The following is a 72,089-nucleotide window of genomic DNA, read 5'->3' as shown; positions in this document are numbered from 1 at the left end:
TTTTAGATATTATTCTAAAAACCTCCTATCCAATGTCACTCCTAAGATAGTAAATGGACCTATGCCAATAGTTCCTTCACACTCTCATCTCCTGTTATGGCTATGGTGTATCTTTTGCAAATTATATTGAAACTACTTCACTGTTCTCTTCCTAACCCATGATTCTAGATGTGTTAGTAATAATTACTTAAATTTAATGGCTATAAACCCTAAATCTCTCAATTATTAATTTCTTTAATTCTTTGAATATGATTATTTTTCAATACAAATATGAGCTTATACTCATCTTCTTGAATTTACCCCTTGGCACGAGCAGTGCCTGGGCCTATTCTACCTCAAATGCAAGAGGTTGGCAAAAGAATAGCCTACGGTATTCCTGCCTAAGAGTCAGGACAAGTAGTTGAGTGCCTAAAAGAAGCAATGCATTCCTGGCATGAGAAGGGGTGGGAGAGACAACAGCCTAGAGAGCAACCTGACAGTCACAACATTTAACAACTTCTCCTTTGGGAAAACTGATCTCCTGCAAAGTGACAGTGAGATAACTCATCTAGTGAATTTTCATACATGAAGGATGTTGTCATGTCTCACTACACAACTTACTTGTAGTCAAAGAGAGGGTCCTTCTTTTGTGTCCTCCTTAGGCCCAGTCTCATTTTATCTCCATCTTAGACTTTGCCCGGACTCTATTCTTACCAGAAGGTCCCTGGTGAGGAGGAATGTATGATCTCTTGGCTTTTGATTAGCCGTATGGGAACTGAGGCCACTTTTAATTTTGATCCTGTTCATTTTGACAAGACTGTGGTGGGTGGTGATAAAGCTCATTCTCTGAATTGTTCCCTATTACCAAATCTCTTCAGAGAAAGTCAAGGAATGACATAGTCTGCCTGAGGGAGTGAGTTTCTCCATTTCCAAAGAGGTCAATTAATACCTGATTATGAGGCTCACATGGTGATCCTTCCACAGATCCTCCGAACAGGAGTGGATGTGACCTCAGACACCAGGCCATCCTCATAGTTCTTCAGCTCTTTCTCATGCAACTAAACGCCACAGGACTTGAGTTGACAATCAAGAATAAATGAGAGTAGCAGAATCATTGGCATGGGGAGGAATTAGGAACTCTGGGTGAAAAAAGGGCTCAGAAAATCTAGTATCACACATCATTTGGGAATCACATCACAAGATTATGGAATAAAAGTAATAAATTGCTACCTAAATTAGTAACTCCACTGCTCTGACTACATTACAAGTGTTCTCTCCAAAGGTAGCTGTCCTATTTTAATGAGGAAAAAGGAGAACATTCTTTCCTCACAAAGTTCTACTAAGTGTCTTCTTCCATAAACCAGGTTGTTCTTACCCTATACTTGTCGGTTACTTTCCTTTGCTGGATTCAATCAATGACACTTGAAAGCATTATCATCTTCAGACATGTAATTACATTTTGTTTTAATCCATTTGTTATAAAATAAAACAAATTTTGGGGAAAATATGTCTATGCTATATTTTCTTCCATGCCATAGTTATTAGAAGTTATTAAGTATTATTTTAATAGTTTCATTATTAAAACTTGAGGAAAATGTTTTGTTACTGATAGCACTAATTAGTTGCACCTTTTTTTGGTATTTTTCCATATCTGTATATTTGTTATTAAGCTTCTAACATTGTATTTTCCCCCTACTGTTGCCTTCTTAAAATTGCCTCAAATTATAAAATCTATATGATGATCTGTATGTGTTCATTGACATATTTAAATTTTTATCTAATATGCACATTTTATATGATATTTTCATCCTATTGTAACTGCTCTGAAATCAATAAGGAAGTCCTTCATTAAAGAAAAAACAAAATACCACAAAACTCAGTGAAATTAGGATTAGATATCTATCCAGAAATATTTAGCAATGATAAAGTAGAAACATCCACTTCTCTTATATACCAAAACATGTTTATAGCTATGAAAGGTGCATTTTCTTTATTCTCTCTTTATGGAACATCCAGGTTGATTACACAGTTTGGTTGCTATGAATATTGCTGCCATGAACATGTTTGTTCATATTGATTTATATTCTTTCAGTATGGACCCAATTTGCAATAATGGTCTTCAAGATATGTGTCTTTTTTGTATCGAGTAAACTTCCATCATGATCTCCATATGGGTTGCACTAGTTTACAATGCCACACCACCAAACACAGTTCCTGATTTATTTCAACCTCTCCAGGAGTTTGTTTATTTGCGTGGTGATAGCTATTCTGGTGTGTAAGATGGGATCGCAGTGACTTTCCTTTTTATTTTCCTATGTATTTCCTATGTGGATAAGAATCTCAAACATTTCATTTATTTACTAAACACATTGGTAGTTCATTTTTGATCAATGTCTTTCTTTTTCTTTTGGTATTTGATCAATTTTTAAGTTTTATAATATTTGATTTTTCCCATTCCAAATACTCACTTTAGTAAGAAGATTTTTTTCATTACAGTGGTGTATTGCTTGGATATTTTGATTTTGTGAAGGCTAAGAGAATTTGATATTGTTCTCTCAGTCAAATTATAAGCATGTAAAAATGAAGTGAACCTGATTAAATGAAGTTCTTTCTGCACATTTTCTCCGGTACAGATTTCTCTGATTTAAGAAATGTATATTTTATGTCATACTGGATGCCTAACTAAGTCTGTGTGTGTGGATGATTCAGTAAGAATTGCAGAATTCGCCACATAGATTTTGGAGCAAAGGGTTACAGCTGGTAACATTGCAATGATTTAGAACACAGCTGAGGCTGAAGCTGTGATCCCTTCTACCTGTGTTCAGCCCCCAATCTCTTCTAATACACCGCTCATGTCCCATGCGGCAGTTTCTTTTTCTAACCGAAATGTTTCTAAAGCTTCATCTTATTCTTGCCTCCTAGTATGCCAACATGAGGGGAGTGAAAGCAAGCAAGGCAGATGTGACAGAGGAATTTATTTTTTAAAATTGTGCAAATACCATACAGAGGGGTTACAATTACATGGGCAAGGTAATGAATACATATCTTATCAAGCATTGTGTCAGCCTTCTTTGATTCCCCTTCCCATCCTTTCCCAACTCCCCACCCCCACCCAGCGGTCCCCCCTCAGACCCCCCTCCCGCCAAAGTTGTAAAGTTCATTTTTCAACATAACGTCTTGGACATCTCATTGCTGCAATGGATCCACCTGTATCCCAATTTAAATAATTTGTTTTTTTCACTTCTCATGCACAAAGTATGCCAACATCAAGTGCAGTGAACACAGGGGGCATACCGTGGCGGAAGGACATACAAAGCAACAAAGAAATCATCTTATAAATATGATAGAAGCAATCACAAGAAAGAAAAAAAAATTGAGTTCTTATCTTGGGGTTCATTTCGCCTAACATCAACTTATCTGACAGTTTTTGCTTGTCTCAGACATGTACTAATTATTGAAAATAAGGGACCTATGCTTCTTTGGGCCTGGCTTACTTCGTTTAAAAAATTTTTGGTTGGTTTTGGGGTTTGAACTCTGGGCCTGGGCACTGCCCCTCAACTCTTTAGGTCAAGGCTAGCACTATCCCACTTGAGCCACAGTGTCACTTCCAGCTTTTACAGTGTCACTTCCATCTTATGTGGGGCTGAGGAATCGAACCTAGGGCCTCATGCATGTAAAGCAAGCACTCTACCACTGTGCCACCTTCACAGCCCTGGCAGAGGGTTTTTATCTGAAGATCCATCACACTTCGGAGCTTCTGGCTGAAAACTCCAGAAAGACAAAAGTGAAGAAACACTTAAGAGAAAATGTAAAACAGAAAGCCACAACGTTTAACCCTAAAACCAGTTTCTAGAATAAGGAGACTCAAGAACTGGTGTCACCTGAGGAGAAAGAGGAAATATTCAGGAAGAATGAGAAGGAAATATTCAGGAAGAATGGGAGGGAATAGAGAGAAAGAGACCTAGACTACTTAGAGCTGGGACCTCAATGTGAGCTTAATTTTAATATGGGAAACCAGACCCAAGGACGCAATACCTTACAATTTTGATTACTCTCTCTCATGCTACAATGCCTATTCCAGATCTACTTCCACTCAGCATGGTGTCCATTCTGGGATCCAGACTGATTGCTGGACGTTTCCAGGGGATGCAAAGAGTGAAAACCAAAGGGCTAAAGCTCAGAAAAGACACATGCCATCACCTCTCACATGTCATTTGTCAAAGTAAGTTCTACAACCAAGCCTGGTATCAGTGGGGATGGGAGTAGATATTGAGAGCATTATAATAATATCTACTATTATTATCATATAATAATCTAACATCTATTGTTTCATCAAAGGGAGAGGGATAGCATTTCTCCCTTTTTAGGAGTATGGGACAGGGCATTCTATAGAATGTCTTCAATTGGGGGCTCTCTGCGGCGGACCGGCTCTGTAGGGAGGATGGAGGATACCTAGGGGAGGAACCTGGAATGGGGGGGAGATGGCACCAGACAACTCACACACATTAGGAGTGGATGCTGAGTACGATTTAATGCAGAGGATAAGAAACTTTTATAGCAAAAGTCTCCATAAGAAAGGGCAAAAGGTTACACAATCTTACTGCAGGACTTCATTCTTGGGTGGTCACAAGCTGGTCGCCTGAAAGGCACTTGTTTCCAGCTTATCTCTAAGAAATATAACGGGTTTCGATGTTTGTCACCATCTAACCATTACCTTATTTCTATAGAAGCTTTAATTGTCCCATAAGATTTTTCCTGTTCCTTCTTTAATAGTAAGGTTACGGAGGCCTAGATCTAGCAAGTCTCTTAGTAAATAAAAGAGAGTAACAGGAAGTTCTTTCTCCTAAGTAATCTCAGCAATTGCCATACATTCATTCTGTTCTAGCTGCGCCTACAGTTTCTGGTAAATCTCTTACAGACAATTCCTTCTGCTGAAGTGACTTCATGAAACCCATTGTCTACTAGCCTCCTTAAGAGGGCTTTCAGGGTTTCACTTAACTCTGGTGAGTTAGTCATATTTTTAAGACACTCATCAGATGTTGGAGTCTTCAACACTCTTAAGAAAGAGCTTTGAATAAAGGAACGTTGAGCATGAGTAAGTACAATGAGCAGCAGAAACAGTAAAAGATTAATAGGCACTCTTATACAGTGAAGAAAAGAAAAGAAAAGCAGAAACACATCTTTCCCAGGGGTTTGCCAGACTTTCCAGGAGTAGGCCTCTTTGAAGCCCTATTCTCCGAGGTAGACTTCGGTGAAGTCTCTGTAAAGCCCCATTCTCTGAGGTAGACTTCAGTGAAGTCCCAATACTCAGAGATGGGCTTCTGAAACCCCATTCTCAGGCCTACTCCACTGGAGTAAGCCTGGCAGCTCTCTGAATCTTTTCTCCCGAGATTGTGGCTATGAAGTTTCAGAATGGAGAATTACAATGGAAAAGTGAGTTCTCAAGCTGGGTACTGATGGCTGACACCTATATTCCGAGCCTGAGATCTGAGGATTATGATTTGAAGTCCGTCTGGGCAGGAAAATCCATGAGACTCATCTCCAATTAAAGAAAAAGAGCCAGAATTGGATTTGTGGCTCAAATGTTAGAGCATTAGCTAAGAGTGGGTAGATGGGGACAGAATCTTGGTTCTGAATTTAAACCCAGGATTGGGGGATGAGAAGAAATGTGTTCTCAGTGCATGAAATCAAGGGTGTATGGTCAACATCACTATTGATGTTAACTTTGGGGTAGAGTTGATCAGTTTTATTCTGGAAAGGATTTGTTCCACTCTTCTCTGTCCTGTATTCTTTAAAAGAAATAGCTTTCAGCAATCTATACCTAAGATGTGTGGATTGCACTGAAGCACTGGTTTCATTTTTTTCTACTTACAAAATGATACATAAGTAGTGTACAAAGGAGTTTTAATTTAATATGTCGGTTTGTGAGTACATCTTGATCGATGTCATCAATTTGATCATTCTTCTCTTCTCTTTTTTGATCTTGTCTTCTCTATCTCACCCCCTCCATTTACGTGGTAACATTTTCACACATGTACATTGAATATTATGACTGGATTCTCCCACTGAACCAGTTTGGCAAAGAAATTTCTTCATTGTACAGGTAAAGAAGATGAAGAGGACTACAAGCCCAAGACAGCATAGCTATTATTTTGCATCGAGATTATTTGACTTACAAAATCTCCACCAAAAGAAGCATTATAAAAAAGAACATGGCCAGGAACTAGAAGCATCTATCTTTGTGTGTGTGCTGGTTTTGGGGCCTGAGTGCTGTCCCTGAGCTGCTTTGCTAAAGGTTAGTACTCTACCACTTGAGCCACAGTACCACTTCCAGCTTTATGGTAGTCAATTGGAGGTAGGAATCTCATGGACTTTCTATCTTGGGCTCATTTTAAACCACAATCTTCAGACCTCAGTCTCCTGAGTAGCTCTGATTGCTGGTGTGAGCCACTGGCAGCTAGCAAAACATCTATTAGTTGTCCCAATTAAACATGTGGAGCAATAGGTCATTTGATACTTGTGACACTCAGATAATGATTCCTCTACTTGTTCCTTTCTGGTGTTATTACTAGTGTGATAATGCTTGCTCAGGTTTATATCACTGTGCAATCATTGCTCCATTTTGTTCAGTAAAGAGCTTTTCAGGACAGGAGAACTGTGAGAGGAGAATATGGGATGAAAATTTTATCTGTACTTCTTGTGGCCTGGCAAAAGCTTCTCAGAATGTTTGCAAGCAGAAATAAGAGTCCACTTCGGCCGAATAAAATGAAAGACACACACCTGACACAGAAGCAGTGCCACAGAAGGACAAACGGGAAAACTCATCCAGGCTCAGAGCGAAGCATCAGTATGAGTTATTCAGGTGCGTGAAAATTTGTGAAGATTGTCTTTCTAACCATGGAGAAATCATTCAATGCTGACATTTACAATATGTTCCAGGACTCATATCTGTTTAGGTCTGTTTCCTCTGAATCATCTTTGATAAAGACAGAAATGAGAATGTAACAATGGAACCTACTTATGTTTTCTGAATGAGATTTCATCTCTTTCACAAATCAAGTAAGGGTTGTAATGAATGACTTGGATTTCCTGAGAGAAATAGGTTTGATTCTTTGTTTCTATTAAGCTTATCAACTGAATAACTTTACATAATAACTTGTTATTATAACAAGTATGAAATAATTTTTTTTATTTTTATAGGAGAAACCCAGTTTCTTTTTCTATAGAAAATATTTATCTGGCTTCCAACCAAAATCTTTACATCTCAGACTCCAGAGTACGTAGGATTGCAGGCATCAAATATTTTTGGAACGGAAAATCACTATGTTATAGAACATGAGGAATGAAGAATTTAGACTAACAAGGAATATTTTGAAAACATTAACAAAACTGAAGTTATCAGAAACTTGCCTGCTTCAGTGAGGAGAAAAATGAGAAGTTACAGAGGCAGAGAATTGGAGACTAAAGAGAAGTGAGTGAATAGTTCTTTGTTAGAAGAGCTACTGAAGATTTCTTTTTAAGAAAATTCAGCTTGATATAGTGGTACATGTCAATAATTCTAACTACTAATGAGCTAGACACTGGAAGGGATAGGAGGTTTGCAGTTGGTATGGTAAAATTATAATACTGAGACTTCAATATTTAAAACACACTGGTGACACATGGTGATAAGAGAGGCAGAAGTAGGAGGCTCATGGTTTGAGTCCAACCTAGGCAGTTAATAAGAAACTATCTGAAAATCAATCTAAAGCTAAACAAAGTGCTAGTTGTATGGATCAAGAACAGTTATCCAGCAAGTTTGAGGCCCTGAGTTCAATCCCTTCTCCTGAGAAAAAGAGACAAGAAAAAGGAAGAAAGATTATAATACAATTTTCAAGATATTTCCTTTGCAATTTTCTGCTATAATTTCCTTCTTCAATTGCCTTAAAATGTTTACGAAGTCACTTACACAAATGACTACCATCATTTGGGGAAATCACAAGGAAGTCTTTGCAACCAGCTTTGTAATAGAACAATTTTGTCAAGGAGATTTCAATGAGCTGAAAATGAGAGATAATGGGCTCATGAAATTGCACTTCATAGCTATGTGTCAGAATGTGAGCAGCTCATAAAGAGGATTTATTTCTTAAGAGAAGAGGAGGATTAAGTTGATTTATCAACTTAAAAAATTACGGTAAATTCTGTTGCTATTTGGGATACAATTTCAAGCAAGGTGTTAAACCAATAAAATTATGGTTGAGATTTTTATAAAAGCTGTAAGATAATTTTTTCATAGATTTTTATAGAAGCTATTCAACAATTGTTGGATAAATCACAATAATGCAAAAATGTGTTCTGTGTAATCTGATGGTGTTACCTATCTCATCATCTAGGGTTGGAAGAATGTTATCTTCATTTTAAAAATGCAGAAATGGAGGCATGAGGAGAGTTGGTGTGTTTCTGAAGGCTGATGTGTAAATGACAATTGAGATTGAGCAGAACCAGAATCCATGGCTCAGATTTAATTCATGATTTGGAAACCCCGTGACTATACTAATATCTAAAACTCTTGTGCTAGCGGGGTGACATTTTACATGTTTCTTAGAGTAGTCATCTGTTTTTGAGAATTAAAGAATATACCTTGGGAAGGTGGTTCAGTGGTAGAGCACTTGACTTACATGCCTGAGGCCCTAGGTTCGATTCCTCAGCACCAAATAAGCAAAAAGAAAAAAAGCTGGAAGTGGCATGTGGCTCAAGTGTTAGAGCACTAGCCTTGAGCTGAAGAGCTGAGGGACAGTTCCCAATCCGAGTTCAGGCCCCACAAATGGACCCCCCCCCAAAAAGAATATACGTTTTGTGAAGTATTATGCACAGAATATGAATCAAGAATTCCCTGAATTCTGAAGTTCTTTATGTATTTCCATTTAAATTATTATTTTTATGACTCAAGATAGTGAAATTATTAACATTCTTTACATTCCAGAAAGCATTATTTGAACCCATTTGGAAGAATTTCTACAATAGTATTGTAATGTATGGGTTTTTGATATGCTTATTTGCCTTCTCTCTGTATCTGCTTAATTGGGTTATTTATTGTATGATTCATGTATTAAGAATTCTTTATATATTATGAATAAAAGCTATTTGACAAGAATTTTATATTTTGCTTCATTATATTAGCAAAAATGTCTGCTTTGTGTTTGAATAGACTATGGGCTTATCTGAGGATGTGCAGGACAAGAATTAAGTCACATAAAGAAGAACGAAAGAGAGGAAAAGGTGAAAAGGATAAGATAGGAAGAAAAAAGATCAGAAGTTCAGTAGAACTAAACAAAAAACAAAAAGATAATTTAAAAAGAAAAAAGAGAAAGAAAACAACAACAAAAAAAAGAATGAAAAACACACACTCACATATCCCTAAAATAAAAATTATAAGAGGAAAAAAAGTTACTGGAAAACGATTTTTTTTCAAAAAAGGCAAAAATTAAACATTAAAAAGAGTTTTAGAAAAGAGAAAAAAATTTATATAAGGTACAAAAAAAAAGAAGAAGAAAAAATTCTTTGATTTTTTGGGGAGGGGTGGGAAAAATCCTGTATCTCCCATGTGTCGGTAACCAGCCTCTTGTTGGAGTCTCTGGTCTGCTTGTGGTTCTGCTGCTTGGTTGGTTTCTTAAGTCAGTTTGTTCAAACAGGCAGAAAAATGCTCTGCTTTACCCAGGATTTTGCGATCCTCCTCCCAGGCTAGTTCAATGGGAGACAGATCTACTTTTGAGTATCACAAAACAGGGGGATGCAGTGATGAGGCTAGGTTCTGGGTAGAGTTGAGGCCTTTCAACAAACAGTGGATTTTCCCGGGGGCTAGTTTGTGAAAAACTCACAGAGAACAGCCTGGAGCCATTCTCAGGGTTTCTGTTTACTGAATTTCAATTGATTGTCCTGGCTGCTAGAGGGAGGGTCAGCCTCTGGCTCTGATTACCCAGTGAAGAAAGCCACTCCTTGGGCTGGCGCTGGAGCTGGGTGACTTTTCCCTGGGTGGAGCTGAGTCTGGTAGGTCATGCCGCCGTTAAGTTCTTGTGATATGCTAATTTACTCGTTTTATTCCAAGGCTTGAGTTGGAGCTAGCAGCTCCTCGGACCTTTGTCGGTATCCAAGATGGAGATCTCCGGTACTGGGTGGTGGAGGGGTGGCCTTCCCTCCTCTGCTTCCTGAGAAGGAGTGAGGATGTTAGGCTTCTACTCACACTGAGTCTTGGTTCCTGGGTCATCTCTGGTCTGTGAACTGCAGGATGAAGATGTCTGCTCCTTGTCGGTTCTGGCTGGTGCTGAGTAGAATCCTCTCGGCTGCTGCTTCTGGCTCCTTCGTCCTGGACTCTCTGTGGTTCAGGTATGGTGCCTGCGATCACCGCTGCCACCGCTGCCGCTGCTGCAGCAGCAGCTGGCAAGAGCTCAGATGTGTCTCCTTGCCTGGATTTTCCCTCTCTGGCCTGACTGTCTGTCCTGTGATGGCATACTTGGTGTGATCTCTGGCTTAGGACTGTTCACTGGAACTCTAAAACTGCTTTCTATGTGAGAGCTTGTTTAGACTCCAGCTTCTCCTCCGCCATCTTCCCAGAACCCCTATGTGTTTGAATAAAAATGGATGGCATGTTTGCCTGATTTCAGAGCAACTGGGAATATTTTCATTCTAATGCAGTACTCTTTATCAGATCAAGAAAGTTCCCATATAATAATTTTGACAAATTTTTACTTCTGCTAGTTTGAAAATATAAGATTTATTTTAGAGTTACAGCAGGGAATTCCTCTGTGACCAGTCTCCTCTACAGGCATGGAACCCCTCTTTGCAAACTGCTGATCATAATGGAAGCAAATTTTTGTTTGTTAGGAATATAAATTTTTTTTCTCATTGAATAAAACATATCAACTTTAATTAATTTTCACTGTTTTTAATTTCTATCTTAACAAATTATTTTTTTAATTGTATTTTATTTTATTTGAGAACATACTGTACAGAGGGGCTACAATTATATGGGCAGGATAATGCATACATTTCTTACCAAGCATTGCAGCCTCCTCCTTTGTTTACCCTTCACTTCCCTTCCCCGCCTTCCCCCTCCCCCCACCCAATTTTACCCCCCTCCCCCCACCCAATTATACCCCCCTCCCCCCCCACACCGACATTGTAAAGCTGGTTTTGACATGACATTTTGTACTTCTCATTGTTGCAACAGGTCCACCTGAATCCTTAAACGACTTGTTTGTCCCCATCTCCTCCACATGTTATACTGACATCAAATGTAGTGAAAGCGGGGGTTACACTGTGGGGGAGGGACATACAAAGCAACAAAGAAATAATCTTACAAATGCGTTAGAAACACATGCATGAAAGAAATGAAAACATTAAAATACATATTTAAGGGTTCATTTTCCTAACATCACATTATCTGACCTTTTCCGCTTGACTCATACCTATATTAGATATTGCAAATAAGGGAAACCATGGGACCTATGCTTCTTTGGGCCTGGCTTACTTCACTTAATATAATTTTTTCCAAACCTTTCCATTTCCTAACAAATGGGGAAATGTCATTCTTTCTGATGGAGGCATAGAATTCCATTCTGTATATATACCACATTTTCTTGATCCATTCATCTACTGAGGGGCTTCTGGGTTGGTTACATATCTTAGCTATGGTAAATAATGCTGCAATAAACATAGTTGTGCTGGTAGCTTTAGTGTGGTCTTGTTTGTATACATTTGGGTAAATGCCCAAAAGTGGGATTGCTGGATCATAGGGGAGATCTATGTGAAGTCTTTTGAGGAACCTCCATACTGCTTTCCAAAGTGGTTGAACAAGTTTACATTCCCACCAACAATGAAGTAAGGTTCCTTTCTGTCCACATCCCCTCCAGCATCTGTTGTTGTTAGAGTTCTTGATTTTTGCTGTTCTAACTGGAGTGAGGTGATATCTCAATGTTGTTTTGATTTGCATTTCTTTTATGGCTAGGGATGTTGAACATTTCTTCATGTGTCTATTGGCCATCCTTCTTTCTTCTTCAGAGAAGCTTCTCTTTAAGTCTTTCGCCCACTTATTTATTGGGCAGTTGTTTCTTTGAGGATTTGTTGTTGGGTGGTTTAATTTTTTGAGTTCCAAGTATATTTTAGATATGAGACCCTTGTCCGTTGTATGGCTAGTAAAGATCTTCTCCCAATCGGTGGGCTTTCTATTGATCTTGCCAGCTATGTCATTTGCCCTGCAGAAGCTCTGCAATCTTATGCAATCCCATTTGTCCAACCTTTTTTGATTTGTTGTGCTTCCGTGTCTCTATTCAGAAAATTTCGACCTGAGCCAAGGAGACCTAGGGTTTCTCCTATTCCATCCTGTAATGTTTTCAGAGTGTCTGCTTTGAGTTCAAGGTCTTTGATCCATTTGGAGTTGATTCTGGTGCAGGGTGATATATAAGGATCTAGCTTTAGTTTTCTACATGTAGTTAACCAATTTTGCCCGCACCATTTACTGAAGAGGCTGTCTTTCTTCCATTCTATTGTTTTAGCTTCCTTATCGAAGATTAGATGGCTATAGGTCTGTAGGTTCATTTCTGGGTTTTCAATTCTATTCCATTGGTCCTGAGGTCTGTTCTTATGCCAATACCAAGCTGTTTTGATTACTATGGCTTTATAGTAGAGTTTGAAATTTGGTATTGATATTCCTCCAGCAGTGTTCTTTCCTTTGAGGAGCTTTTTTGCTATTCGGGGTCTTTTATTGTTCCATATGAATTTTTGGATTGCCTCTTCTATTTCCTTGAAGAATGAGGGTGGAATTTTGATAGGTATCGCGTTGAACTTGTAGATAGCCTTGGGAAGTATTGCCATTTTCACGATGTTAATCTTTCCAATCCAGGAGCATGGGAGGTTTTGCCATTTTTTAAGTTCTGTGTTGATTTCCTTTTTCAAGATTTTAAAGTTTTCATCATAGAGGTCCTTCACTTCTTTGGTTAAGTTAATTCCTAGGTATTTTATTTTGTGTGGGGCTATTACAAATGGAGTTGCTTTCCTAATTTCAGCCACACTTTTCTCATTGTTGGCATATAGAAAAGCCATTGATTTTGAGGGTTAATTTTATAACCTGCTACTTTGCCAAAGTTTTGAATCAGCTTGAGTAATTTGGGAGTGGAGTCTATGGGATTCTTTAAATACAAGATCATGTCATCTGCAAAGAGGGAGAGTTTTATTTCTTCTTTCCCTATTTGGATCCCCTTTATGTCTGCATCTTGTCTTATAGCTGTAGCTAGGCATTCTAATTCTAGATTGAAGAGAAGTGGAGAGAGTGGGCATCCTTGTCTTGTTCCTGAGTTAAGAGGAAATGGCTTTAGTTTTTCACCATTGAGTATAATGCTGGCTGTAGGTTTGTCATGTACAGCCTATATTGTATTGAGGAATGTTCCATGAATTCCTAATTTTTCCAGAACCTTCATCATAAAGGGGTGTTGGATCTTGTCGAATGCTTTTTCTGCATCTATTGAGATTACCATGTGGTTCTTATTCTTGCTCCTGTTGATGTGATGAATAATATTAATTGATTTGCGTATATTGAACCAGCTTTGCATCCCTGAAATGAATCCTGTTTGATCGTGGTGTATGATTTTTTGGATGAATTGTTGAAGTCGATTGGCCAAAATTTTGTTGAGAAGTTTTGCATCAGTATTCATCAAAGAAATGGGTATATAGTTCTCTTTCTTTGATGAGTCCCTGCCTGGTTTTGGGATGACGGTTATGATGGCTTCATAGAATGTGTTCGGTAGTGAGCTTTCTCTTTCAATTTCATTGAAGAGTTGGAGGAGTATTGGTGTGACCTCTGCTTTGAAGGCCTTGTAAAATTCCGCTGTAAAACCATCTGGTCCTGGACTTTTCTTAGCTGGGAGGTCTCTTATTGCTGTTTCTATTACAATGCTTGATATGGGCCTGTTAAGCTGGTTTAACTCATCTTGGTTTAGTTTTGGCATGTCAATATTTGCTAGGAAAAGGTCCATGTCTGTCAAGTTCTCAAACTTATTAGCATAAAGTTTTGAGAAGTATTCCCTTATAATGTTCTGAATCTTGGTTGTTTCTGTGGTGATGTTTCCATTCTCATCTCTGAGTTTATTAATTTGGGTGTGTTCTCTCCTTTTTCTGATAAGGTTTGCTAAGGGTCTGTCAATTTTGTTAAGTTTTTCAAAGAACCAACTCTTTGTTTTGTTGATTCTTTCTATAGTTTTTTTGGATTCTAATTCATTTAATTCTGATTTAATTTTGATTATTTCTTTCCGTCTACTGGATTGGGGTTTATCTTGCTGCTCTTTTTCAAGGAGGTTTAGATGTGTCATTAAATTGCTAGTTTCCGATTTCTCCAATTTGTTGATGTAGGAGCTCAGAGCTATAAACTTGCCTCTGAGTACTGGCTTTGCTGTGTCCCAGAGGAGCTGGTAATTTGTGTGTTCATTTTTGTTGAATAGCATGAACATTTGAATTTCCTTTCTAATCTCTTCCATGACCCACTCATGATTCAGCAGTGTTTTGTTCAGCCTCCATGTGATACCGGACTGCCACGGACCGGGTTCTGTCGGGACGACGGAGGATACCTAGGTAGGAACCTGGAATAGGACGGGGAGATGGCAAACAGACAACTCACACACATTAGGAGTGGATGCTGAGTGCTGAGTGCGATTTAATGCAGAGGATAACAAACTTTTATAGCAAAGTCTCCATAAGAAAGGGCAAAATGTTACATAATCTTGCTGCAGGGCTTCATTCTTGGGCAGTCACCAGCTGGTCGCCTGAAAGGGCAAAAGGTTACACAACCTTGCTGCAGGGCTTCATCCTTGGGTGGTCACCAGCTGGTCACCTGATAGGCACTTGTTTCCGGCTTTACCTCTATTTTTAAGAAATACAATTGGTTTCGATGATTGTCACCAATTAACCACTACTTTTTTCTATAGAGACCTTAACTGTCCCATTAAGATCTTTCCTGTTCCTTCTTTAATAGTAAGCACCAAGGAGACTTAGATTTAGCAAGTCTCTTAGTAAATGAGGAAGTTCTTTCTCCTAAGTAGTTATCTCAGCAATTGCCATACATTCTTTCTGTTCTAGCCGCACCTACAACTTTTTGTAAATTTCTTACAATTCCTTCTGCTGGAGTGACTTTGTGAAACCCCCAATACTTTTATATTTACTTATAACTTGTCTACTAGCTTCCATAAGAGGGGTTTCAGGGTAGCACTTAACTCTGGTGAGTTAGTCATATTTTTAAGACACTCATCAGATATTGGAGTCGTCAACACTCTTAAAGAGCTTTGAATAAGGGAACGTTGACAATGAGTAAGTACAATGAGCAGTAGAAACAGTAAAAGATTGATAGTCACTCTTATGAGGAAAAGATAGGCAGAAACACATCTTTTCCAGGGGTTTTGCCAGCCTTTTCCCAGGAGTAGGCCTCTTAGAAGCCCTATTCTCCGAGGTAGACTTCGGTGAAGTCCCAAAACTTGGAGATAGGTTTCTGTAAAGCCCCATTCTCTGAGGTAGACTTCGGTGAAGTCCCAAAGCTCAGAGATAGGTCTCGAGGCCCCTATCATGGTCTGATAGATGGTTTCCCATGCTAAGCAGACTCTACTGGGGTCGGCGTGGCACCGGACTTTCTTTGGTGGCTTTTGGTGTTGAGTTCTAATTTTATTCCCTTGTGGTCAGAGAGAATGCAAGGTATAACTTCAATGTTTCTGAATTTAGACAAGTTTGCTTTGTGGCCTAAAATGTGATCTATTTTAGAAAACGTTCCATGTGCTGCTGAGAAGAACGTGTATTCCGATGCTGCTGGGTGAAATGTTCGGTAAATGTCTGTTAAGTCTAGTTGATCTATGCAGCTGTTTAGATCTGCGGTTTCTCTGTTGAATTTTTGCCGAGTTGATCTATCTAGTGGGGAGAGTGGTGTGTTAAAATCCCCAACAATTAATGTCTTTGGATCTATATGGGATTTGAGGGAAAGTAGTGTTTCTTTGATAAATTTGGGTGCTCCATTGTTTGGCGAATAGATATTTAGAATTGTAATATCCTTCTGAAGGAGAGATCCTTTAATTAGTATGTAGCGAACTTCTTTATCTCTTCTCATGAATTTTAATTTGAAGTCTATTTTATCTGATATTAGGATTGCAACTCCCGCCTGTTTATGAGGGCCGTTTGCTTGGTAGATTTTGTTCCAGCCTTTAACCTTGAAAATATGTTTGTTTTTACGGGCAAGATGTGACTCCTGCAGGCAGCAGATAGAAAGGTCTTGTTTTTTAATCCAATTAGACAGTCTATGTCACTTAATTGGAGAGTTCAGTCCGTTAACGTTAAGAGATAGGACTGAGAGGTATTTGGGAGTTCCTGCCATGTTATCCACCTTCTTGGGGGCTGTGAAAGCTGGGTTCTTCCTAAGGTTCTTGGATTCTCAGTTTGGGTGCAGTTTCTTGGCCTTTGTTGCATTCTTGTTGGTTTTCTATGTGTAGGACATCTTTAAGAATCTTTTGTAGGGCTGGTTTGGTGGAGATGTGTTGTTTCAATTTTTCTTTGCTATGGAAGGTTTTTATTTGGCCTTCAGTTATGAAGGAGAGTTTAGCTGGGTACAGTATTCTTGGTTGATAGTTGTTTGTTTTTAGGGCATGGCATACATCATTCCAGTCTCTTCTTGCTTTGATTGTCTCTGCTGAGAAATCTGAGGTAATTCTAACTGGTTTCCCTTTATAGGTGATTAACCTTTTCACCTTGACAGCTTTAAGGATCTTTTCCTTGGTCTGGGTTGATCCTGTGTGGATTATAATATGACCTTGGGATGTCCTATTCTGGTCTGGTCTATTTGGGGTTCTAAAAGCTTCTTGTATCTGAATAGGCCTATCTTTTTGTATGTTTGGGAAGTTCTTTGCTAGGATCCTGTTAAACAAATTTCCTAGACCATTAACTTCTGTTTCTAGGTGCTCCTCTACACCCATTATCCTTAGATTGGGCCTTCTGATGGTGTCTTCCAGGTTTTGGATTGACCTATCATATTTCTTGGACTTGTCTTGGATGGTTGTATGTTCTTTCTCTATAATATCTAGGCTGTCTTCAATCCCTGAGATTCGATCTTCTGCATGGTCTAACCTGCTGTCAAGACTCTCTACTTTGTTTTTTATCTCTTTTCCTTCTAATTTGTCAGCTTTGATGGCTTCGAGTTCTTTGTTGAAGCTCTGTTTTAGGTCTTGTATGAATTTCTTTACTTCCTTAATTTGGTGTTCAGTGTTTGTTCTCAAATCACTTAGTTGATTGGTTATGGTTTCTTTGGACTCCCATTCCTTCTGTTGGGTTCCATTCAGCATTCCCTTTGTGGTCTCCCTGACTTCCTTCCACTCTTTGTTAATGGATTCCATGAATGCCTTTAGTGATCTTTGTGTATTCTCTACCTGGTCTCTTAATTCGTGAATTAGTCTTGATTAGTTACTCCCTTCTGTGGGATTCCTGCAGTTCTCTTTGAGTGTTCTCTGCCTGCTCACGCCATTCCTCCCTTTCTCTTTGAGTATTCTCAAGTTGTTCACGCAAATCCTGTATCAGTTTTTGAGAAGCTTCCTCACGCTTATGATATTCCTGTATAAACTTCTGGGATGCCTCCTTTCTCTCCCTATCACGCTCATACAGAGTCCTTTGTACATTGTCAAACTTCTCATTTATCATGTTTGCTATTAGTGTTTGTAGAGCTATTTGGGAACTCTCATCTGGATTATTCTTTATCTGTTCTAATCCCTGATTATCAAGGTTGGGAATTGAGATACCCGAATTTGCCATTTTTCTTGTGTTTTAGGAATATAAAATTTTTGACCTATGTGCTCAGGATGTTTTCCCAGGAAACAAATCCACACGTAGAAATTAGATCATCACAGCTGTTTGAAATGGCATTAGCAATATATATTTGTATTATTGATGTGCCATATCGCTATATAAAACAGTTTGTCACATAACAGTTTTTGAAAGAACAAACAAATGAATAATCTAGAATCTGGTATAGCAGTAACTTCTAGATGATTTTCTCATATTTTCAGACTTTTCATAAACATAAATTATAAAAGCCAAATGAGGTGATTTATACCTATAATCCTAGCTACTCTGAAAATAGAAACGTAAATAGTCGAAGTTCAAAGTCAAACTGGAAAACATACAAGAGACCTCCATTTCAATCAATAAAATCTGGATGTGCCAGTGTGTGGATGTCATCCTACCTATTACTGGACATACAACTAGGAAGTTCAGTATCTAGGTAGCCTAGGAATAAACAAATTCAAGATTGTATATCAAAAACAATCAAAGCAAAAATTACTGGATGTGGCATGATTCAAGTGGTAAGGTGCCTGCCTGGCAAATGCAAGGCTCTGAATTTGAACCCAAGTACTTACCAAAAAATATTAAAAGTAAACATTATGAATTAATTCTCTCAATAATGTATCTGTAAATATTGTATATTCATATAGACTTGATAAAATTATATTGTGGTTAATATGTCACAAAATAAAGTAACTGAAGTCTCCATAAGGTACTTGTGAAATATTAATGTCGTATTTGTGATGTATAATAGAAATACTTAAATTGGAAAAAAATTTCAAGGGAATTATATGTGTTCTTACAACATCATAAAGATCCATAATAACCTCAATATAATTTAATGATATCTAGAAAACAGAAGTCAATATTGAATGTTTACATTAAAAACAAGTTTGCTCCCAAACTTGAGATGAAATATACCTTGCTAATTAGGAGGCAGAGATTTAGAAGACTGATATAATGGACAGTTTTGACAAAAAAAATTCGTAAAAAATCTACAAAAACAAAGAAAGCTAGATATAGTGTAATTTTCCTGTTATCTCACGATGTGGAAGCCATAGGTAAGAGAACATTGCTCAAGGGAGGCTTCGCCTGAAAAATAATCTAAAGTGGTTAGAGCCTTAGCAATTTCAAGCACCAATAGTGCCAAAGGAAAAAGAAAAGAAGAAAACAGAAAATGAAAGGAATGGATAAAAAGAAAATATTTTCTCTTCATTCTTGATTTCATTTCATTGGATATAAGAATTGACAGTATTTTGTTTACTGTTTCAGGATTCAGGCCTCTCTAATATAAAAATATTTATTTCAAGTAAATATTGTATTATTACTATTTATTAACTTATTATTAGACCTTTCGGTTTGGAGATTGAAATCATGGCTTTGTATATATTAGTCTCGTTCTACAACTTAGCTGTACCAAAGCTCTCTTGTACAGTTTTGAAAATTGTTTATGAATTCTTCAATAGTTAGCTATTATACTTTTCATCTTATATTTTTTCTCCCACCTTTTCCCCTATGTATTTTATTTTATGTGTTGAAAACTCAATTTTATCTTCTAAATTTAGAAATTTGCTTTGGAGTTTACAGAGAAGTCAGTTATTTGTGACATCTTTTAAAATTATATATAGATATAAGTATTTCATATATATGATTGATTCTTAAAATTCATTGCAATAAGCAACATTTATCTGTTCATATTCACATAGCTATTGAGCCATTGTGATCCTCTCCTAAGAATAGCTTCCCTTGTTCTTGCCATGTGAATTCTTAGAGTGCTGTTAATCATATCCAAGTTTAATTATTTGTCTTTTACTATCTATTGGATTAACTTGTAGATTTATGGGCATATCCAGTTATTAGAAATGAGGAAAACCATGCAGCATATATTTAATTGGATCTGGTTTATTTCACTTAATAGCATTTTCCCCCCAGTCTTTCCATTTCTTCAGAATGGGGTAATACCATTCTTTCCCATGGAAGCACAGAATTCCATCAATGCAACAGAATTCAAGGTCCAGAAATGAATCCACTCCTATAGGCACATAATCTTTAATAAGGAAGCCAGAAACACAGGATGGAAGAAAAACAGGCTCTTCAAAAAATTGGTTTAACTGGCTGTACACAGATCATTTTATAACCTCCTGCACCAGAATCAATTCCAAATGGATTGAAGTGCTCAATTTAAGTCCAGATGCCGTAGGAATCTTACAGGAAGTGTTAGGGGAAACATGAGGGCTCCTTCGAATAGGTCAAAATTTCCAAAGTAAGTCTGGATAAATGGGATTACATCAAACCACATCAATCATTTGTCAGACTCAAAAGCCATGAAAAAAAGAGATAGTGTAGCACAGATTTATTAGGGAGCAAACCTACAGATAAGAGCCTCAGCCAATGGTAAACCCTTTCTCACTTTTCTAACTAGGTTATTTATAGTGGGTTTACATGAATATAAGTGTTTTTTGATAGGGATTAGTCAGAAAACAACTAATGCTAAGACAGTGATAGTATGTAGCTGGAGAAAGGGAGTCATTAAGGCAGGAGTGTCTAGTTCAAAGACTTGGCTTGGTGCCAGCTAAGTAAGGTATAGTTGCACAAGGGAAGGGTGGTAAAACAGGAGTGGTTATAAACAAAAGCATTGGTCTGAAGCCTCAAAATAAGGACCTCAGTCTGTGTGGACCAAACAGTCTCTAACAATAAGTTTTATTTAAATTAACAAGCACGATTTTAAATTTTGCAGAGTGGGATGGTACATAGTCACAGGCAATTTCTCCTATGTCAGGTAATCCAGTCTACTCTTTCACATGTTACTCAGTAGCCAGGTTTCAATGCAAATGACTACAATAAGATTGTACAAATGTACAAATGAGGCTGTGACTTTTCCCTCTCATGAATCAAAATTCTGTCAAATGATTTCTGTCTTCCAGATGTTTACACATTTCTCAGGATCTTTTTTTACTATTTTGTCTTCATTATTGATAATCATAGTACATTTTGTTGTTGTTGTGTGTATATGTCATTTTTAGGGAGCAAATGGTCCCTAAATGTTTAATGGTCTCCCTTGTATTTTTTGCTCATGGCTGACGACACTCTATCCTTGAGTCACATGCTCACCTTATGTTTCTTGCTGGATAATTGGAGATAAGTTTTCACATTTTATATGTTTGGAATGCCATTGAACTAAAATATTCAGGTCTCAGCCTCCTGAGTTCTAGGATTATACACATGAATGCTAACACCAATCTTTGCTTTACTGTTATTTTAATTATGTGGTAGAGGAAAGTGGAAGTATACTTGTGTTAAGTGTGCAATTTTCAAATACAAGTTTGAATCAACTTGATATAATATAACTGTTATTAATTTTAAAGTTAAATCAATGAGTGTCACACATTCCCACAGAAATATAATTGAAAGCAAAAGGCATAATTGTTTTCTTAAAACAATCAATGAAACCATAAATTACTTTCTCTTTACAAATCATGTTTTATTTAACTTAAATTAGCAGACTTCTTTGAGTAAAAGTAAATATATTAATTGTATACCACAAGAAACAAAGCTATTATAGTTAAGAATAAATATTTCATCACACCCAGAATATACGTTTTAGTATATCCTCACTAAAAAGAAACGTTACATGCAGAAATTAATGGGTATGATGGAGTTTATCATTACACAATATATAAATAAATGGGATTACCACTCAATACTTTAGAAATATGTAAAAAATAATTATGTATCTAGGAGCCAGTAGCTCATGATTATAACCCTAGCTACTAAGGAGGCTGAAAGCTTAGAATCACGGTTCAAAGCCAGCCTAGGCAGGAAAGTCGACGACCCTCTTATCTCCAATGAGCCACCAAAAAACTGACAGTGGCTCAAGAGGTAGAGCACTAGTCTTGAGCTAAAGAGCTGAGGGACAGTGTCCAGTCCCAGATTTTAAGCCCTACAGCTGACTGAAAATAAACAATTAAAATAAATATTTTGACATAAATGTTAAAATATCTATTCTAAAAATTTTAAATCCTCACTAGTTATACTAGTTTATATAAATATAGAGACGATTTTTTCTGGATTTAGTTGTCATTGAATTTTGTAAATCATATATTTGTCACTCAATTCATATTTGTATGTTTATATACTTATATACCGTAAGTATAATTAAATGATATGTGATAGGCAGTGCTGTTTTAGGAATTTCACTTGGCTTTTTAACATTAACCCTTCTACCCTAAAATCGATATACCCTCCAATCTTATCAGAGATTTCATCTCATTGGAGCAAAAAAGTATAAGCTATAATCATTGTTTGGAACAACTGTAACATTTTCCATGAATTTCACTTAGTTTAAGATCCAAAACATTCAAGTTATCTTAACCATGCCAATAATAGCAAAATGTCTTCTGAGCTTTGCAGTCTCTTAAGATATGAAAATCTTTAATTATACATCTAGTTTTTTCTGCCTAACATCTTATGTCTTAGGAAGATCTTTTTGGGTAACCCTCTGTTCCTGACTAGAAGACTGCACCAAAGGCAATATGGAAAATACTTGAAAACAATTAAAAAAGCAATCACAGATACTCTTCTAATCACCAGTTTCAATGAGAATATACATTAAAGTAACACGTTATTGTTGAATTTAAAGAGCAATAATTAAACTTTAATTAGCAATGAAGAAGATAACAGAAAACTGTGTTTGAAGACATCTTGACTTTCAACAATTCAATATAAGCGTAATGGATTTATCTTGTTTTTCTATGGTGTTACCAAAATAATAGGGACCAACACCCAAAGGCAGGAAAACACCTAAGCCAAAGCAGTAAACTTTTGTCTATAAAATAATCGTGAGGGTGTGACTCTTCCAAAGTCAGGCTTGCAAAGAGGAAAGTGTATTTGCTTTGGAGTGAACAATAAAAAATATAAAAATCCTTTATTAATGTTTTACATATCTTGACTAGAACTTCTCATGTTGGAGAAGAGGAAAGGTATGAAAAATTTCAAGATTGTTTGACTATTCCCGAAGATCATTCTTATTTATCAGCAATAGCTTGGGTTACACTTAGTATCATGCTTGTTTAAATTTAGAAGTATTATTTGTTTCTGGGTTATAAGCCGCAAAGCCTTGAGTATTGGTAAAGGTCATTTCCTAAGAGGTGAAAGTTGCTGTGTAAACAAACCTAAAATATCAAAGACAGCATAGTGGAAACTATTTTCTAGCTATATGGCAATCTGTGGTGTAGATTTTGTTTCGCATTGTTCCAGGGGACTCATTTTTGTTATCTTCTTTTTCACCATCTAGTGTTCCTGTAATATTCTATACCATCCTCTGATGACTATAACTTTACTGGATTCTCTAATTTCTCTGTTTCTGTTTTACCTTTTTTAATTACTTTAGAAACTCTAACTCAACATGACATAAATTATGTTTATAATATTAGCAAACAGATTTCATTTCCATATTCTTAATTTAGACTACTACATAATTTTGGTACTTAGTGATCCCCAAATATGAAAATAAAGGTAGGAAGCTTCTTATTTAGATATTATTTAGTATTTCAAGACTTCATTAATTCAAGGCCCTTAGTAGTATGTACATCATACATGTGTACTAAGCTGGTGGCAACTTTTTCTTATTCTCAGAAACTAGGAAATATGGTGTCCCTGTAGTTTCATTAGGAAAAGGCTGTAGTTGAATTAATTTATTAAACCAAATCTTCTGTAAATTATTTCTACAAGTTATTTGGCTTAAATAATCTGTATTTACCATTTTACAGTTCTAAAGGACAGAAATCTAAAAGAAGTCTCACTAGATAAAAATAGAGACACCCACAGAGCTAAAATATTTTTCAAATGATTCTCGTGGAAAAGATATTTATCTCCTGTACTGCTTCCCAGAAATTCAGAATCTGGGTTGTTATTTTTTCCTTTATCTTCTAATGTAGCATCTTTATATCTTTCTGATGGTTCTTACCTAATCATGTCCCTTTTGAACTACACCTGGGACTTTTAACTACCTTTGAGTATACTTCCCCCATATGATAATTATTCAAATTTGTTCTCCTTGGGTAATGAGAGGTTATTATTTTACAAACATATATATAATGCAAATCTACATTTGAAGGATTAGGTATGTGGGAAAGACTGATATTTTGTGAAGGTATTTTGCTATGTACAATGAGTGTGTAGCATTCTTTCTATTATAACCTGTTATCCTTTCATTAACCTGAACAAGATATTTCTTCAATGAAATATAACTAGAAAAAATTTAGTCCCTGAAAGCAATTAATCCTGATTAAAACATTGTCATGTACTAGAAATCAAGAATGCCTGAAGCAGTTCGGGCACTATCACATTTTATATATTCTGCATACAATCTTCTCTTTTCAAGAGCATTTGATTGTTATTATTTTGGAATTATGGTTAATATTTATTTGACTGCTATTTTTAAAGAATGCATCACCCAATACTGGTTCTCTTTTTCTAACTTTTTTGGGTCTAATCTATTTTTGAAAGAAAGGCAGCCATTTGAATTACATGAACTGCTTATTGAAGTTGAATCAGCATGGAGAGGAAAGGAAGAAAATTGATGACCTTGTGGGTATATCACATTAAAAATGTATCTACAAGCTATTTATCTCAAAATCGTCTATTTTTCATTATATAAGATTCTGATATAATTTAGTCTCTCAACTCACACATTGTTAATGCAGTCTTATTTCATGCCTCCCCAAAACAAACACCAAATTACTATTTATTTTTAAATTATCATTTATTTAAAAATATATTTTAAAAAAATTAGTCGAGGGAAATGGTTTATTAGATATTGAGAGTCATGTTCAGACTCTAAGGTGAAAGCCAGAGAGGGGAAAGAATCCTGATTTTATTCTTCCTTGTGCCACTCTGATTTACTTCATCTGTTTCTGAAAGAATGAAATTCTTGATTTGAAGCCTTTTGCTTGATATCCACAATGTGTCATTCTTCCATTATTAATAGAATTTGGAGAAAGGATGAGAATTCACACTAGAAATAGGAGAAGAGGGAAAGAGAAGAAGAAATCAAGATATTTTATTCTTCCTCATCACAATCACAAGGTCTGGATAATGATAACGGATATTAGATACAACGCTCTAGAGTGATTAAACCCATCTATAGAAAAAGATAACCCTACAAGTGATCACATGGAGAATGCTTATTTATAAAATATTGTAATAATTTCCTACAGAAAATGTTATATATTTGTTAAGTTCTTGGTTAGGATTTGTTTAATTCTGGTGTGCTATAGTCAACTATCATAATGGTATACAAGGATGGTAAGAAACTAACATCTTAATATCACATTCTAATATTAGCTTAATTCTGCCTGTGTTATATGTATGAGGCTGTATTTGAGTTTTGCTTCAATTTCACATGCTATATTCTTCCTGTATATAAATTGAAGGAAGACTCCCTCTGAAATATGCTATTTTTATATGGCTAAGGGAAAACAAGTTAGCTTTTAGACACAGACAATGAGATAGAAATCTTCCCCTAGAAATAATCTTTCTCCAATTCTGGTTCACTTTTGTAAGCTGAAATAACTCACATAACCCATTTTGACATTGCAGGTAGAGGTAAATCTCACTTAAAGAAGCTGATGCAACACGTAGAGTAATATACCAAGATATGCAACACTTGATATAAAGAGAAAAAAAGAGAACTATAATACAATCAATCATACTTGTGCTCACAGGTCTCTGCAGGAAGGAAGGTATTATGTACCTTTGTTTTTAAAACTACTGAGATCTTCAAATCATGTCTTTTATGCTTGGATGTTACAGGAATTAGAGAACATTTTGATACTGAGACAGCATAAAATCTCGAAGAAAGCTGGACTAATCATTTCAATACTACCTTTTGTTCTCCAAGAAAATAAACCATTTTAAAGACAATACTTTATAATTTCTTACCTAGTATCTTTTATTTTCCAGAAATGGATTTTGTTAATATATGTGACTATCCAACAGAATAAATACCTTCATTTTTATGCATATTGTGCAGACAGCAAGTCAATTAGATGTAAGTGTGAGTTCATCAGAAGCACTTTTTCAAACTGCAAAACTTTGTTTAAATAGAGATACAGGTGGACCCATTGCAACAATGAGATGTAGAAGACGTTATGTCGAAAAATGAACTTTACAACTTTGGTGGGGGAGGGTAGCGGGGAGGATTGGGTGGAAGGATGGGGGAGGATGGGAAGGGATGGGAAGGGGAATCAAAAGAGGAGGCTACAATGCTTGCTAAGAAATGTACTCATTATTTTGCCCATGTAATTGTAACCCCTCTGTACAGTATTTTCACAATAAAAAATAATATAAAGAAGAAAAATAAATAAATAAAACTGCAAAAAATTTGGACAAGGAGATAATACATATATTTTTTTCCATCATAAACTACCAAATCCTCCTTCTTCCTTCCTAAGAAACACACCCAATTAATAAAAAGTCATAGATATTTGGCTCTTGATCTTGAAAATGAAAGCAGAATGTTATGGATGTCTGAGATGATAGTTAATAGTGTTTTACATAGTAATGTCACATGCAACAACCCTATGAGTCCTGCAGGTCTTAACACTACTTCCTTAGTGATGTAATCGCAATATCAGCTTTATTGGATGTAGTATTGTTTTCCACTTCCTTTCTTACCACCTGACCTAAATTATAATACATATTATGGGTGAGTTCTCTTCTTTTTCTGATAAGATTTGCTAAGCGTCTGTCAATCACTTTGATTTTTTCAAAGAATCAACTCTTTGTTGTGTTGAGTCTTTCTGTGTTTTTTTATTCTAATTCATTTAATTCTGATTTAATTTTAATTATTTGTTTTCGTCTACTGCATTGGGGTTTATTTTACTGCTCTTTTGCAAGGAGGCCCAGATGTCTCATTAAATTTTTGGTTTCAGATCTCTCCAATTTGTTGATGTAAGAACTGAGAGCTATAAATTTGCCTCTGAGTACTGCCATTGCTGTTTCACAGAGGAGCTGGTAGTTTGTATGCTCATTTTTGTTGAATAACACGAACACTTGAATTTCCTTTCTAATCTCTTCCATGAACCAATCATGATTCAGCAGTGTGTTGTTCCGGGTCCTTGCATTGTTACAGGACCCTCTTTGGTGGTTTTTAGTGTTGAGTTCTAATTTTATTCCCTTGTGTTCTGAGAAAAAGCAAGGTTTAAATTCAATGTATCTGAATTTGGACAAGTTTGCTTTGTGGACTAAAATGTGGTCTATTTTGGAAAATGTTCCATGTGCTGCTGTGAAAACCATGTATTCTGATGCTCCTGGTTGAAATATTCGGTAGGTGTCTGTTAAATCTAATTTACCTATGCAGTGTTTAGGTCCACAGTTTCTCTTTCGAGTTTTTGCCGAGTTGATCTATCTAGTGGGGAAAGTGGTGTGCTAACGTCCCCAACAATTAATGTCCTTGGATCTATTTGGGATTTGACGGAAAGTAGTGTTTCTTGGATAAATTTGGGTGCTCCGTTGTTTGGCGAAAAGATATTTAGAATTGGAATATCCTCCGGAAGGAGATATCCCTTATTTAGCGTGTAGTGACCTTCTTTATCTGTTCTCACTAGTTTTAATTTGAGGTGTATTTTATCTGATATTAGTATTGCAACTCCCACTTGATAATGGGGGCTGTTTGCTTGGTAGATTTTGTTCCAGACTTTCATATTGAAAATGTTTTTGTTTTTATGAGCAAGACGTGAATCCTGAAGGCAGCAGATGGAAGGATCTTGCTTTTTATTTGAACTAGACAGTCTATGTAGCTTAATTGGAGATTTAAGTTCATCAATATTGAGAGATAGGACTGAGAGGTATTAGGGAGTTCCTGCCATTTTATCCACCTTCTTGGGGGCTTAGGCAACTGAGTTCTTCCTATGCTTCTTGGATTCTGTTTGGGTTTAGTTTCTTGGCCTTTATTGTGGTCTTGTTGGTTTTCTACGTGTAGGACATCTTTAAGAATATTTTGTAGGGCTGGTTTGGTGGAGATAAACTGTTTAAATTTTTCATTGCTATGGATGGACTTTCTTTGACCTTGGGTTATGAATGAGAGTTTAGCTGGGTATAGTATTCTTGGTTGATACTTGTTTGTCATTAGGGCATGGCATACATCATTCCAAGGTCTTCCTGCTTGAATTATCTCTGCTGAGAAATCTGAGGTGATTCTAATTGGTTTCCCTTTATAGGTGATTGATATTTTCTCCTTGACAGCTTTAAGGATCTTTTCCTTGATCTGAATTGATCCTGCGAGGATTGTACTGTGAGAGTGGGATGTCCTGTTTTGGCCATGTCTCTTTGTATTTCTAAAAGCTTCTTGTATCTTAGTAGGCCTATCTTTTTGCATGTTTGGGAATTCTCTGCTAGGATCCTGTTAAACAAATTTCCTAGACAATTAACTTCTATTTCTAGGTGCTCCTCTACACCCATTATCCTCAGATTAGGCTTTCTGATGGTGTCTTCCATGTGTTGAATAGATCAATCGTATTTCCTGGATTTTTCTTGAATGGTTGTATGTTCGTTCTCTATAATATCTAGGCTGTCTTCAATTCCCGAGTTTCGATCTACTATCAAGACTTTCTACTTTGTTATTTATTTCTTTTCCTTCTAGTTGGTTGGCTTTGATGGCTTCCAATTCTTTGTTGGAGCTTTGTTTTAGATCTTGTATGAACTTCTTTACTTCCTTAATTTAATGTTCAGTGTTTATTCTCAAGTCACTTATTTGATTGGTAATGATTTCCTTGGACTCCCATTCCTTCTGTTGGGTTCCAGTCAGCGTTCCCTTTGTGGACTTCCTGACTTCTTTCAGCTCTCTGTTTATAGATTCCATGGATGCCTTTAGTGATCTTTGTGTATTCTCATGCTGCTCTCTCAATTCATGTATCACTCTTTGATTACCTTCCTTATGTTCACTCAATTCCTGTAGTTCTCTTTGAGTGTTCTCAGCCTCCTTACACCATTCCTGACTTTCTCTTTGTCTCTTCTACGCCAACTCCAGCAATTCCTGTCTATCTCTTTGACTGATCTCAGCCTGCTCACACCATTCTTTTATTTCTCTTTGAGTGTTCTCAAGCTGCTCATACAATTCCTGTATCAATCTTTGAGTAGCTTCCTCAGGCTCATGATATTCCTGTATTGACCTTTTGTTTGTCTTCTCTCTCTCCCTATCACGCTCACACGAAGTCTTTGCAGGTTTTCAATCTTTTCATTTACCATGTTTACCAGTAGCGTTTGCAGAGCTTTTTGGGAGCTCTCCTCTGGATTATTCATTTTCTGTTCTGTCCCCTGATTACCATGAGTGGGAGTTGAGATACCCGGATTTACCATTTTTCTTGTGTTTTTCAGGTTTGTTCTGCCCATTTGGGATGAATGAAACACCAGTTTTATGCTAGAACACTATCTTAAGGCAAGCATCAACCAACGTGTGTAGTTGCAAAGTAAAAAGTCTGCAGATACAATCTAGTTCAACAGATATAGCTATTCAACATCAAACAACTATGTATTAGTGTGCTGCGAACTGCAAAGAAGAATTTGGCAAAGCAGACATTATTAGTTTAAGGGAGATATGTGGGTAAAAATAGGAATAAAGGAATGTGGAAATGTAGAGGGAGAGTTAACTTGACTAAATACTAATATCTAAGCGGGAAATAGGTTGGATAGGTTGGATAGAATGATAGTAGAGAGAAAGAAAAAAAGAAAGAAAGAAAAAAGGGCAAGAAAAAATAGGAACAAAAATTAAAAATTAAAAGTGAAACAAATAAATTATGCAAATTAACAAAGTAATATTCAGAGAAGAACGAGGATAGGATAAGAGAAGGGGAGGGATAGAATGAGATGTGAAAAACTTAAAAATAAAAATGCTTAAAATGTCATATAGGTACAGAGAAGTAATACTGCTATTAAGGAATTTAAGTCTAAGAGGTTTTGAACTGAGTAATAAATTTCTGGATTAAGTGTGTACAAAATGGGGGATAATGTTTAATAATCGACTACAGGTATATCTGAGGATGAACAGAACAGCAATTAAGTCACCACAAAGACGGACGAAAGAGAGGAAAAGTGAAAAGAAAGAGAAACAAAGAAAGAAAGGAAGGAAGAAAGCAAGAAAAAAAGAGAAAGTAGAAAGAAAGAAAGAAAAGGATCAAAAGTATGTAGAGCTAAACAAAAAAATGAATAAAAAGAAAAAAAAAGAAAAAGCACACACACATACACACATATCCTTAAAATAAAAAGTATAAGAGCAAGAAAGGGCTGGGAAGGTGGCTCAGTGGTAGAGCGCTTGCCTTGCATGCTCGAGGCCCTGGGTTCGATTCCTCAGCACCACATAAGCAAAAAAGAAAAAAGCCGGAAGTGGCGCTGTGGCTCATAGTGGTAGAGCGCTAGCCTTGAGCTGAAGAGCTGAGGGACAGCGCCCAGGCCCAGAGTTCAGGCCCCACGACCGGACCCAAAAAACAAAAAAAAAAAAAAACAAAAAAAAAAGAGCAAGAAAAAAATTGTTAATAAATATATTTTTTAAAGATAAAAATTAAAAGTTTAAAAAGTTTAAAGAAATTATAAAATGTACAAAAAATAATTCTTTGATATTTTTTGGTGGGGATGGGTAGATCCTATATCTCCCTTGTGTCTGTAACTGTCTCTTGTTGGAGTCTCTGGTTTGCTTGTGGTGTTTGATTTTCCTGCGGCTTGGTTGGTCTCTTAAATCAATTTGTTTGAGCATGCAGAAAAATGCTCTGCTTTACCCAGAATTTTGTGATCATCCTCCCAGGCTAGTTCAATGAGAAGATCTGGTTTGAGTTTCACAAAAGAGGGAGATGGCTGTTTCTTCTAGTTTGGAGATGCTATGATTAGGCTAGTTTCTGGTTGGGTGGAAGCCTTTTAGCAAACAGTAGCTTTTCCTTATGGGGCTAGCTTTTGATACACTGACAGAGCCCAACCTTGAGCCATTCTCAGGGTTGATGTTTACTGAATGTCAATTGATTGTCAAGGCTACTATAGGGAGGGGAAGCCTCTGGCTCTGTTTACCCAGTGAAGAAAGCCACTCTTGGGGCTGGTGGAGCTTTCTCCGCTGTACTGGGTCACTTTCCGCTGGGTGTAGCTGAGCCTGGAATGTCAGAATAGGTTCCTGTGACCTGGTAAATGACTCTTGTTTTCTTTCAAGGCCTGAGTTGAAGCTAGCTGCTCAGCCAGGTCTTTGTCAGTATCAAAGATGGAGATCTCTGGTAGTGGGGAGGGGAGGGATGTTCTTACCTCCTCTGCTCCCTGAGAAGGAGTGAGGATGTCAGGCTTGATGCCAGAGTCTTGGTTCTTGGGTCGTCTCTGGTATGCAATCTGCAGGATGAAGATGTCTGTTCCTTGTCAGTTCTTCCTGGTGTTGAGTAGAATCAACTCGCCTGCTGCATCTGGAGTCGTTGTCCTGGACTCTTTGTGTTGTAGGTATGGCGGCTACAGCTGCCACCGCTGCCACCGCTGTCACAGTGGTGGCTGCTGACAAGTGCACAGATCTGTTTCCATGCCTGGATTTTCTCTCTCTGGCCTAACTCTGTGTACTGTGATGGCACACTTGGTGTGATTCTCTGGCTTAGGACTGTTCACTGGAGCACTAAAACTGCTTTCTATGCGAGAGCTTGTTTAGCTTCCAGCTTCTCCTCTGCCATCTTCCTGGAACTCCTGTATGTATTTTTATTTTGTCAAGCACTGAGCTTGAACTCAGGTAGTGGCAGTTCTGCCTCAGGTTTGATCACTCTAGGCTGGGGTGCAGCCACTGGACCCATAGCCGAACCTGGGTTTCTGGGTCCCAATGGCTGACAGGAAAAAAATTTAATGCAAAACAGAAAAAAACACTGGCAATTTGCAGATGGCTGCCAATTTTACATTTTTTTCTTTGCTAGGTGACCATACTGGGTCTGAATGACACGGTTGAAAAATGTTGGTAACCTGGCATTGCTGAAAGCTGGCAGGCTACCAGGGAAGCCATAGGCCAACACACCAACATAGGCCCTGTGTTTGATGCCTGGTCCTGACCCCTAAGAGATCTAAGAGTCTCATTCCTAGTCATAGGAATACCGATGGAAGATTATGAATAGCAAGGTTGAATTAGTTATTTCTGAATACTTCTATACAATTAGAGTGATTTTAGGAGGCCAATTGATTTTAATGAATGCTTTTTGACACATTCAAAGAATACTATTAATTACATGTATGCTATAGTTTCAGGACAGTGGTTGATTTAATTAACAATTCATAAGGCTGAAAACAATAATATTAATTACATGAAGGCATAATAAACACCCAAGAATTGGCAGGAATGTAGCCCATATAGCTGAATAATGTGTAGACATCTCCGGCACTCTATAATGATCTATATTTATTTGTGTACTACAATCTGCATATCAATGTGTTCTTATTTTGTCAACTCATAGGGCTCAATCTCAGGTGCTGGAAATGCTAGTCAGCTTAATATGCTCCAGGCTGGCATGCTGACACTTACCCATTAATGAATTGGGCTTTGTAGACTGTGAGTTCAGATGTGAGAAGACGAGAGTGAAACATGTTTTCTTTTTCTTTGAAAGTGGCGGTGACAGGTGGGATGTATAATTCAGATGCAAATCTATATGCTATGTAATAGGATGTAATAAATGTAAAAAATGTCGTAGGTGGAAGAATTGTCATTACAATAAATGAAAAACAGATTGAATTAGTAGGGAATCATTCTAGGATAAAATTAGACACAAAAATTATAGGATGTGGATTAAGTTTAATATTTTATTAAGCATTAACAGAATAAAAATTTCATGGAAACACAAATACCTAATAATTGGTAGTAACACACGATGCATAATTTAATAATATATAGGAATATGTCTCATTCTATAAAATACATAATTATAGTAGGAATGTACGTACATATGTGATAAACAATAACAGGATATTGAGTAATTTTAATTAATGCTTTATTAATTGTTAACTGGGACACGTCATTAAATGGAGACATAATTTAATACCTAATAATTGGTGGTAATACTATCTATAATTTAATAATATGCAGACATCTCTCTTTTTGTGTATATAATATTTTTATACAACAATCTCTATCTATTTATATCTCATTCACTCCTGGGGCTCAGTGGTTGAATGTTCACCGAGGAAGCATGAAACACTGGGTTCGATTCCTCAGTGCACATAAATAGAAAACCCAGAAGTTCTGCTGTCTTTCATTCAATTGTGTGCTAGCCTTGAGCACAAACGCTTAGGAACAGGGTTAAAGCGCATACTCAAGCCCCAGGACTGCCGCCAAAAAAAAGTAGAATGTTTTAACTGCAACTATAGAAGGGCAAGAAGGACAGGACCTCAAATACCTCATCACAGGGTAATCTAGGAGTCTGGGACTGACAGCTTCCACCTAACCTGACTTAGCCAGGTGTAAACTGCTGTAACCCAGATCCATGGGTTATCTCCATCCTCCTGGTTACCCTGGCTTATTCCCATATCCTGTTTGCTCAGGGCCTTTAAAACTTGGCAGGAAGTCTGCTAGAATCTTTGATATATGGCTTGAAGTGGTAGAGCTCTAGTCTTGATCAAATGTTACTAGAATAGTATCCTCATGTTTTGAGTTCAAGCCCCATGGCTAACCTCCCCCCCGCAAAAAAAAACACCACACTAAACCATTAGATGTGAACTTTTGTGGTTTGTGAACTGTTCCTCAAAGAATGGTGATACTGATAAAATCACCCTAATTCTAATGAAAGCTTGTGGAATAGAGCTAGGTGCTGAGTCCTTCACAGGGTGCAGTTTGCTGCATCCTGCATTGGGTGCTGTGTGCTGAGTCTTTCAAAGGATGCTGTGTGCTGAGTCATGCAAAGACTGCAATGTGCTGTGTCCTTCACAGGGTGCATTCTTTCTTCGGGTCCTTATAAGATCTCCACAACTGAGATGATTATGCAGACCAGAATATTGAGGCTCATTTATGTCCCCATGGCAGGGACAAAGATGTATTACTGAAGACTAGTAAGTTATCTCCTGCAGACAATTGTTTTGTTTTGTTTTTTCTCAGTCATGAACCTTGAACTCATGGTCTAGGTGCTGGCCCTTACCTCTTGGGCTTATGACTAGCTCTCTACCATGTGGAGACATGGATCCCCTTATAGCAGAGGCCACAGCCTAGGGGTCTATAGCTAACGTCTGTCATCCTGCCGTCTCAGAAAGCTGAGATCTGGGTTCCAAACTATCCCAGACACAAAAGCCTATTATCTCCAATTATCTCCATGAGCCTATTATTTCCAATTCACCACTAAGAAACCTGAAGTGGAATCTGGGTGCTTGTTGCTCATGTCTGTCATGCTAGCTACACAGGAGGATGAGATCTGAGGATCATGGTTCAAAGCTAGCCTGGGCAGGAAAGTCCTTGAGACACTTAGCACCGATGGACCCCCAAAAAAGCTGAAGTGGTGTTTGGCTCAAGTGGTAGAGCACAAGAGTTGAGGAGAAGAGTTCAAGGACAGTACCCAGGCCCAGATTTCAACTCCTACAACAATAAAGAAAAGACAGAAACAAACTAACAAACCTGAAGTAGAGGGCTGGGAATGTGTAGAGTGTAGATTGCTTTGCATATATGAAACCCTGGGTTTGATTTCTCAGGAACATATCACTAAAAAGAAGCCTGAAGTGTCTCTGTTGCTCAAGTGGGAGAGGGGTATCCTTGTACAAGAGAATATAGGTACAGTGATCAGGACCTGAGTTCAACCTCCTATGCACACGCGGGCTCACACACACACACACACACACACACACACACACACACACACACACACACACACACACTCACAGACTAGAAGTGATGCTGTTAGACAAAATGGTAAAGCACCGGGCTTCTACACTGAGCTCATGGTCAGCACCCCAGCACTGCTTTCAACCCCCAACCTAGCCAGCCAGGGCCCAACTTGGAGAGGTCAAATGTTTCAAAACCTGAAGAGCTTAACAGCCCTAGATGACAGGAAGCTTTGTGATATCAGATATGTGCTTGGATTTCCCAAGCTTCCAGAAACCTAGGAGAGACATCATATGCCCATCATCATCCTCAATGAAACATTTCATGAGTTTCAGTGCCCCAGTTGTCTGCCAGAAGGACTGCTGAATTATATTGAGCACTGTATCTGAACACCGGAATATAGTCTCACAATGGCAGGATAAGTGCACAGGACTTGGCCTGCCACTGGAGGTGGCACAAATGGCTTCCTGTCAAACCAGAGCACTGGAGAAAGAAATAGATTGGGCTAAAATTAGACCTTTATCCTGACCTTCGGAGCCCACTCACACTCATTCTCACAATCTGACACAGATGGAGTTGTTTGTTACGTAGCTGTACAGAAGTGAGGCCTTTTGTCTGCCTGTCCAGACAATGAGAGAGACTTCTTCCAGCAGGCCTGGGATGCAGAGAAACCCTCAGGCTATACTGGAAACAGTGAGGGCAGCCGCAGAACATGCACTTTCATGAAATCAGTCTCTGTTATGAAATCATTTTATTGGATACAAATTTTCTAGCTTGGTGCCATTCATGGTAACTACTCTGGAGCTTCACCTATAGGAATGCATACATACATATACAAAGATATGGAGGTACAGGTTATTTTTGAGGGGGCAGGTCCTGGTGTTGAACTATGAGCCTAGGCATTGTTCCTGAGATCCTTTTGCTAAAGGGTAGTGCATTAACCTTGAGTCAAAACCCCACTTCTGGGTTTTTCTGTGATCTCTTAGAAATAACATTGTCATAGACTTTCCTATGCTGGCTGGATTCAAACTCAGATTCTCTACATCTCAGACTCCTGAGGAGCTCAGATTACAATGAGAAGCCACTGGCACCTTCTTTCTTTTCTTCTTCATTTTTTAATCTGGAAACCTGACTTCTTAACAGGGTCATACCAGTCTTATGAATTTATAAGTTAACTACCCAATGTCCTTTATACTTGCTTTCTCTAAGAAGGATTTTGCTTCCTCATCTTACCATCTGTTCATAGGTTTGAAACCAAAAGTGAGAAATGAATGTCATAGAATTTCTGTGCAAATGTCCACAGGACATACCAGCTTTGTCAGTTAGCATTGAGCTACAGCAACTTACTGTCTCAAGATGGGAGGACCAAAAGCTAGAGCGATCCTTATATTGTCTGCGTTTCTTCTTTTGCCTATAAAATGATCTAATAATTAGGAGTGTTGTGTCTCTCCAACCTTAAGTATCTAGAATATACTAGAAGCATCTTCATGCATCACTTTTCTAGTGTCTCTCGAGATTTAGACTCCAGGTTTGTGTGGAGGTGTTCCTTGGTGAATCCCTGAGGAAATTCGCTTGAAACCTTTTTGAGAGATCACCCTTCAAAGTCAGCCTGAGCAGGAAGTCTGTGAGACTCTTATGTCCAATAAACCACCAGAAAACCAGAAGTGAAGCAGTGGACCAGAAGGTAGAAATGGGGCTTTGAGAGAGAAAGTCAAGCAGATGAAACAGGCTAGACCAGGCTGGAAAGCCTGGGAGGCACTTATGTCCGATTAACGACCAGATGGCTGGACGTGGAGCTGTGGCGGTGGTAAAGCCTCAGCCTTGGGAAAAACAGCTGAGGAACGCATCAGGCCCTGAGTTTAAGCCATGTGATAGCCTCAAAAACGTTTTCAAAAAGAGAAGGCCAAGTTTATGAATCAGTGCCCTACTTACTTATGTGTGTATATTACCTCCATGAGTTCAAACACACTGTATGCAATGATGCTTTTATTTATTTATTTATTTATTTTTCAGATATGATCCTTGCGCCTACTGCATCATCCTCTTCATGTCTTTCTCTTCCAGGGTTCCAGGCCTGTGTCCTTATATGATGCTCACTGAAGATCTCAGCAGTATTTATTTACATTTTATTATGAGGACAATGCAGGAACAGTCACAAATCAGGCAGGGGTACACAAGATAGGGTTTCTTAGAAGTAACCAGTCTTCAGAAAATTAAACTTGAGGAAGTAAAATGGTAGCATACTTATGTAATGGTAGCATACTTATGAGGGGGCTGGGAATGTGGATTAGTGAGAGAGTGCTTTCCTAGCATGCAAGAAGCCCTGGGTACGATTCCTCAGGAGCACATACACAGAAAAGGCCAGAATTGGTGTTGTGGTTCAAGTAGTAGAGTGCTACAGACAGTGCCCAGGCCTTAAGTTCAACCCAAGACCTGGCAAAGAGATACCTAGGTAGGTAGGAAGATAGGAAGAAAGAAAGAAAGAAAGAAAGAAAGAAAGAAAGAAAGAAAGAAAGAAAGAAAGAAAGAAAGAAAGAAAGAAAGAAAGAAAGAAAGAAAGAAAGAAAGAAAGAAAGAAAGAAAGAAAGAAAGAAAGAAAGAAAGAAATATGATAGTTTAATCTTTGGACGTCAAGAGGAAAGAAGGGAACACTTCCCAGTCAGGAGGCCTTTTGCAGTGTGCCTTCACATAACCACAGAGCAGGAAGACTGTCTCTTTCCCACTTCTCAGGCAACCAAGGGCCCATAGTCAAGAGGGCAGAACTAGGTTCTAAATCATATGCTTGGAGACAAAATAGAAACAGTCCTGCCTCTAGTTAGTCTGGGGATTTGCATTAATTATGTGGAGAATTAAGGAAGGAGAATGGACTGGCAGAGGTAGATGGGTCTTCAAATCTGATAGATGGAGAATCAAAAACCCACTCCCTAAGACCAGAGAGCAGGGTTTCCCTACTCTGTTCCTCCCCTCTCCCCCACTAAACTGGCTTTCTATTGGTAAACTAAAGGTAGCCTGAGGCTCCCTTCACATGAGGGAGGAAGGTTCATTAGTCATGGTTTGAAGAGGCCGAGTAAAGCCTGACCCTGGTGTAACTTTAACAAATTTTACAGGTTTTCCCCAATGCTGGTTGTGCCTGGAATAAATGAAGTGGTTTTGCAGTTCACTTCCCTGTTGAGTGTGTACGTTCTGCCTCCTAATCCTGTAGGCCTGGTCTCTGCACCTAGACTGGTTTTTTAAACTGTTTTCTGTCCTTCTATTACAGAGTTACACTGGAGTTCTTCCTGCTAACACAGCTAGGGCTTGGATCCTGAGAACTTCATCTGAATCCAGGATAGGTCAATAATGGTTCTTTCCTTCTTCTATAGCTCAAGTACTATAAGAACATTTAATGTGCAAGTAATTTCTCATCACCAAGGGAGACACAGGAAGCTCTTGAATATCTGACCTGTCATAGATTTCCTGCCCTGGCTGGCTTCACCCTGTGATCCTGAGACCTCAGCCTCCTGAGCTAGGGTGATGGGTATGACCTACTTGTGCTCTGCTAGGTTCAGAACTGTAATGACATTGACAATACAAGTCAACTGCTTATCACAAAGGGCTTGTGTAGCATATTAAGCCTTTTAACCTTGGACCTTTAAGAACCCTGTAGGAAACAATATTACAATGCTATAGTCTGAGAGGATAGGCATATGTATGTGCTACACTTGAACCTTGAGCTCTGAGTCCATTTCTGGTGGGCATCAGTGTTCATGTTCCAAAGAATGTTCTTGTAATTAGCAAATAGGAAAAGTATTTTAATTAACCCTCACTCTTTTTCCAGTTGTGTGTCTCGAACTCTAGCCTGGGCACTGACCCTGAGCCCTTCACCTCAAGGTGAACACTGTAGCACTTAATCCAAAATGCCAGATGGGTTCTTTTGGTGGTTCACGGGAGATAAGAATCTAACAGGCTTTCCTTTGGACTGTGGTCTTCAGCTCTCAGACTCCCGAGAAGCTACGGTTCCACTTATGAGCCACTGGCATCTGGCCTATGGTTTTAGACAGTCCTGGGCTTGATTTTGGGGCCTGGGTACTCTCTCTGAGCTTCTTTTTCTCAAGGCTAGCCACTTGAGCTACTCCATAGCTTCTGGCTTTTTCTGAGTATGTGGCACTGAGGATTCAAACCCTGACATTCATGCATGCTGAGCAAGCACTTTACCACTAAGCCACATTTCTAGCCCCACCCTCACAATTTTATACCTCACTTGCCTATCCTCAAGAAAAGGCTTCTGAGTATAAATCATCTAAAGAAAACCCGATAGAAAGTTTCCAAAGATAAATAAGACAAAGCTCATACTTGTGAGAGACTCTAATCATGTAAAGACTGTGACAAATGCTTCCATTTACTTATGTATTATGTTTCAACACTTAATAAAATATTAATGAAAATGAGTCAATGTCCTCAATTATTGGGTATAATTTTATAATAGATGTGCAAAATGTAATAAATATTATGTGTATAAAAATACTAAATACAGTAATCAATAAATAAATGAATCAAAGGAAAATAAAATACAAAACCATTCTTTTTCTGTGGGGGTCCGGTTGTGTGGCTTGAACTCTGGGCCTGGGTGCTGTTCCTCAGATCTTCAGCTCAAGGCTAGCACTCTACCACTTGAACCACAGCTCTACTTCCGGATTTTTTCTTTTTGCTTATGTGGTGCTTAGGAATCGAACCCAGGGACTCAGGCATGCAAGGCAAGTGCTCTACCACTGATCCACCTGAATCATAATATGAAATTAACATACATATGTAAGTATATATATATCATATATTACACATGTATAGAGATATTTTTTTCCATTTCAGGGCCTTCATTCAGGCCCTGGGTACTCTAGCCTGAATTTCTTTCCTCATGGACAGTGAGCTTCGCCTTCACCCATGATGCAAAATAGTTACCTGGACGTTGAGCTCAAATCCTAGCAATGGCAGAAATACTGGCCCCAGTTCCAAGACACTGACATAATTTTTTAATGGAAGCAGTTATGTTTATTCAGTTCCATACTGAACATTTTAAAAAGTGTAGAATTTTGTACAGCTATTCACTCAGATATCCTTCCCTTACCTCCAAAATGCTTCTATGAGTACTACATTGTTTGTCTTTGTTCGTTTTTTATTGTAAAAATATTTTACAGGACCAAGGTAATGAGTAAATTTCATATTGAGCATTGTTACCTCCTCCTTTGTTTTCCCCCTACTATACCTTCCCTCCCATTGCCACAACTACCTCCCCCTGCTTAGGTCAGTGACTTAGGTTTCACTTTTGGTTGGCACAAGGTTTGAACTCAAGTAGTAGCAAATCTTCCCTCACATTGCTACAGATTTACCAAGACCCTGAGTTCAAATCCCAGGCTAGGAAAGAAAACTAGCAGAAATTCCAAACTAGGTAGCTTTATTTTTTTAATTTAGTTAAATAATTATGTTTTCTTTATTCTTTTTCTTTTTTTTCTTTTGGCCAACCATGGGGCTTGAACTCAGGTCATGGAAACTCTGTCTCAGCTTAGATCTCTCTCGGCTTGGGTGCAGCCTCCAGAACCATAGCTGATCCTAAGATCCTAGGCCCAGGGGACTTTCTCGAAAAAAAAACTGGAAAGCAGAAAAAGTGGAAACCTTCAGGGGTCTGGGGTTTTATTATTTTTTTCTTTGCACAGTGACCATCCTGGGTTTGAATGACATGGCTGCAAAGTAGATATGACCTGCCATTGCTGATGGCTTGTGGGCTATCAGTGAAGCCATAGGACAACCTGTGGACATAGGCCCTGGGTTCAAATCCCAGTCCTGACACCAATGGCAGGAGATCACAAGAGACTCATTCCTATGCATGGGAATATCCATTGAAAGAGTAGTTCATGCATCCGTCTAGTCTAAAATTGGATGCAATAGTCCAAGAATGCTGATTGATCTTAGTGTATAGTTTATTAAGCATTAAAAGAATAATATTCCTTCAATGGTGGTATAATAAATACCTAAGAGTTGGTAGGAACGTAGTAGGTGTCATTCAATCATAGATAGACGGCTCTGGCACTCTTTAACAATATATATTTCTTTGTATATCACCGTCTGCCTATCCATGTATTGCTGTTTTGGCCAAAACTGGGGGTCAATCTCAGCCCGTGGGAATCACTTGACAGCTTCATTGACTAGAGGCTCCCATGCTCAAACTCACCCATTCATGAATTGGGCCTGCTAGGCTCTGAGATCCGATTCTAGCACTGCCAGGCATGATGGAGATCACATACATCTAAAATCTAGATTCTATGTGATAGGATGTAAACAATGTAATAAATGGTTTAAGTGTCATCAGAATCAATAAAATAAGTGGTAAATAAATTAATAAAAAAGAATTAAAATGAATAAACGCACCAAACACAATATGGACTGAACATCTGAACGGAAGTATAAATCTTATTGTTAAGATGTATATAAGGAGTAACTTTTCCAGGACTGAGGCTTGAATTCAGTCCCTCTAGGAGGAGGGAATGGCGGGAGATCCTGAGATACTTGTTTCTGGACCTAGGAAGAGTCATGGCATGCGATCGATCTCATCCTTGAATCAGTAGTTTGTGCATGATGCAGTAGGAAATGATACGCAGGACTCATGGGGTATAGATTATTTGTAAAGAAGAGTTAATGAAGCATGACAATAATCATCACAGACATGAAATGAATGCATCAGAAAATATCGAAATATAGGTACACACAGATTGGTTTCCATCACAAGTCACCATCAATCCTACTCTATACAAATATATACTTATTTGCATTCTACCTTCTACTTATGAATGGATGACTATTGTGCTCCCCACTCTCCCCCCAGGGGGGCTCAAATTCAGGTACTGGGAATGCCTAGCTCCTTTGTCGCTCACAGGCTGTTGTGCTCATATGGACTCATTCACCAATTGGGCCTGCTAGGCCCCGAGTTCAGATCCCAGCCCTGCCAAAAGATTCATCTTGATGTAAGACGCCAATGGTTGCATATGTTTTCCTTTCCTCTGCAAGTCTTGGGTCTCAGCTAGGATGGAGAATGCATGGGCCACCCTGTGGTCATGGGAATAAGTTGTTATCCATGTCAGCCCAGTTATACCTGTCATCATATACATGAGAAAATACACAATAATCCATGAATAGTATACAAAATAAACACAATAAGTACACTCAATGCACGATGCAGTCCCCACACAGATGTGAACATACATCCCATGTTTAAATGATGCATTGAGCACTATTTTGGCCTCCCTGTGGCTCGATCTCAGTCCCTGGGAAAAGCCCATCTCCTTAGTGGCTCAACGTCTGGTGTGATCACGTGGACCGATTGGGCAGTTGGGCTCCTAGGCCCTGAGTTCAAAGCCCAGCAATGCCAAAAATTCACCCTGATGTAAGAAGCCAGTCATTGCACCTGTTTTCCTGTGCTGTGCAAATTCTAAGACTCAGCCAGCATGGAGAATATATAGGCAACTGATGTCAGCTTATATTTCCATAATTCATTCATCTGCAATAACAATGTGCAAGACTGGAAATGTGAAGCACTTAGACATGATTTTATTCTCGTTCATTTGGAAGATTAATTTTTAGTCAAAAGGAACGTTTAAAAATGGCCTAGAATTTATTCCTACCAGTTTTTATAAATGGCTTTGTGCAATGGTATGTGATTATTTTATTTTACATTATCCTATGTAAATATTCTACTACGTATAAGTTTTGGAAAAAGAAGAAAACTAAAATTTACTACTTAGAGGAATATGATAGAAATAGAAGACAGATTTTATGTTTGTCAAATCTCTCATCAGTACCCATATTCAAGACTTAAAGTCATATTTCTTACTATGTTAGACAGATAGGGAAAATATATGATAAGGCAACACATGATAAGGCAACTATTAGTGACTTTAAAATGTACCTTCTTATGTGATGAAATTTAATTTATTAGCTAACATTTGGGTTTGAAATATGGGAGGCTGATCCATTAAACACATTCCTGGAAGGCCCCTACTGAACAACACAAATGGTGGGGGGTAGTATTTCTGCACTTTAATGAATGGTTGAACTTGTTTGGTATTAGTGCTGGGTACGTAAATCAACTCTATTGTAACTTGCTCCCTACACTTGAAAACCTTGTAATGTCACTATCATCTACTTGTCAAGTGTTATTTTGGTGAATATGATTTTTAAAAGTTTATTTGAAAAGGAATATACTTTCAGGAGATTAAATGTAGGTTACATTGGTTTGCGAATGACATTTTTATACTACAGAACCAAGTTTTACTGAAGTACCAGTGTTTTGAAGCACTAAGGGTCTTCTCAATTAATGTTTTTCTAAATTATATTTGATCTCTAAATCAAGTTTTCCTAGTCTTGGTAGACCAATTATGATCTATCATTCCAGAAACTATTTTTTTGGCTGCACTGAAATCTTTCATTCATCATTAGGAGAAAGGTATTAAAAATGACGTTGTTCATTTGTGATTTTGTTCACTCATATGGGCTGGTCATCTGTAAATTGAAAGTTTGAATTACAGTACTTTCTCTCAGATTTTGTGATCTCATCTTTCATTTTAAGTTGCCTTGCATTTCACAATTGATTACTGCTAATTCTTGTAAGCAATTGGGGCCCTGAAATATTATAGGAAATGAGAAATTGAGATGAGTCTTTAATTATTTTCTGTTGGCATGTTGCATGGGCCTATGTGAGAAGTCATGCCCTTGTTATCTGATGATGCAGATAACTGGGACCTGTTATCCTAGGATCCGTGGGTCCTGCAGAAGAATAATAGCTTTTAGACATCATATCAGCAAAATTTGGGTATAATCAGTAAGAATGTTTAGAAATATGGAGAAAAACACTTTGGGACCAGCAAGTTAAAACAATAAACAGAGCATCATAATAAAATCCCTTATAGATTAGCAGAAAACAATACTGTTATTATACCATGTTTATTCAGAAGACCACGAACACTTAGAAGGTATCACAAGCTTATACTGAAGATATTGCATTGATACTTTTTATATTCTAATATATATTCTAAACCTAATTATTTATATTCCAATCTATTTATGGGAATAAATGTCAATATATTTGTCAAATTATCAATTCTAGTAAGATTCACTGTATAAAATTTAAAATCAGCACGTATAAATATAAAATATATAAGTACATATAATATAAAAATTGTTTTGCATTGTTGTGTTGTGTTTAGGGAATCAAAGGCAACTCTGTTTTAAAGTATTATTCCATTATCTCTACCTCAGTTTTTGGTAGAGTTAGACTTAAAGCTCTACCATTTGTAGATATGCAGCCTAGAGGCAAGAGGAAACACTGTGATTAAAACATTACAAATTTAAGGCCTAATATCGAGGAGAAACATATGGACTTCTCCAGGAGCTATGGCAATATTTGGTGATAGAATGTCAGTAGTGTAAGTTCCTGCTTGGTTGGATGATAGACAGGTCAGGACAGTCGGTAATCATGCATATGAACAATTTTTTTCACTTTCTTGGCTTTAGCTACTTTTGAAATGATACATATAATAAACTATTATGTTTTGATAAAATACCTTCTATTCTGAACAATTCTGTCTGAACTGTTCATCTCTCTATGATCCCTTGTAACTAAGATTATTTTTGATCCAGGAAGACAATCCATGCTTTCAGCGTAAGATATTCTGGTTGGTCTGTTCCTACATGGAAGAAAGGTAAAGGTTCAGTGTCAATGTCTAGTGCGTTGGGGTCCCTAGGTAAGGGTCACAAAATCACCAGGACACAGGGGATGCAGAGTGCAAACAGCAATTGCCACTGCATGCTGTGCTTTATTGTTAGTGGGTATTTAAAGACTAGCAAGCATCATATTTGCCAAGATTTGGTAAGAAAACATTCACACAAAAAATTTCCACAGATACATTTTTACTTAACCTATGAGAGAAGGTCTAGGTATATTATTATCTAAACTATTTTAGATCAAGCTCAAACCACTTCTCCAATCTCAGGAAAATGCTTGACCAGCTGTTAATCTATGCTTAAGCAAGGAGAAGAGCCACTTCCTCAGCTCCCAGGAGTCTGTGACATGTTTTGAGATAGGGAGAGGGAACATTTTCCCTCTGTAGCCTGGCGTTCCAAGAGCTTTCCTAATTCCAAACACAGTCCTCAGATAACCCCGAGGCTGGAGCCTGCATCATTCTGCCCCCTCAACATAGACCCTGAGTCTTCACAGTTCAGGTAGACATTTGTCCCAGCAAGACCTCATTTGGGAAATTTTAAGCTGCAGAAAGTTAGAAGTAGCTCTTAAGCAAGGCTTACTTTGAATCCATTAGCTCCACAAAGCTAACTCAGTTGATAAATAAGTACTTGAAAAGCCACCACCTTTGGACTTAGCTGTAAAGGCTTCAAAGTATGATCAAATTTAAAATGAAAATGACGAAATAGTCACTGACAAAAAATTGTAAATGTGAGCAATCGACCAAACTATATAAGTTTTTCCCACTGTACACAGAAATTTAGAGAAATAAGATCAATAGCATTTTCAGGAACAATAAGGGTTCCTTGTTACAAATAGGCAACAATGGATATATGCCTGTATAAAGATTGTATCATTAAGTACTTAAATTTAGAGGATATTACATGCTTCAGCAGCAGGTCTACCCAAATTACAACAATACAGAGATTAACATAGCACTTGCACAAGGATGATATGAAAATTTGTGAAGTATTCCATATTTTTCATTCTTCTGATGCAAGAAATGAAAAAGAGTTATTAAAAAGTTGATTACAAAAATATAAGTGTAACAATACATGTAATTCATAGAATTAAGGGTTAGTTTGACATCAGTATATTAAATTTTCACCTTAGAAAGGCCTTTACATAGCATAACCTTTACAAACCTTGAAATTAGATAATATTGCCATTTTATCCCAAAGAAATAAAATAATAAAAGAAACTAAGAAAAAAAAAGGAGTCTTAAAATTCTTCTATATGGAATGCAATCTGAAAGGTCACATTTACTAATGAATCTATACATTATATAACAATGTAGAATTCAAAGTATTATATCTAGGAGAGAATGAAATAGATTATGAACATTACACAAACATAGATATAATTTGTTCAGAAAAGCACCCGGAACATCTTTAGTTTCTATACTATTCATTTCAACAGATAAGTTAAAATTATTTCTGATTTAAAGAATCACAAACTCTGCAGAAATCATTACAGATGTATACAAACAACTCTTGAATACATTTTGATATCAAAGTCATGCAATTCACTTGGAAGAATACCATGGAATACATAAATTTTTATAGTAAGATATTGCTGTTGCTTTGTATTGTGAAAAAATGTGTAGGGACACAAAAGATGGACTGGCATTTTTGAAATTTAAGAAACATAACCAAACCATTATGATTTAGGAGACCAATTTGTACAGCCTTCCACAATTTCAAAGACGTAATGATACGTACTTACCCTTTTGGCAATACCAAATGCAGTTTCTTCAAAGTTGTTCTTCAGACCTGGTTTGATATAATGGTTCAACCGAAGGAGATACAGAGTATCTTTGCTATTTCTATTCCCAGCAGCAAGATGCAAGGAGGTCAAGAGGCCTTTAGTTGGGGATTGGTATCTGCATCATGATGAAGTAATAAAGAAGCCATTTTGGTATTTTTCCACATATAAGTACTGTGCAGGGGTGTCCAGCCATTCAGAGTTATTGCATGAATATCTGCCTTGAGCTGCCAACTCATGGACAAAATCTAAGTGTCCACTCTAGGCTTCCCGATGAAGAGGGGTATACTCATCCTCATCCCTAGTATTCATCTGCGTGGCCATTTTGGAAAGCAGTGTTCACAACACAGTAAGCCGATACATTTCGGCATCCCAAAGAAGAAATTTGCTTGGATCCTACTCCATTTTTTTCTTGCAATTGATACCATTCCTCATTTTTTCATCTTGTTCCTTGTCTTCGTCAGAATTGCCTAACCAGTGATTTTGAGTACCAGTGGGAATGAGGTGTCCATGTATTTCCCCAATAGTTCACATTGGTTGAACTGGTCAGAAAAAACTGGTGAATGTTCTGCATATGTTTTTTCACCATGATTTATTTTCTCTTTTTCAAATTTTACTATTCTAAATTATTCTAACTGGAGAGTAGTGAATTATAGGGAGCAGAGGAAAGATTTTCCTCAGTATTTAAAGGTACAGACTGAAAATCAGGACCAGTGGTGTCTTCATGTGCAGCTTATTCTAGGAATGAGAAAATAGGAAACAATGCCTTCTATGTAAATGATTTGGGAAATACCATGTTATAGTGTAAGAGAACTCACTATTCAACATATGTGATTTAAGAGCTTCCTAATAGCTTTCTAATGTTGGTATCCAACATTAGAAAAAATGTATAATGCAGTAATAAAATAGAAGTCCTTTGTATGACTACCTAAATTCTTGTTTTTTTTTAAAGACACTTGTTTCCATCTAAAAATAGGCCTATCTATTGTCTTCAGGTGATTTTGATGATTGAAGATGCTTAATGAGAAGTAAAAATGTATTAGTCGTCCTTTGCTATCAATTAAATTTCACTTTTTCTTCGTGGAGAATATAATGATCAAAGCAATAGTTCAGAATCAGCAAGCAATAATTCAGAATCATGCTTCAAGTACAAGTGAATCACCAGTAAGTAGCCTCCTCCGTTGTTTCCCCTTCCTATACCTTTCCATCCTCCCCACCCAATCCTCCCGCCTTCCCTTCTCCTCTCTCCTCCCCAGCCCCTCCACAAAAGTTGTAAAGATCGTTTTCAACATAACGACTTGTACATTTCACTGTTGCAATGGGTCTACCTGTATGGACATAATTTGTATCGGTAAAACATGAGTGTCTTCCAGTAGTTCGAATGCTATTAGAACTTAAGTCTCCTTAGAATTAACATATACATCTATGACAGTTAGTGAGGAAAAATAGCCTGTATTATATTCAGATTTTCTGGCTTTATTCTGGTGCATTTTGTTTTGCTTTCTCATAGGATACCTAGTGAAATATCATAATAATTTGGTCCTCATATCCCTTAGGTTCTTTTCTTTTCTTTTCTTTATTTTTTTATATTTTTGTGAACATACTGTACAGAGGGCTTACAATTACATGGGCAAGATAATGAGTACATTTCTTATCAAGCATTGCAGATTCCTCCTTTCTTTGCCATTCACATCCCTTCCCAGCCTCCCTCCTTCCCCCCACCCAATCCTCGGCCCCCCCATGTTTTCCCTCCCCCCCACCCCCCGCGCACCAAAGTTGTAAAGTTCGTTTTCGACATGACAACATGTAATTCTCATTGTTGCAACGCGTCCAACTGTATCCTTAAACTACTTGTTTTTCCCCCTCTCCTCTACAAAGTGTAGCAACATCAAATATAGTGAAAGTGGGGTTAAACTCTGTGGGGGGGGAGATACAAAGCAACAAAGAAATAATCTTATAAATGTGTTAGAAACAAATGCATGAAAGAAAAAAACATTAAAATACATAACTATGGGTTTATTTTCCTAACATCACATTATCAGACCTTTTCTGTTTGACTCATACATATACTAGATATTGGAAATAAGGGAAACCATGGGACCTATGTTTCTTGGGGCTTGGCTTACTTCACTTAATATAAATTTTTCCAAGTCTTTCCATTTCCTAACAAATGGGGCAATGTCATTATTTCTGATGGAGGCATAGAATTCCATTGTGTATATATGCAACTTTTTCTTGATCCATTCATCTACTGAGGGGCATCTGGGTTGCTTCCATATCTTAGCTATGGTAAATAATGCTGCAATAAACATTGTTATGCTGGTAGCTTTAGTGTGGTCTTGTTTGTAAAGATTTGGGTGAATACCCAAAAGTGGTATTGCTGGGTCATAGGGGAACTCCATATGAAGTCTTTTGAAGTACCTCGATACTGCTTTCCAAAGTGGTTGAACAAGTTTACACTCACACCAACAATTCAATAAGGTTCCCTTCTGTCCATATCCCCTCCAGCATCTGTTGTTGTTAGAGTTCTTGATTTTTGCCATTCTAACTAGGGTGAGGTGGTATCTCAATGTTGTTTTGATTTGCATTTCTTTTATGGCTAGGGAGATTGAGCATTTCTTCATGTGTCTATTGCCATACTTCTTTCTTCTTCAGAGAAGTTTCTCTTTATGTCTTTAGCCCACTTATTTATTGGGCAGTTGTTTTTTTGAGGATTTGTTTTTGGCGGATTTAATTCTTCAAGTTCCAAGACCCTTGTCCATTGTATGTATTTCCGGGTCTCTATAAAGAAAATTTCGGCCTGAGCAAGGAGACATAAGGTTACTCCTATTCCATCCTGTAATGTTTTCAGATTGTCTGGTTTGACTCCGAGGTCTTTGATCCATTTGAAATTTATTCTTGTGCCGGGTGATATATAAGGATCTAGCTTTAGTTTTCTACAAGTAGTTAACCAGTTTTGCCAGCACCATTTACTGAAGAGGCTATCTTTTTTCCATTCAATTGTTTTAGCTCCCTTATCAAATATTAAATGGCTATAGGTCTGTAGGTTCATTTCTGGGTTTTCAGTTCTATTCCATTGGTACTGAGGTCTGTTCTTATGCCAGTACCAAGCTGTTTTGATTACTATGGCTTAATAGTACGGTTTGAAATTTGGTATTGATATTCCTCCAGTAGTGTTCTTTCGATTGAGGATCGTTTTTGCTATTCGGGGTCTTTTATTGTTCCATATGAATTTTTAGAATGCCTCTTCTATTTCCTTGAAGAACAAGGTTGGAATTTTGATAGGTATCTCATTGAATTTGTAGATAGCCTTGGGAAATATTGCCATTTTCACGATGTTAATCTTTCCAATCCAGGTGCATGAAATGTTTTGCCATTCTCTAAGTTCTGTTTTGATTTCCTTTTTCAAGATTTTAAAGTTTTCATCGTAAATGTCCTTCACTCCTTTGGTTAAGTTAATTCCTAGGTATTTTATTTTTTGTGGGGATATTACAAATGGAGTTACTTTCAAAATTTCAGGCACACTTTTCTCATTGTTGGCATACAGAAAAGTCATTGATATTGGGGGCTTAATTTTATACCAGGCTACTATGCCAAAGTTTTGAATCAGCTTGAGTAATTTGGGAGTGCAGTCGATGGGATTCTTTAAATACATGATCATGTCATCTGCAAATAAGGAGAGTTTTATTTCTTCTTTTCCTATTTGGATCCCTTTTATGTTTGGATCTTGTCTTATTGCTGTAGCTAGGCATTCTAATACTAGATTGATGAGACGTGGAGAGAGTAGACATCATTGCCTTGTTCCTGAGTTAAGAGGAAATGACTTTAGTTTTTCACCATTAAGTATAATGCTGGCTGGAGGTTTGTCATATACAGCCTTTATTGTATTGAGGAATGTTCCATGGATTCCTACTTTTTCCAAAACCTTCATCATAAAGGGGTGTTGAATCTTGTCGAATGCTTTTTCTGCATCTATTGAAATAACCATGTGGTTCTTATCCTTGCTCCTGTTGATGTGATGAATTATATTAATTGATTTGCGTATATTGAACCAGCTTTGCATTCCTGAAATGAATCCTGTATGATATTGGTTTATGATTTTTGGATGAATTGTTGAAGTCGATTGGCCAAAATTTTGTTGGGAAGTTTTGCATCAGTGTTCTTCAAAGAAATGGGTCTACAGTTTTCTTTCTTTGATGAGTCCCTGCCTGGTTTTGGGATGAGGATTACGATGGTTGCATAGAATGTGTTCGGTAGTGAACTTTTTCCTTCAATTTCATTGAAGAGTTGGAGGAGTATTGGTGTGAGCTCTGCTTTGAAGGCCTTGTAAAATTCTGCTGTAAAACCATCTGGTCCTGGACTTTTCTTACCTGGGAGGTCTCTTATTGCTGTTTCTATTTCAATGCTTGATATGGGTTTGTTAAGATGGTTTAAATCATCTTGGTTTAGTTTTGGAATGTCAATATTTGCTAGGAAAAGGTCCATTTCTGTCAAGTTCTCAAACTTATTAGCATAAAGTTTTGAGGAATATTCCCTTATAATGTACTGAATCTTGGTTGTTTCCGTGGTGATGTTTCCATTCTCATTTCTGAGTTTATTAATTTGGGTGTGTTCTATTCTTTTTCTGATAAGATTTGCTAAGGGTCTGTCAATTTTGTTAATTTTTCCGAAGAACCAACTCTTTGTTTTGTTGATCCTTTCTATAGTTTTTTTGAATTCTAATTCATTTAATTCTCATTTAATTTTGATTATTTCATTCCGTCTACTGGATTGGGGTTTATCTTGCTGCTCTTTTCAAGGATGTTTAGATATGTCATTAAATTGTTGGTTTCAGATCTCCCCAATTTGTTGATGTAGGAGTTCAGAACTATAAACTTGCCTCTGAATACTGCCTTTGCTGTGTCCCAAAGGAGCTGGTAATTTGTGTTCTCTGTTTTGTTGAATAGCATGAACATTTGAATTTCCTTTCTAATATCTTCCATGACCCACTCGTGATTCAGCAGTGTGTTGTTCAGCCTCCATATGTTACCGTCCTTTCTTTGGTGGCTTTTGGTGTTGAGTTCTAGTTTTATTCCCTTGTGGTCATAGAGAATGCAAGGTATAACTTCAATGTTTCTGAATTTAGACAAGTTTGCTTTGTGGCCTAAAATGTGGTCTATTTTAGAAAATGTTCCTTGTGCTGCTGAGAAAAACATGTATTCTGATGCTGCTGGGTGAAATATTCGGTAGATGTCTGTTAAATCTTGTTGATCTCTGCAGCTGTTTAGATCTGTGGTTTCTCTGTTTAGTTTTTGCCGAGTTGATCTACCTAGTGGGGAGAGTGGTGTTTTAAAATCCACAACTATGAATGTATTTGGATCCATGTGGGATTTGAGGTAAAGTACTGTTTCTTGGATAAATTTGGGTGCTACATTTTTTTGGCGAATAGATATTTAGAATTGTAATATCCTCCTGCAGGAGAGAACCCTTAATTAGTATGTAGCGACCTTCTTTATCTCTTGTCACAAATTTTAATATGAAGTCTATTTTATCTGATATTAGGATTGCAACTCCTGCATGTTTATGGGGCCATTTGCTTGGCAGATTTTGTTCCAGCCTTTAACATTGAAAATGTGTTTGTTTTTATGGGCAAGGTGTGACTCCTGAAGGCAGCAGATAGAAGGAACTTTATTTTTAATCCAACTAGACAGTCTATCTTGCTTAATTGGAGAGTTAAGTCTGTTAATGTTGATAAAAAGGACTGAGAGGTATTTCGGACTTCCTGCCATGTTATCCACCTTCTCGGGGGCTGTGAAAACTGGGTTCTTTCTATGGTTCTTGGATTCTCATTTTGGGTGCAGTTTCTTGGCCTTTATTGTGGTCTTGTTGGTTTTCTATGTGTAGGACATCTTTAAGAATCTTTTGCAGGGCTAGTTTGGTGGAGATGTATTGTTTCAATTTTTCTTTCCTATGGAAGGTTTTTGTTTGGCCTTCAGTTATGAAGGAGAGTTTAGCTGGGTAGAGTATTCTTAGTTGATAGTTATTTGTTTTTAGGGCATGGGATACATCATTCCAGGCTCTTCTTGCTTTGATTGTCTCTGCTGAGAAATCTGAGGTGATTCTAATTGGTTTTCCTTTATAGGTGGTTAATCTTTTCTCCTTCACAGCTATAAGGATCTTTCCTTGGTCTGAGTTGATCCTGTGTGGATTGTAATGTGACGGTGGGATGTCCTATTCTTTTCTCGTCTATTTGGAATTCTAAAAGCTTCTTGTATCTGAATAGGCCTGTCTTTTTGCATGTTTGGGAAGTTCTCTGTTAGGATCCTGTTAAACAAATTTCCTAGACCAATTACTTCCGTTTCTAGGTGCTCCTCTACACCCATTATCCTTAGACTTATCACTAATATTTTATTTGAACTTTATTGTACAATACACACTGAATTTGCCTTGCATCTAAATGTGTGTGTAAATGTGCGCAAATGTGTGTGTGTGTGTGTGTGTGTGTGTGTGTGTGTGTGTGTGTGTGCTGTTGCCATGTTGCTTGCCAATGAGGACAGAGAGAGTCTGAAATGTTCCGTACTGTCATTTCAGTGGAACCACCCTTCTGTACATTTTATTCGTCAAATAATAACATCATCATAATTAAAGCATTTACAACATTAAGTTAGATAAAAGAGATCACTTTCAGCTCTTTGTATATGTTAGGGAAGAAGATACACATATATTTAAGTAGTAAGTTATTGTTGTAAGATGACTGTCAGTACAAAATATGTATTTGACCTCTTAAATTGGCTATACTTTTAAGATATACTCATGGAGTGAGTTTATCTGACTTGACCAAACAGGTATTACACTCTGGTTATTCCTGTGAAACTCAAGGTGGAGAAACTCTTTCCGGATTTCTGTTGAAAATAACTTTCTTTATAAGATAGTATCTATTCACACTAAGAATAAATCCCGTATTTTTTAGGTTTGAATATCCGATCATATTGACTGAAAAACAGTATTGTGGATATGTTTGTTAGATATACATTGCAAAAACAAACAAAAAAAGCATGTGTCACTTCCAGATTGTGGATGCATTTTAAGTTGTATTTTACATACAAAGGTTTCTTCATTAATAGTTCTTTTGTGGGAGTAACTATCACAACTTTAACAAATGAGGCTTTTTGAAGATCTTTTCCAATATAAATATCATCCAAGAGTGAGTCTTGCAATTTCTGAAAATCCTTTGAATACTTTAGTGTTATTTCAGTTCATTGACTATACAGCTAAAGACATTTCTGAAATAAACATTGTTAAAATCTGAAAATGTAAGTGGGTATATAGGCTTTTTATGCATCATTTTATCAAAAGACAGTTTTTATGAAACTAAAATATATAGAATAAAAGAATGGAAGTGAATTGCGTGAGCTAATTTTTAGCATAACTTTGTTTTCTATTAGCACAGTCCTTTGAATGTACATGATGAAGTTAAATTATGCCCTTTGTGACACTATGCTTCAGTTATTTTTAGAATCTTTGTAGTTATAAGAGTGAATTTGTAGTATAAATAAATGTCTTTGAAATGATTAGGATTAATCTTGTGTTTTGTTTCCTACTCCTAAGAAAAAGAGTTATTTTCAAGTGTTAACAGTTTTCAATTGAATCTTCAGTATCATACGAAATTTTGCACAAATATTGTAGTATTGATATCTTTTTTTCAGGGGTGGGGGAGTCTGGTAGTGGGGCCTGAACTCTGCGCCTGGGCGCTTTCCTTCAGCTCTTCAGCTCAAGGATAGCGCTCTTCTACTTGAGCCACAGCGCCACTTGCGGCTTTTTTCTTTTTTTTTTTTTTTATGTGGTGCTGAGGAATCAAATCCAGGGCTTGACGCATGCAAGGCAAGCGCTCTACCACTGAGCCACCTTCCCAGCCCTTTAGGTCTTTTTAAACCAATTGTATTCACAAGTTGGAGAGGCTTTAATTCATTAATGATGGGTCAGACTGCATTTTTGGGTACATGAAAAGTAAAATATTTATCTAGGGTCAAAGGTGATTTTTATATGTCTTACTTTAATAGCATTTTAAAGTAGTACCTTTCTCTCAAAATGTTGGGCATAAAAAGCAATCAAAATACTTCTAATGCTAAACAACTTAGTTGAGCTACAATGTGGAAATGATTGGTCCATAAGACCTGCAGTCTGTTTCCATCAGGAATTGGGGAGGTCATTCTTTCAGTAAGACAGTTTTAAACAGAGATAGGGTCCCGAGGCAGTGCAGTATTCAGTGAAGGGATAGAATATGATTTCTGCTATTTTGACCTAGAATTCAAGAATGTTATACTTTAGCACTTCCTTTCACCAGGGAGGTATGTACTGATTATGAACTTTGAGTATTCATATTACAGTTCCCTATTTTCTAACAAAGATAAAGTGAAATATTATGAGTGTACACAATAATTCTGGGAAATTTTCCAAGAATTTGTAGACTAAGTGCTGGTATTTTAGTCATAAAATAGAATGAGGTTAATTGATACAGTGGGAGATGAACCTCAGGCTAACACTTACCATGTGTGCAATGTTGTACTAGTAATGTTGTACTATGATTTTTATTGTGTCTCTTTATGATGTGCAATGTGATGTATTGATATTCATTGCATTGATCATTTTTCTGTCACTAAAGGGAAAATACCTGCAAAGAAAATTTCTGAGTAGGAAACTATTATATTGACTCATGGTTTAAGAGAACACAGTTTAAGATCAGATGGCTCCATTGTTTTTAATTATATTTTTATTATCATAACTAGTTGTACAAGGGAAGTTACATTCAATAAATAATGCTTTTACGTATAATGGATCCTTATATAACTTTTCCCTGCCTTTCTAAACCTCACCACACTTTAATTTTTTCTAGTTTCATACTATCTGCATTGAATATCATGTCTTCACTTTCTTCCTCCATAACTCTTTTTATTCTTTCCCTTTGACTTCCCCTCACATCTTCAAAGTGATAGTTTCCTGGTGTTTATTTTGTTGGATTAAAAGTTCAAGTTTATAAAAAATTACATCTTTTAAATACTCCTCTACAAATAGCATGATTTGGTTAATATTGCAGTGTAAAATTGTATAAAGTTCTAGCTTCCAAATATGAGACAGAACATGGGTCCTTTGTGTGTCTGGCTTTGACTTCATTTATTTAACATATTTTTATATCTATCCATTTCTTTGCAAATAAACTAACATTCTTCATAATGGATAAATACATTCCACTTATTTATATATGACACCCTTTTGCCAACCATCTCTTCGCCAAAGGGCATCTGGGCTGGTTCCGTAACTTGGCTACAGTGAAGAGTGCAGTAGTGAACATGGTTGTGAAAGTGATTTTACTGTCCTTTTAGAAGAATTCATCACTATCTTTCTGGGAGCAATCCTCTAGCCAGTTTTCCAGAATAAGGACATCCCTCCCTTCATCATCATCACAACGTATTGCAAGTCCTCAAAAACACACTACCCCATACAGGTTACAAAAAGCTAAAACCACACTGTGCCCATATTCTTTCAATAAATTTTTAATAATTACATATAATTTAGTGAGAACCTTCTATGTACTTTCCTAATGTGGGAATGAGGGACATAACAACAGAGTAAAAGCAAGAAATATGTAATTTAATTAGTTATCATATTTAAAATGTTTTTCAGCTCTCACTAATAGCCTCACTTACTATTATTTTAATCATTATTTGATTACTTCATCTAGCCCCTAAATTATAACAGGTGAGTTAAATACAAAGGCAAAAAGTGTGGTTTGATTTTGACACTCATGTGTGAGGATGCACAATATGGGCAAAGAGATGGATTGGAATTAATAGCAATTATCCATTTTGTTAAAGTAGAGATTGTTTTCCCAAACTGATTCTCACAATTCATATTCCATTAAACAAAAAGAAACGTGTAACAATTACCTTTGTTTTGCTCCTTATTAACTTTTGTTTCCATTATATTTTTAATGAAGGATGATTTCATAAATCTACTTTAGATGCAAAAATATTTTAATATATTTCTAAGTGTATGCATTGATCTATACATACACACATATATTACACAGGTTACAATCATAATTTATAATTTCTGTAACTATACAATTTACTAAATTATTAAAAACATCGACGACTCATGCCTGGAATCAAGATTACTCAGGAGGCTGAGATCTGACGATCTTGGTTTGAAGCCATCCTGTGCAGGAAAGTCCATGAGCCTCTTATCTCCAAACAACCAACAGAAAATCAGAATTGGAACTGTGGCTCCAAGTATTAGAGTGGTAGCCTTGAGAGAAAAAGCTCATGGACAACACCAAGGCTCTTAGTTCAAGAACTACAATCTACCCCCAAAAATCTATTTAATTTACACCTGTGTAAGTAGAGTATTTCCATCACCCAAATGCACATCCATGCTCATTTGCAAGGTAACTCTGTTTTGTCTGAAGTACGACTAAAGATTATCACTAAAGGAGCATTGCAACGTGGGTTCATTCTATCTCTCTAATGGATTTTTCTCCACTAGAATACTCAAGTGTTACAATTGTTCTAATTATTTAAAATCATAGCTTTTTTCTTTCATACTCCTAATATTAGAGTTTGAATTGAGTGTTTTGTCCCCTTAAATGTGTGTTCTTACCACTTTGTCATGCCCCCAGCCCCAAGTTATCCTGATTATTTTTCAGCTAGAAACTGGCTTCCTACTTGTGTATGAACTTGGCCTCCGTCCACTTGATGTTATTCTTCCTGGAATTTAGAACAACAGCTGTATGGCATTGTGTACAGAACTTTCTGTTCAGTCTGGGCTTTTGCCACTATCCTCACAAAATTGCAATCCCATGTAGTCACGAATTTCATAAGCTTGTCATAGCTGATTTTTTTAAATCTTTCATTTCCTGCAGGTTCTTGAGTACTGAATTAATTTGTGTTTTCTTGGGTTGTTTGTTTCATTTGAATCTATGTGTTGAGTTGTTTGTTCCTCACTTTTCCTTTTGTTTCTTTCCCTCAAGTGCTGAGAAACCAATTCTTCTTTCTCAAGATAGGGTGAACATTATTTATTCCAAAGCAATTTCCATATCTATGAATGGTATACACATGCTAAGCGCTGAGAAGGGTATTTTATTTTCACGGCAGTCTTTGGCATATACAGACAGATCATGAAATATATGAAGAAAATAAAACTACAGATGAATGCCAGGAGGAGAATAAGCTATTATTAATTGTTTGACAGAGGTTTCTCTTCTAGTGAAAGAAATATATTACTTGATGCAGGATTTCACAAAATCATATTGCTACGAGGAACCTAAACAATCATCTAATACTATAAACTTGAGAGTGATGAATTGACTTCCTGAATAGTTTACTTTTGGGTCAAATAAAAGCAGGCTTTCAAAAAGAGAGTAGATTTTAGAGAAACATGATGAATTTTATGTAAATAGGTCCTTAGCTGATTTTGTTAATTTGTGAACTAATACAGGGAAACAAAGTACAGCAAGATAAAAAAATAAAAACTTCACATTGAAATACTCATATGTGTTTGTGTATGTGTGCATGCATGTGCGAGTACACACACGCACATGTGCATGTGCTCATGCATGCATTCATCATTCTTGAGGCTTGATAGTGCCATGGAAACTATTCCTCAGCTTCTGTGCCCAACTATAGTGGTCTACCACTTCAGCCTCTGCTACAATTCTGTTTTTTTTTTTTTTTTTTGAGATAATCGCTTGTATTTTCATGATTGAACAGTGGTCTTCAGATCTCAGACTCCGGAGTAGCTAGCTTTGCTTATTCAGCCTCTGAGTAGGTAGTTAAATTCTGGCTGACCTCTATGCTTCACTGCTCTTTTATACTTTTCCTGAGGTAGTCACAAGCCTAAGTCATATATATGTCTAGTTGCTTTAAAATATTCTTATTGCTTGGCAACAGGAGATCCAATGTGTACTCTTAACTATTTTGGAGGCTTGAGAACAGAACACAAACCAAAAGTTTAGTGGACGTACTTCTCAATCTATAGCTGGGTGAATTGGATCATTTCTACCAACCTGCACTATCTAGAGACTAAGATTGGAAGGACTGTGGATCCAGGTCAGTCAAGGTAGCAAGCTAGACAAGTTGGTGTGCAACTCTGATGCCATTGATGATGGGAAGGCTAAAAGGACAGATGAGATGCATGTTCTTGTGGAAAGGGAATCCCGGCCTGCAAGAACAATATACCCCAAGTTGAAATACACACATTTTCCCACAACCAAAATAAGTATATACATTAACATCCAAAAACTTAATACAATCTGTTCTTTGCTCTAATATCAGCTTTATCTGATTATCATATGATGTGACAGAATAATTTCATTAAACTTATGATAATTTAAAAAGACCTAGAAAATTCTTTCTCACTTATTAAGTGCAGATGAATGGCAAATTGCCTCATTTCTTACATATTTGACTACGACTATAAAATCATCTTATGATTATTATTAATAGTAATATATTCTGATTTAATACTTTACTTTGTAACAGTTTTTAAAATTTTTGCTTTTCTGCTGAGGTTGAAGTATTTAAATAGTATCATCAAAGTATATTCCTTGGGTATTTAGGGAAGTTTTTTCAAAAATTTTAATCAATGGCTTCTAAGAATTCTTAATTGGTATATATATATATATTGGTTTATTTTTGATTTCAATTTAAATTTATTATAATGGTAAGGTACACAGGGGTTAAAGTTACATAAATGAGATAATGAATACATTTCTTAAGGAAGGAACAATGTGATATCTTCCATCGATATTTTTGTACACTCAAAACAAGAACTACTGATGCTTTTGCTGTTGCTATTGATCAATGGGTACTTTTGCTTACTTTGTTCATGCATTTTTTATTATAAAATTGATATACAGAGCTTTTCCACTTAATTAAGTCAACTAAAGAGTACACTTCATTTTCTTTTCTTTTTTTTTGGGGGGGGGTTTCGGTTGTGGAGCCTGAACTCTGGGCCTGGGCCCCGTCCCTCAGCTCTTCAGCTCAAGGCTAGTGCTCTACCACTTGAACCACAGCACCACTTCCAGCTTTTTCCTTTTTGCTTATATGGTGCTGAGGAATCGAACCCAGGACTTCATGCATGGAAGGCAATCGCTCTACCACTGAGCTACCGTCCCAGCCCCTACTTCATTTTATTTTCTAATTTTCAAATTTTGAGCTTAAATGTTTCCTTTTGTTTCTTTAGGGTAATTCTTTTTTCAGAGTTGTAGGATCAGTTAATATAATTTTGCATGACTTCTACATATGTATATTATTCAGTCACATATATTTTGCTTTTAAAATATGTAACATTTGGCTATTTGAAATTATTTTCTTAATTTTTATATGGTTAGTGAATTTAAATACATTTATTTTCTTATATTTATAAACATATTTGTCCAGGTAACAAATATTTACTGCATTTTCAAGAAGCACTTACTTTATTAAGAAAGCCTTCATTACCTGATCACTTTTTGGAAATATTTGTACTTAAATTTAAAAAAAAGTTTGAGCTCGGCATGGTGGTTTGTTGTATCCATTTTCTAGCTATGGTTGGAATTGTAAATAGGGTTTGTAATTCGGGAGAGACTGGGAAACTATGAGACCTTATTATAAAACTATTCAGAGTGAACCGATTAGAGATGTAGCCATCGCTAGTGTTATATAGAGCACCTCGCTATCACATACTAAATCTTGAGTTAAAACACCAGTAACATCAATCTTTTGTCAAAATAAAAGGACACTTGTTTCAAAATGATTATTATTTAAAACTTATTTGCAAAGATTCTAATGTCTTCTATTAATTTTCGATTTACTTAATCTATTAAAATCCAAGTATATTGTGACTATTTTATTTCTACTAAACTTTTAAATGGTACGAGCAATATTATGATTTCATATATTAACATACTTTTACTGTTTGTGATAATTTCCTCCGTTTAATATAATAAAATCAATATTCCAAATGTGTGTATGTGGTGTGTATGTTTGTGTTTGTGTGTGTTTATGTGGTTTGTGTGTGTGTGTGTGTGTGCTTTGTGTGTACTTTGTAATGCTTGCGAGATCACACCATTGCTTCACATATGCAAGGCCAATGGTTTACCACAGAGCTACTCTGTCTAGTTATAATCCAAATAGTGTTTTAAACCATGACTTTCAAACTTTCACTCCTAGTATGCCCTTTCAAAATTATATATGATAACATGTGATACATATTCTATCCACGTTAGCAATTTTTATTGTTATTTAGAATATTTCCACTGCCTTTCCACTTCCAAACTCTTGTGTTTGTTATTGATAAAGGTTTTACTTTGCTTCTTTTGTCTCTTCATTATTTTTCCCTTTAGAGTTTAACTATTCTTTCTTTTATTTCTTTGGAAATTATCATATTCCTGTTACAATTTCTTTACATTGTAACAGGTATATACAATGCTTTAATTTCTATTTTATTTTTTCCCATTTTCACTGACTTTTAGTACAAACTATTAGATGGATTAAAAAGAAACTTGTCTCAGGAAACGTTATTTTTCTCCTTCTCTTCTCTGAAGTCTTTCTGTTTTTTGAAACACAATAGCAATGACATATAGCTCCTATGTGGTACATCATTGTTTCCCCTCTCACTCTCCTCTGTTGTACAGCTCAAGTTGTTATCATTCAGCTTTGTTATGTTACAGTGTTATTTAAATCGTAACTCATTCTTGAATTAATTTTAGTTGTTTCAAGTATTCTCTGAAGGCATTTTTCTATATATAATATCTGGGGTCTTGTGTTTTTACAAGGTACAAAATATGAGTCACTTTCAAACATCTAGATATCTCTGTAGAATATTGGTCCACCTGCTCAATAAACTCGTATGTAAATTCAAGGAATACAGGTCAGTTAGAACAATCTTGTAAAATTGTGTATCTCCAGCCTTCATACTATCTTTGAATCTTTTTACCATGTTGAGTAGTAAAGACAACATAGTTCTACTACAAGAGCAGACACATAGAAGAATGTAACAGATTTTTCAAAAATAAATTCTCAGTTTATGGTCAATTGATTTTGAAAACTATCCTATGACTTTATGAAATAAAAAATAGAATCTTAAATGGGTGTATTGGCACTATTTTCTCTCGAGATTTAAAGAATGATCTTAGACTACTACCTCAATCCCTTTTTATGTTTCTTTTGTTTTGTTTTTTGTCACTCATGGAGCTTGAACTCTGGGATTAGGCGCTGTCCATATGATCTGCAGATCAATGCAAGCACCCTAACATTTCAGCCACCGCACCACTTCTGGCTTTCTAGTGATTTATTAGAAATACGAGTCTCATTTCCTTTCCTGCCCGGGCTGGCTTTAAACCGTGATCCTCAGATTTCAGACTCCTGATTAACTAGGATTACAGGTGTGACCTACAGGCACCTGGCCTACCTCAATCCTTATACAAAAATTTAAAATAAAAAATGATTATCAAACTAAATATGAGATGTAAAAACCGATAAGAGATAAACGTAAAAATTCATGACATTGTATCAGTAAAGGTTTCTAAATGGAAAGCATTAGTTGCTAAAGAAAAGCAATACTGGATTATATCAAGTGATAGCCTTTCATAATTCAAAGGACACTATACTCATAATTCAAAGGACACTATAACCGAAGTGAAAACATATCCAACAGATAGAGGTAACGTATTTGTTAATGCTAAAATGTGAATGCTACAATGATTCTTAATCTTAAATAGTTTTATACCTTCTATTTCTATATAATTTTTCCTGAATAGGATATTTCTTTAAAGAACATGTGTAAATTAATAGTCAATAAGAGGAGCATATGAAATAAGTTCCTCTTTAGTATATTAAAAAAAGAAAAAGAGGGGGAGGGGGTATAATTGGGTGGGGGGAGAGGGGAGGCTGGGAAGGGAGGTGAAGGGTAAACAAAGGAGGAGGCTGCAATGCTTGGTAAGAAATGTATGCATTATCCTGCCCATGTAATTGTAGCCCCTCTGTACAGTATGTTCTCAAATAAAATAAAATAATATTAAAAAAATAAAACGGGAAAAAAAAGAAAAAGAAAAATCACTAGTATGACTCTAATATAAAAAGATGACACAAAATATAGTAATGCATTGTGGAGGAATTGATAAACTACTCATAGTGATCCATTTGTATAATACTGCAATCATTTTAGCAAGCAAGTTTTCAATTCTCAAAGGTCAAAAAGAATTGTATAGGATCAATTCATTATACTTCTATGAATGTATTAAAGAGAAGTAAAAAGAAGTATTTGGACAGGGAATTGTAGTTCATTGACAGTGCACTTAAATAGTATGTGTGAGACCCTGGAAAAATCCCCAAAATAAAATTTTGAAAATACACACTACAGAGCATGTATGCTGGACAAATTCTATTAACAGAATTTTTTTATCTATTTTAATGTCTGTTCTAAAATTTTTAACATTTCTATTTGAAGAAATGCAAGTTTGTGAAAATTAGGCTTTGAAAACCTATGAAGTTACAATTCACTTCCAAAGCACTAAAGTGTATACAATAGAAGGAGATAGTATATTGCAAGTGAATTACATGTCAGCAAATAAACTATTGTTAAAAATTCTTCACACAAAATGAAGAATATCTAAATAGACGTTTTTGGTTTTGGCTAAAAACTCTGTAAACTAACTCTGTAAAACAAACGTGTGATTTCTGTTTATTTTAAGGTTTTTTTTTGTCCGTTATTTTGAGTTTATACAGAGATATCTCAATCAAGAGTGTATGTGATAACTGGAATACCTAGGAATTATACATCATTTATAAGTAATTGATAACCTTTTCTGGACGAAACGCTTAGCAAATGACAGAACACACAAAACTATGCATCTGCATTTTATGAAAGCCATTGGAGCATTAAAGTAGGCTAAAGTCAAGTAAATATTTTGCATTAATTCTATTGGTCTCTCTTTAACTTGAAAATTATAGATTATGTTTTTTTATATTCTATTGGGACAATTATCTGCTGTCACTTATTTTTTCTCTTCCCCTTCTTTTGCCCTTCCACTTACATAATTATTATTTAAAGAGACATACTTGACCTTGCATTTCTAAATACTTCAAAATTATCTGAACTACTTTATACTTCTGGCAGGCTCCTATATCTTTCTCAAAGGAAATATTTTTGACACTACCATTTTTATCCTCTATGATATTGGATATCTTCCTGCCTAATTCAGTGCAAGACATACATGAGACTCATCCAGATATCTCAAAACTCATACCACCATAAAATCCTATCTTACTTAGAAATCATGCTTTTAGAATATCTCTGGAGGTGACATCTCTCATTTTTGAATGACACTAAGTGATACTTATATGCAGTCATGTTTTAAACCAATATGCCACTCAGTAGATGAACGAATTGACAAAATGTGGTTTATGTATGCACGGTGGAATTCTATACTTCAAATTCATACGGAACTGGAAAGACTTGGAAAAATCCTACGAAGTAAAATAAACAAGACACAAAGAAACAGATTCCGTGTTTTCCTCATTTGTAATAAGTAGGAAATGTCTACAATATAAAGAAAAGAAAAAGAAAAAGAAATGTGATCTTAGCCACTAGTTCATTGCTAGTATAATTCCTGCTCTCTCGAAAAGGACTTTTTTCCAGTTAAGTCCATGGTCTTATAACTAACTGGCTTGGAACCAGAATTATTCTTCCATTCTAATTTTTACAAATTTTCTTGATTACCTATCATGATTTAGAGCTAGTAGAAGAAAGAGAGTGGTCTCAACCTTCATATTCCACTTAGTAATAATGCTTTCTCTATGTCACTCCCATAGATCTACATACTGGCCTTGGCTTTATTATTTCAACGCTGTCTTATTTGCAGAGTCTTCTATAGAGTATTGAACCATTATACTTAAACACAGAACTTCTCTTTCTCCTATTCCTATTGTTTCTCCTTCTGTTAACTTATGTACACTTGGGTAATAATGCACAACACAAACACTGACAAAAAATGTTTCTGAGAACCTTCTTCCCATTTAAAATTGGTCTTAATTAAGAGACCACTTAGGAAATTTGAACATAATGTACTCCAGGATAATGTTTTTTATTTATGGTGAAAATGGTGGACACAGGGGTTAGAGTTACATAAGTAAGTTAATGAGTACATTATCTACCGAACATTGTTACTTCCTCTTTTGTTATTCCCCTGTCATTCCTTTTCTCCACACTGCCCCAACTCTTCCCTCCCATCCCCAACTAATAAAGTTCATTTTCAACATAGTGTCTTGTTCATCTCATTGTAACAACGGGTCATACTGTATACTTCTTTCAGCATTTTATTTCCCTTCCCCTCCCCACATTAGAAAAATGTATATGCAAGTTGCAGCTCACCGACCTCAAATACAGTGGAAACGGGTTATACCATGGAGGAAGAAAATAGAAGAGAAACAAAAAAATCACATAATACATGGTAGATACATTAAAAACAATAGTAAGAAAGGAAAAACAAGTTGTGTCCGTATTTGGGGTTCATTTCACTTAACATCGTCTTATACAGCCATATGTATGTGGATAATGTTTTATAAGCCATGTAAATTCCATATTTTCTCATTACTAAGTTGTCTCTGAAACACGTGTTACCTCGTGTCTAAAGATGCCTTTGTGCTATCTCAATGAAGCCAGAAAAATTCATTTTCCTGGAGCAATACCATAGATTGTTACCAGAAGTAAGTGGAACGAACTTTTACAGGAAGTAGAAACTGAATCCAGGAGAGAAATTGAACATAGAGAAATGACAAAGTTCAAGTTAATTTGTGCTCTCATTTTTACTGTATAAGAATATAATCCAAGGCTTGAAGGGAACTCTGTCCCTATCTTTTTCGAGTGTGCACTTTAGACATAAAACTTGTCTGTAAACTTCTAGTTGACAGTATTACAAAAGGAAACAATATGCCATTTGAAGGCCAGCATGGAAAAAAAGGAAATAACATTGTTTTACAGTGTTCTACTACAAAGAAACAAAGACATGGAGGTTTTAAAATTTCTTATGCATGAATATTTAACTCCTGAAATGATTCTCTTGTTGCAAAAGTCAGATATCCATTCCTTTATTCTGGTCCTGAGTTCACCATATCAATAAAGATTCCAAAAAGCAGGATCCAGTGAGTATGATCAGCAAAAGGAGCCTCTTTTCAAAGCAGTGTTTTAAGGATGGTCCCAAAGAAATATGTGGGTTTTTTTGTTTCTTCTTTGTTTGTTTAGTTTGTGCCGCTTCTGGGGCTTGAACTCAGAGGCTGGACCCTGTCCCTGAACAGTTGTCTTTTGTCTTTCCTGCCCACCTGCCCCCAAAGCTAGTACTCTACTGCTTGAGCCAAAACTCCACTTCTGGATTTTTGGTGTTTAATTACAGATAAGAGTTTGAAGACTCTCCTTCCTGAGTTGGCTTTGAACTAAGACAGTAAGAAAATCAAGTCACATAAACTGTATGGACTTCTCTCTTGAACCAAGAAATATTAGATGAAGTTTATTATAAAGGTAATATTTGACAATTTTTAAAAGAAGAGAATATATGCAGCAAAGAAGCCATAACTTAAATAACTCAGCAAATGTAGGTGCACTGAGTCATATTGGAAAATTTTTTCTGCTTTGGAAGATTACTATTGACTTCGTAGTTTCTTTTGGGGAAACTTCAAGTACATTTCACATTTTCATTGGTCGTGGGGCATGAACTCTGATCCTGGGCATGTGCCTCAGCTCTTCAGATCAAGTTGGGTGCTCTGCCACTTTAGTTATAGCACCACTTCCGGGTTTCTGTAAGCTAATTGAAGATGTGTCTCATGGACTTTCCTGATCAGGCTAGCTTTGAACCACAGTCCTCTGGTCTGAACCTCCTGAGTACCTAGGATGACAAGTGTGAGCCACCAGCACCCGTCTCATATTTGCATGTATGTGCACTTAATGACACTGTAGACAAATAATGCAAATTTGAATCAAGTGATGACCTTGCAGCTTTTCAGAAAATTTGAGGTAGCAATAAATATGTCATCCTTTTCCATGTTGTTACATTAAAGACTCATGAGCCATTGGACTCTTAATTTAGCATCCTCTGAGGTCTGCATCGGTGGACTTAGTATAATTAATTTTTAGTAGAAAAATAGAGAAAGACTGAGATTTTTAGAAAGCAAAGGAGATCAGATATGAAACAACAACATAGAATGGGATAAAACTTATCTCACAGAGATTAAGAACTACCCTAAGTGATTTAGAATGCTAAAGGAATGAGGAATAAGCCTACTTGATAACTAGTTCTTTAATAACCAAATATGGTTCTCTAGGACAGTTTCCGGTATAATTTAGTTATTATTATCATTTATTTCTTGCATCTGGATTTATTCCTTCACTTCTATCACAACTATTAATTAGCTAGTGCATTTTTGGTGCCAAAACTGACCAAAAATTTTCCAAATCTCACTTAGACTTAGATTAATCCTCACCTGATATCTAAGCACATTCTTGACATTAATTGCCATGACCTACCAACATAATGTTTTTTTTCTCTCAATGCAGTCTTCTAATATAGGTAAAGTACATGAATTAAGAACTATTGTTAGGTCATAGTTGGAAGGAGCAATAATATATTCCAAGTATAGTTTCTTTATTTGGCATTTACTAGTTAAATGAATTTTTTTGCCAGTCCTGGGGCTTGAACTCAGGGCCAGGGAACTCTTCCTGAGATTTTTCTTGTTGGCTTAAGGCTAGCACTCTACCACTTGAGGCATAGCACCACTTCTTTTTCTGTTTATGTGGTACTGAGGAATTGCACCCAGGGTATCATGCATGCTAAGCAATCACTGTACCATGAAGCCACATTCCCAGAGCCTTAAGTGACTTTCTTAAGATGACTTTGCTTTTTCATTCCATTACTATGTATTATAATTTAGGTTAGGTGGTAGAAAAGGAAGTGAAAAACAATACTAAACCCAGTAAGGCTGACATTACTGTCACATCACTAAGGAAGTACAGTGTTAAGACCTTTAGGACTCATAGGGCTCTTGCATGTGACATTATTAGTTTACATTATTACATAATATTTTACATTATTATGTAAAAAACATTAACAGTCATCTCCAACATCTATAACATTCTGTTTCCACTTTCAAGTTCAAGAGCCAAAAATTTAAGCCTTTTTATTGATTAGATGTGTTTCCTAGGAAAGAAGAATGAGGATGTGGAAGGTGATGTTGGAAAAATATTTATATTGGCTCCCAGTCCACATTTTTTGCATTTTTAAAAAGTATTACTGATGAACTCCTACATCTTCTTAACTATGCTGTCTGCACAAAATGCAGATAAAGGAAGACATTGATTCTGGTGGATCATCACATATATTAACAAAATCCAGTTCTGCAAAAAAAATTACTAGTATAACGTATTTACTATAAAATGGTTTCTTGTCCTAGCAGAACAAAATACAGTATTGAAATGATTAGTCCAGCTTTCTTTGAGATTTTCTGCTGTCTCAGTATCAATATGTTCTCTAATTCCAGTAATATACAAGCATAAAAGATCTGATTTGAATATCTCAGTAGTTTTAGAAACAAAGGTACATAGTAGCTGCCTTCATGCAGAGGCATGTGATGGCATGTATGACTGATCGTATTGTAATTATCTTTTTTTTCCTCTTCATCTCATGTTGCATATTTTGGCATATTAATCTGTCCTGCATCAGCTTCCTGTAGGTGAGATTTACCTCTACTCTGCAATGTCAAGATGGAGCATGTGACTTACTTCAGCTTACAAAAATGAACCAGAAGTGGTGAAAGGCTATTTCTAGGGGAAGATTTCTATCCCATTGTCTGGGTTTAAGAGTTAACTTCTTTTCCCTTAGCTATAAAAATAGCATATTTCCAGAGAGAATCTTTTTTCAACTTATATACTGAAAGAATATAGCATGTGAAATTGAGGCAAAACTCAAACACAGGAAGAACTAAGCTAATATTAGAATATGATACTAAGATATTAGTTTCTTACCATTCTTGTATACCTTTATGATAGTTTCCTACAGCACTTCAGTATTTTAGAAATACTAAACAAGTACTAAACAGATAACACTTCCTGTTTGATGCTATATTTATTACATTTATTTTTTAAATAAATAAGCATTCTATATGTGGTCACTTGAGGCGATAACTTTTTCTATAAATGTGTATAATCACTCTAGAGCACTATATCTCACACCCACAATCATTATCCAGACCTAGTGATTGAGATGAGGAAGAACAAAATATCTAGATTTCTCACTTCTCTTTTCCTCTGCTCCTATTTCTAGTGAGAATTCTCATCCTTTATCCAAATTCTCCTATTAATAAAGGAAGAATGAGACATTGTGCATATCAAGCAAAAGGCTTCAAAGCCAGAATTTTATTCTTTCAGAAATAGATGAAGTAAATCAGAATGGCTCAAGGAAGAAGGAAAACATGATTTTTTTCCCCTTACTAGTTTCAACAATAGAGTCTGAACACAACTCTAAATATTTAATAAACCATTTGCTTTGGCTAATTTTTAAAAATATAGTGTTTTAAAATAAATAATTTTAAAAATAAAAAAAATTAAATATATAGTAATTTGTTGTTTGCTTTTGGTAGGCATGAAATAAGACTGCATTAACATGGTGTGAGTTGAAAGGCTAAATTTTATCTGAATCTAAACAAAATGAAAAATATATGATGTTAAGATAAGTAGCGTTTAGGTACATTTTCTACATGACATACACACAGGGACATTTTTTTCTTCTTTTCCTCTCCACATTTCAATAAGCAGTTCATGTAATTCAAATAGCTGTGTTTATTTCAGAAATAGATTAGACATAAAAAAGTTAGAAGAAGAGAACCAGGATTGGTGGTGCATTCTTTAAAAATATCAGTCAAATAACTATTAACCATAATTCCAAAATAATAACACACAAATGCTCTTGAAAAGAGGAGATTGTAAGCATAATATACGAAGAGTGATAGTGCCAGAACTGCTTCAGGAACTGCTCTCTGACATTTAAGATTTCTAGTACATGACAATGTTTTAATCAGGATTAAAGGCTTTCAGGAACTAAAATTTTTTTAGTTATATTTCATTGAAGAAATACCTTTTCAAAATTAATGAAAAGATAGCAGGTTTTAGTAGAAAGAATGCTTACACACTCATTGTGGTAGGCAGTAAAATACCTTCCCAAAATATCTATAGTCCCGAAATATCTAATCCATCAAATGTAAATTTACATTTTATATATGTTTGTAAACTAATCACCTTTGATTACCTAAGGAACACAAATTTGAATAATTATCAGATGGGGAAAGTATACTCAAAAGTCCCAGCTGTAGTTCGAGAGGGACATTATTAGGTAAGAATCATCAGAAAGATGTAAATATGCTACATTAGAAGATAAAGGAAAAGACAACAATCCAGATTCTGAAGTTTCTGGAAAGCGAAACAGGAAGTAAATGCGTTTTCCACTAGAATCATCTGAAAAATATTTCAGTTCTATAGGGGGCTCAATTTTCATCTAGTGAGAATTATTTTAGATTTTTGTCCATTAGAACTGTAAAATGATAAATACGGATTGTTCAAGCCAATTAACTTGTAGAAATATTTTACAGAAGATTTGATTTAGTAAACTAACTCAACTACAGCCTCTCCTAATGCAACCGCAAGGTTACCACATGTCCTAGTTTCTGAGAATAAGAAAAAGTTGCCACCAGGTTTGTACACATGTAAGATATACATACTACTAAGAGCCTTGAATTAATGAATTCTTGAAATTCTAAATAATATTTAAATAAGAAGGTCCTTTTCTTCATTTTCACATTTGGGAATCACTAAGTACCAAAGTTTTGTAGAAAGCTAGGGTAAGAATATAGAAATGAAATCTGTCTTCTAATGTTATAAAGATGATTTATGTCACTTTGATTTACAGTTGTAAGGTAATAAAAAAATAAGGTAAAACAGAAACAGTAAGTCAATTTTATATCTTTCCTAACTTTCCCACAGAAATTAGAGAATCCAGTAAAGATACAGCAATCCCAGGATGATACAGGATGTTATAGGATCACTAGATGGTGAAAAAAAGGTAACAAGAATGGGTCCCCTGGAACAATGGGAAACAAAATCTACACCTACACATTGTGATATAGCTAGAAAATAGTTTCTACAATGCTAAGTCTTTATATTTTAGGTTTGTTTACACAGCAACTTTACTCTCTAGGAAATGATTCTTTATTAATACTCAAGTGTTTGCAGCTTATAACCCAGCAACAAATAATGTTTCTAAATATAAACAAGCATGATACTAAGAGTAACCAAAGCTACTTGCATTGCTATAGCTGATAAAGAAGAATGATCTTGGGGAATAGTCAACAATCTTGAATTTTTTCAGACCTTTCCTCTTCTCCAACATGAGAAGTCATAGTCTAGATATGTCTCATGGACGTTCCTGCCTATGCTGGATTTGAAATATGATTCTCACCTGCCAGCCTCCTTAGTAGTTAGGGTTACAAGCATGAGCCATTGGCCCCTAGCTACATAATTTTTTTTACACATTTATGAAGTATGAAGTGGCAATCCCATTCAGTTATATGTTGCTTAATGATCAAGCTACATCATATCGATTAATTTCTGCGTGTAACATTTCTTTACAGTGAGAATGCTCAAAAACTTATCTTCTGGCTGATGAAATATCTATCCTTAACTATAATCACTTTGCCTCTTGTAGTATAAAATTAATATATTTACTTTTAGTCACAGAAGTCTGCTAATTAAAGTTATATAAAACATGAATTGTAAAGTGAAAGAAATTCATAGTTTCATTACTTATTTAAAGAAAATGATAATGCATTTTTTTCAATTATATTTCTTTGGAATGTGTAATATTCATTGATTTAACTTAAAATTGATAGCAATTACATCATATCTAGTTGATTCAAACTTGTATTTAAAAATTGTACACTTAACACAAATATACTTCCACTTTCTTCTAACACATAATTAAAATTACAGTATAGGAAAGTTTGGTGTTAGCTGTTCATGTGTAGAATCATAGAAACTTAGGAGGCTAAGACCTGAATATTTTAATTCAATATCAGTCCAAACAGACAAAAATGTGAAAACTTATCTCCAATTATCTATCAGGAAGCAGAAGTTGAGGATGTGGCTCAAGGAATAGCGTGTCATAAGCCATTAGCAAAGAATACAACAGAGACCATTAAACATTGAGTTCAAGCCCTAAAAATAGCAAGTACACAAAAGACAACAACAAAAAAGTGATATGAACATCAATAATAAAGACAATATAGTAGAAAATATCATAAGAAACGTGTGTGAACATCTGGAATTCAGAAATCATTTGACAGAATTTTGATTCATGAGAGGTAAAAGTCACAGTATAATTTGAACAATCTCATTGAAGTCATTTGTGTTGAAATCTGGCTATTGGGTAACATGTGAAAGAGGAGACTGGATTACCTGACATAGCAGACATTGCCTGTAACTATACACCATCCCACTCTGAAAAAATCTAAAATCGTGCTTGTTAATTTAAAAAGAACCTCATGCTAGAGACTTTTTGGTCCACACAGACTGGGGTTCTTATTTTGAGGCTTCAGACCAGTGCTTTTATTTATAAACACTTCTGTTTTACTCCCCTTCACTGGTGTAGCTATACCTTACTAAGCTGGCACCAAGCCACTCCCTAGAAATTGGGCAAGAGCATTTGCTGATGCTCTTCCAACTTCTCTCTGTGGCTCAGGATAGCCAGACTCTTGTAGCTAAGATGGGTTACTTTGATGTCCAGGTGGCCTTAAACTGGAGATAAACATGTAATGGAAATGTCAAAATGTGTTAGTTTCAAACTATGATCTTCAGATCTGAGCCACTATGCTCAGCTCAGTATTTCCAGTAAATTACTTAATCTTT

The 72,089-nt window shown here is 36.3% G+C and overlaps 1 pseudogene; it reads left to right on the top strand.

The window, feature by feature from the left end:
* The first annotated feature begins 45,253 nt into the window (after positions 1-45,253).
* On the top strand, positions 45,254-45,353 carry LOC138815128 (U6 spliceosomal RNA; annotated as a pseudogene).
* The last annotated feature ends 26,736 nt before the right edge of the window (positions 45,354-72,089 follow it).

Source organism: Dipodomys merriami, unplaced genomic scaffold (assembly GCF_024711535.1).
Source record: "Dipodomys merriami isolate MVZ:Mamm:240054 unplaced genomic scaffold, mDipMer1.0.p SCAF_624, whole genome shotgun sequence".
NCBI classification, from domain to species: Eukaryota; Metazoa; Chordata; class Mammalia; order Rodentia; family Heteromyidae; genus Dipodomys; species Dipodomys merriami.
The sequence above is the reverse complement of the archived record's forward strand: the minus strand, read 5'-3'. Positions and strand labels throughout refer to the sequence as shown.